Source organism: Podarcis pityusensis (assembly GCF_964106645.2).
Source record: "Podarcis pityusensis genome assembly, chromosome: 2".
Lineage (NCBI taxonomy): Eukaryota > Metazoa > Chordata > Lepidosauria > Squamata > Lacertidae > Podarcis > Podarcis pityusensis.
The window spans coordinates 122,961,764-123,032,476 of record NC_138029.1 but is presented as its reverse complement, the minus strand read 5'-3'; the positions used below and the strand labels follow the sequence as shown (position 1 = coordinate 123,032,476).

Sequence of the window (70,713 nt, the reverse complement as noted above, 5' to 3'; positions counted from 1 at the left end):
GTATTTAGGATCTTCACAGAAAATTTCTGCTGAGCGAATCTTTGGCCTATCTCTGTTTCCCCAAGGAATGCCTTCTCCCCTTGAGTCACGCACCTTCCTGAGTGGATATGGTCCCTTCTGCACACAGAGCACAAGCATAGCAGCAAACCGGTTCTCCTTCTTGAACCACCTTGGAGTAACCAGGGCGACAGTTCTCCGTACACCTGGCGCGAGGTATGGTCTAAGCATTAAGACAAGATGTATCCAGAAAAACGAATTAGGGGTCTTGAAGTGAATCATGGGCTTTGAAGACAATCTAATTGAGTCCCATCCCATCCACACTTCTTAGATAAGTTCTGTCCCATGGAAGAGGGAACAAGATTGTTTTCTCCTGCTCTGGAGGGTAGGACTCGACCCAATAGCTTCAAGCTACAAGAAAGGTGATTCCGACTACACATACGGAATAACTTTCTGACAGGAAGAGCTGTTTGACAGCGGAATGGTCTCTCTTGGGAGGTTGTGGACTCTCCTTCCTTGAATGTTTTAAAGCAAAGGTTGGGTGGCCATCTGCCATGGATGCTTTAGCTGAGATTCTTGCATTCTTGGATTAGATGACCCATGGATTCCTTCCAACTCTACAGTTCTATGAGTCTATGATTCTTTTGATGCACAACTGTGTGATTGTAAATGATTTTGCTCCAAAATGGCAGATCAGAGGACAAAGGGGACAACAGAAGTTTGAAGAATACACATTGTTAAGAAGAGAAAACATGTGGAAGATTTTATTTACTTATTTATTAAATTTGTATACCGCCCATCATCCGTAGATTTATTGGCAGGGCATGAGCTGGGAAATTTATAGGATGACTTCTGCAAGTCGGATGCCAGAATGCCAATGAGATCACGCAAATTTGCATTAAAGCCGTGGAATAAGAATTTGCGGGTGGGTGGATTAATATGATATTCATTGCATATTGTTAATGTACTTTCCAGCCCCAAGATGGCTTATAAAGGCATTTTGTAGGGGGGGGGGGTGTTGCCTTCCTAAATGCACACTTGGTGGGAATGAGGGGCAGGGCCTTCCCAGGGGCTACTCCCAGACTTTGGAATGCTCTTCCTAGAGAAGCTAGACCAGCTCCCTCCTTCTTGTCCTTCCATTAGCAGGTGAAGGCTGTTTAAATTTAACAAGCTTCGGGGAATGGACTGCTTTATCTAACAGTACTATGCTGCTTTTACTATCTGTATTTCAGTAGATTTGCTTATGTATGGTTTGATTCTATCATAGATTCTACTACAGAAAGCTAAAAACAAAAACAGATAACAGGTTTAAAAGTTATAAAACTATTATCTTTAATATGTTTTTCTTGTTGTTTAGTCATTTAGTCATGTCCGACTCTTCGTGACCCCATGGATCAGAGCAAGCCAGGCACTCCTGTCTTCAATATGTTTTTAGCTTTCCATATTTGAACTGCATGGTTTTAATTTCTGTAGGTTGCCTTGAGTCCTTTTTTCCAGACCAGGAAAAAAAATGTCACTGGAGGGCAGGGGAGAAAGATGCATGCAGATAATTTCACCAACCTTGTTAAACTGTGAGGGCCACACAATGTCTTCTTGGTTAATCGTGAGCTTTAAATCTGAGGATGCCTGTCTCTCAAAACTCCCAACTTTCACTCTGCCACGAGACCCGTTGGGAAACAGCACCCAGTTCACAATATCATAGTCAGCTATCAGCTTCCCATTCTCATCTGTATATAGTCCACCCCTGGAAGTGTTAAATAACTGGACTTTTTTTAAGTGACGGTGAAACTGGAATGATAGAGAAAGCACCAGAATTAGGAAAACATGAAAGCCTATTGAATACCTCAGCCTTGCTCACATTAGCGCAGTGAGAAAATCATGTTGACTGATGACCTCTGAGCTCTAAAGCCACATTGTGACTTGGGATAGACCCTGTCAGTGAGGGACTGTAATCTGTTGAGAACTACACAAGTGAAGGCTTTCTCCACAGTACTCAGCAGGGAGATTCCTTGGTAGTTGTTACAGTCATGGAGGCTATCTTTGTTCTCAGCTAGTCCTAGTCTTTATAACCCTGTACCTTCTTCCAGAAGGCAGAAGCTGAAAGAGATCATTTCCGGGGTGCGCTCTATCCTCCACTATCTCTGCAGTTTTCTTATGGCACCTGGAAGCAAAGATTTGATCCAAGGTAGGAAGAGTGCACCCAGTTATTCTCTCTGCAGTCTTTACAACCCTGGACAACATTGTTTTTCCCCTGACCATGCAGCTCCCAAACCACACATAAGTGTGGCACAGACCATAAGTTAATACACTCTCAACAGTACAATGGTAAAAGGCCATCAACAGGTCCTTTGAGAGATTGTTTTTCTGGAGGATTCTCAGAAAATATAACCTCTGCTGTGCTCTCTTCATCAGGCCTTTACTGTTTTCTCCCCAGGTTAGGTCATCTCTCAACTCCATTCCCAGAAACCGAAACACAGAGACCTGTTCCACACAATTCCCCTCAATAATATGTGGCTGAATATTCAATTTACATTTCCTAAAGTCCATCTATGTACAACTCTGCTCCAATCCCTTGCAATGCAGGAATCTTAACTGGAGCATCAACGACCAAGGGTTATCCAATCTTTGCTTTAAAACTTCCAATGGAGGAAAGTTATTGATCTTTCACAGACACTGCGGATATGCAATTTTGAGTTTTCTCTCCCTGCTGCAGGGTACTGGAGATCAGTAGAGGGAGTATCATTACACATATGAGCTCAGTGTGAAAACAGAATCAATTCATCCTACTGTTAGGGAAAGTGAGGTGAGATAATTAAAGCAACAAAGGGCTCCTCATGAGGCCAGAGGAACATCGCCCGGCTGTGAGTGTGAAGGCCGCTCCCTGCAAGGCCCTTTCCACCTGGCCTAGGGGGCGAGGTCCAGACTCACCAGCCCTATAAAAGAGGCTCCTCATGAGACTGGAGGAACATCGCCCAGATGAGAGTGTGAAGGCCACTTTCCACAAGGCCTCTTCCAGATGGCCTAGGCATTGAAGACTCTCCTCAGGAGGCCAGAGGAACATCACCAAGCTATTGTTTTATTGTTTTAATATGCTGTAAACTGCTTTGAGATTTTTATTAAAAATATCAAGTGGTATAGAAATTAAAAAAATAAAAATAAATTAAAAAACAGATTTGGGTCGCCGTTTGACTCCAGCACCAAAGTATGCCCAACAGCTGACCTGTGCCCATAGGCTTACAAACGGGCCTCAGAAATTGGGTGGGGCGGGGAAGTGAGTTTCATCATGACTATCAAATTTAATTGTGGATGCAGGATAATGGTTGCAGAGCTGGACAATGGATTGCAATTTGAGAAAGGAATACCTGCCATGGATGCAGCCTTTGAAGTTCCAATCTCTCTCTTCCACCCACCATCAACATCTGTTTGGATCTGGACAAATATGCCGAGTTTAAGGCAAATGCCACAGCTTGGACACTGTTGTAAATGATGTAGCTGTCTTGAGACAGGGCCCTTTCAATCTCCTCTTGGGGGAGAATCACCAGTTTCCTCTTCTCTGTACATGTTGTCCAACCTTCCGTGGATGGACATAAACAATGAAATGATTGACTCCAAAACCGACTTGTTACAAAAGACAACGGCGCATAGTATTCATATTTTGTCCTTTTTCTGGTTTTTATTGCAAAAGACAGAGAACCATGGGTGTACCTGAAGGAATCAATGTGATGAGACAAATTCGAGTTCATGTCCTGAAAAGCTGTTGTGACCCAGATTCTTTTCCCGGTTTGCCTCTTTTCAAGGAGCATTTGTACCCTGATGATCGACCCAAAATCATAGTGAGAGTCTCCAAAGAAAACCAATACATTGACTAGTGTCCACACGTCAGGTGGTTCACCCTGTAAAAAAATTTCATATAGCGCCTTTTGTGTAATTCTTTCTGTGAAGGCAACACAAATTCCACTGGTAACCATCAAAGGAGTCAAGGCATTTAAGAAACTTTCTCCATTATAATTGTCTGGAGCAAAGAGGCCAATCCATGTCCATCCAAAATGCAGAAGCAACTTGACAATCCCCATATACTGAGTTTCTTCCTTGGGGATCATCCGGTAGGCAAAAGGGAACTGTGTTTTATCATTAAGAGAAAAGCCCGAACTGATCTAGTGAGAAAAGGAAGGGGGGGGGGGACATAGAGACATAAAAAGGTTAAATATCTAGGGATATGGCTAACATCAAGAAATATAAATTTATACAAAAATAACTACGAAAAAAAGAAATCTAGAAATATGGAGCAGAATGAATCTCTCATTGCTAGGGAAAATAGCAGCGATTAAAATGAATGTGCTGCCAAAAATGCTATTTCTTTTCCAGTCAGTTCCACTAAATGGTACCTCCACCTGCTTTGCAAAGACACTGTACCCAATTTACAACATTATTCATTTTGCTTTTGTTTAAGATACCAGAGAGGGACCCAATACATTTCAGAAGCGAACCCTGCAAGAGAATTATAAAATAATAAAACCCCAAATTATAATATATGGCTGCCCCTAAAATTCAAGCAGTGAAACAGGCAAGTAAAATGCAGAGGCAAGTAAATATCTGACACTGAGGTGATAAGAATTGAGAACAGAGATACCACCTTAGCTTGGGCCTGGCATGATTCTTCATTTTTATACAAGTCGTGCTCAACTATGAGTACAATAGGGAGTAACAGCTAACAGATCATCTCAACCCCAGTAACACAGCAGGAAGGTGAATTAAAGCATTCATACAACAAGAAGGCAAGTATGCTAATGTCTGTTGTAAATCATTTTAGGGGAATCCTTCAAAAAAGGATCATCATAGAGTTGGAAGGAAGCTCATAAGTCATCTAATCTCATCCCCTTCCCCATGCAGAACATCCACTACTGATGCATCCCTAATTGGTGGCCATCGCATTCCCTACCTGTGGGATTTTGTAGATGCCCAACATGCTAGAAATCTGGGTGGAGATGTCTGATTCAGCCCCTTCAATAACAGTCAAGAGGTTCTTGCGTCTTTCACAGTTATAGTTTGGAATATTTTTCTCCCTACCGGAATGCATATCTAACATGGCATTGGAAACCAGTCGGCCATCATAGTAGGTGTCAAATAGGTTGTATCCCAGGGTGAAGTTGGGCAAGATCCTGGGATCCTGGTTGATCTCCTGAACAGCAAACAAGAAGGACAGGATGTGCCAGTAATTTGGAGTAGACTCACTACCATCAAAGAAACAGCATTTGTGAGTGACACACTGCCATGCTCCTGTCTCTGACATGTTAAACTTTTAATGCACTTTTTATGCAGGCAGCATAAATATCACAGTAAGTTATCCCCAGATAATGATCTTCATGGTTGTATTGAGGGTGAGGAGGGTTCTAAAGTGAAGATCCAGTTAGGAACAAAAAGGGGGAAGGTTATTGCTTTCAGGAGTAAGCCCGCACCAGCCTTCAAAGAACCATATTAAAGGCATAATAAATGCTAATTCAGCATTCGAAAAGTGATAAAAGGTAGCTGTAGCTTGTCTGCTTTAAAAAAGATCTGAGTGCTGAAACCAAATGCTCAACCTTTACATTGGAAAGGAAAAGACTGCCATCCTATACCCACTTACCTTGGTGTAAGCTCCATGAGCTCATTGGGACTTCTGAATATTGCAATATAAGTCAATAAATGTAAATTTTGCTTTGACTGGTGATATGCAGTCCAGCCCTTGAATGAAACAAGGATTTCAGGAGAGGAAACCACCAGGAAGCTTCAATGACTTCATGTGCCCTTGCCTTGACTCATAGCTGTCAACTTTTCCCTTTTCTTGCGAGGAATCCTATTCGGAATAAGGGAATTTCCCTTAAAAGAATGGAAATGTTGACAGCTATGCCTTGACTCTGCCAGTGAAATTAGCTGATGGCCACAGTGGATTTGTGTGTGTGTGTGTGTGTTGGGGATGCAGTGGGGTTAGTGCTATGAACTAAATAAAATATCTCTGGAATCAAATGGAGTTTCCAGGTTACACTGTACTCATGTAAGCATAGCATTTTGCCTTGGAGGCTGCATAAATCAGCTTGCAATGATGGTGGGTGTTGCTGGAAAGTTGCCAGTGGTAGCTTCCAGCTGGGAAATGTTATTTTAAATTGCCATCCAGCTTAGGCATAAAGGAAAATGTTGCCTTTTGCTGCAGAAAGAGAGTTGCCTTGTCAGTCCCTGAGAGGACCATTCTTGCCTTAGTCTCGAGGAGCAGTGTCAGACCAGGGAGACTCATTCTACCAGTACCTTTGAGGAGGTTTCTTCAGACTGGAAGTTACAAAACAGAGCACCCAAAAAACCCTCACATGCCTTCCAAAATACCAGCATAAAATATTTTTAGGGGTTGGGTTCAACTCAATAGTTGCACCAGCAGGAGCAAGTGCAAAGAGCCCCACTTGAACAATGGGGCTTCCCATCTACTCCCCACTGTGTGCAACCCTGCAACAATCAGCTTGGGGTGGGAGAATCCCCAGAAATGCCTGGGGTTGGAGGAAGGGAGGAGAGATTGTTGTCAGGAAAGTACGTGCACTAACTGACTGACCTCCTTAGCACTATTTTTAATTCCACCCAGTAACTTGACCCTCATGCCAGTGAACACTGCTTGACCCCTCACTGTCCCTTCCCCTCTCTCCAAATTCTCAATTGCACAGTGAAATTGGTTCTTCTTGCTAAAGAACAGGTGTATTTTGAACACACATCCAGCAACACCTGGAACTTTTCTGCTAGGCAGTTATGCTGGGGATAGAGGGAGAAGCTGTGCGTTGGTATTTGCTTTTAGACACCCCCCTCCCTACCCAAAAAAGGACCCACGTTAGCTACAGACTGCTTCTTATCACAAGATCTGAAAGCAGGAATGTTATTGGTTATTTCGGTCGAAATTATTCTAGAAAACCGAGCTGCTCCTTAACACATTATCACCACACGAAACTGTGTGAATCTCCCTGGATGCAGCTCATGAACTGACCAGCTGTGTTCATGATTCCGTTTTTGTGTTCACTAAACTCAGGTTAAAGGTAAGGGGAGAGTTTGACCCAGGGAAACAGGGTTTTGGCTGCACTGGAAGGTGGGAAGAGTCAAGAGTGAAGGCGGGGCAACAATAAACCCATCAGCACGTAGCTACTCACTCTTCAAGCCTGGTGGAGGGGTGCTGGGAGAAGTTGTATGATTCAAAGGTAGCGCTTTTTGTAGATATGACGCCGCCAACAAGGTACTCTCCTGGCCTGTAATAATGCATTGGTTTATTCCGATGCTTGGGTGGACTCAAGAAGCATTTTGCCTTCTGCATCCCACAGGCTCCATGGGGCATTAGGAGCAGCAGGAGCAGGAGCACAGATATCATTCTAGAGATGGCAGTGAGAGTCTCTTGCGACAGCAATAGAGACTTCAGTTGCACAGCTGGAGTCCAGGCTTGGGTGCAGCTTTCAAGGCAGCAAAAACAAGCCAAGTCTCTGACCAGGTTCTCATCAGCACAAGTCTTATTTATCATTTCATTAACAGGAGGTATATAAACCACAGTTATTCTTCCAAGCTTTTTACGAAAAGGTTACATCATGCTTCCCTTGATTTTGATGTTTCAGTTATTGGTCTCATGGGAAGTCCCTGGAGATTTGGTTGTGAGGAGAGGAATAAATTACTATTATTTTTTATAATTGTAAAGGGGGAGGAAGTTTCACCTCTGAAACGTCTTGGATTCCTTGTGTGGCTCAAGGAACAGGTTCAGAGCTGGAAGAAAAACATGTTTGTGAGAACTCACCGATGAGGTTCTGTATCCTGAGAAGGACCAGTGAGGCTTCAGCTGCATTTGGTCAACATTGTATTGAAGAGAGGCTTCCATGAGACTATGGGTGAAAATGCTTGTAGTTTCGAGGATATATTTGAAAGATCACACATGAAATATGGGAGCACCCCCCCATCAGTGTACAAAAACATCTCCTTATGTAGTACCATTTCACTCTCCTATCAGTCAGCATAAGGTTTTTTTCTTGTGTTACCAGTATGTTCACGAAGAGTCGGACACGACTAAACGACTAAACAACAACAACATCCCACTTTATCACTACCCGAAGGAGTCTCAAAGCGGCTAACATTCTCCTTTCCCTTCCTCCCCCACAACAAACACTCTGTGAGGTGATTGGGGCTGAGAGACTTCAGAGAAGTGTGACTGGCCCAAGGTCACCCAGCAGCTGCATGTGGAGGAGCGGGGAAGCAAACCCGGTTCCCCAGATTGCGAATCTACCGCTCTTAACCACTACACCACACTGGCCCTTGGCTTCCCTGAGCCTCTGCAGGAAATATCCAGAGAAATGTGTGCAGAAAGTAACAAGTGGGGATCCTGCTTTTAGGAACACAGAAATCCTCAGGATACAGAATCAGGCCATTAGTCCACCTAGCTCATGGTTTCCGAAACATGGTTCTCCAGTTGTTTTTGGACTACAGTTCCCATATTCCCTAACCACTGGTACTGCTAGCTAAGGATGATGGGAGCTGTAGTCCAAAAACAGCTGGAGACCCAAGTTTGGGAAACTCGGAACAAGTTCCATAGGGTCTACACTGATGGGTAGTGGTCCTCCAGGGTTTTAAACAGGAGACATTCACCCAGTCCCAACTGGAGATGCTGGGGATTGAACCTGGGACCATCTGCATGGAAAGCAGGTGCTCTGTCATTAAGTTACTTCACTTTCCTCCTGGAAGGGATATCTGTACTTTCTCCTGGACGGAGACATCTATCTGCTATTCTCTTTTTCTTACTCTGTCTCTCCAGCACCACCAGCTCTGCTCACTCCCTCTTGATGGATGCTTCCTACCCCACTGGCAAAAACTGCACAGGAGAGTTTTTGAGAAAACACAAAATTTTGAGTAAGTCATGGGTTGCAAGAGAATAAAAACACAAAAAGGCCCTGGAAGCAGCATGGATGGCATATTTATTCAGAAATTATGAATTATGAGAAAATTAAAAAATAGGTAGACTGCTTTCCAGTGGAAAGTAACAATAGTATAAAACATTTTGACAAGTTGATTTCCGGAGTTGGTTATCACCTAATTCCTTATAATTTAATGGCAAATCAAAGGCTGTGTGGCATCAGGTTGTGGCATATATATATAAGTGGATTGCTCACTAAACAGCGCGGCTAATTTGAACATAATAGACTTAAGTGTCTCACTTTGTTTTCATTGTGAGATGCTCCTTTGTATTCAGGTGAGGTCTCAGTATAATAATGTAGCACTTAGGAATGAAGATGCAGCCCAGAAGCCCAGCACTGGAGGCCAACATAGAGAAGACCTGAACAGCTACCATGTATTTCCCCTTTGTGCTCAGGTAGGTGGGCACAAAGGACACCCAAACACTGCAGAAGACCAGCATGCTGAAGGTGATCAGCTTGGCTTCATTGAAGGCTGCTGGCAGATTCCTGGCCAGGAAAGCCACCGTGAAGTAGATAGCAGCCAGGAAGCCCATGTAGCCAAGGGCAGTGTAAAACATGGCAGCAGACCCTTCATTGCACTGCAGGGTGATCTCTCCAGGCTGGGAGTGCATGTTGGAATCTGGAAACGGGGGAGAAATCCCTAGCCAGATGGTGCAGAGGAGAACCTGGACACTGGAACAGGAAATGATAATGGAGTTGGCCAGACTCTTCCCCAGCCATCTTCTCACCCTGTTCCTTGGCTTTGTAGCCAGGAAGGCCAGCACCACCGTGATGGTTTTTGCTAACACAGATGAAACAGCAACTGAGAAGATGATGCTGAAGGCTGTTTGTTGAAGGAGGCAGGTTGCTTTCTTTGGCCGACCAATGAACAGAAAAGAGGACAAGAATGAAAGCATGAGAGACACAAGGAGTATGTAGGAAAGGTCTCTGTTGTTGGCTTTGACTATGGGAGTTTCCATATATTTTATGTAGACCCCCAAAATGAAGCACGTAGTTAAGAACAAGAATAGGGCAAAGAAACCAAGCGTGATCCCCAAAGGTTCCTTATGAGCAAGGAAGGTGATAATCTTGGAGATGCATTGATCTTGCTCCTTGTTTGGATGTTGATCTTCTGGACATTTGGTGCAGCAGTTTGCATCTGAAAGGAAGAAGGGAGGCTTCAGTAGTCTTAAGGGGAAACTTATAAACATACTATTACTTTTTCTATTGCATTTTATAGCATATCCATTTGAGAGAGAGAGTTTATATTCTAGAATCAGCTGAGGGGAAACAATCATATCTTTTGAGATCTTATATAAAAAGCAGCACGGAATTAAAATCACAAAAAGGATGCACATGTTGTGGGCAGCATCCATCAAACCCTCTCTCTCTTTTCTCTCCTGTAGTTTTCCTTCCAAGGTCAAATCTTTCATCTCATATTAACCCAATCTTTGTGACTGGGATTCTCACCCCTTTTCTCCCAAGAGCCTGTTCAGAAGATCTGGAAATGACTGGGACACGTTGCACAAATTGCAGCATTCTTTCCATGGGGGAAGGAGTTCCACAGCTCACCTTTTCTCAAGCTGGGGATGAACACTGTCTTTCTAGACATTATGGCACATCCTACATCCTTTCTTTTAAGGCAGAATATATTGACCAAAGGACTCTAAATGGAGAAAGGTCTTTATTTTCCTCCATCCTCCATGTGCCTCTTATTTTTTGCTTTAATCTCCAGTCACCTTCTTCTGTCCTTCGCCTTACATACTCACTTTGTACACCGCTAGCTCCCCTTTACTGCCTACATGTTCCAACTCTCCTCTGTGAGCTTCATATGTTCACTTTTTCTTTCTATAACAACTTTCCTTGCTAAAAATGTTTCCCTTAACTCCCTTGATATTCTTGGTGCCTTTTCCCCAATGTGAATATAAAAGAAGAAGAAGAAGAAGAAGAAGAAGAAGAAAGAAGAAGAAGAAGAAGAAGAAGAGAGGAGGAGGGAGGAGGAGGAGGGAGGAGGAGGAGGAGGAGGAGGAGGAGGAGGAGGAGGAGGAGGAGGAGGAGAAGGAGAAGAAGGAGGAGGAGAAGAAGGAGAAGAAGAAGAAGGAGAAAGAAGAAGAGAAGAAGAAGAAGAAGAAGAAGAAGAAGGAAGAAGAAGAAGAAGGAGAAGAGAGAAGGAGGAGAAGAAGAAGGAGAAGAAGAAGAAGAAGGAGGAGGAGGAGGAGGAGGAGGGAGGAGGAGGAGGAGGAGGAGGAGGAGGAGAAGAAGAAGAAGAAGAAGGAGGAGGAGGAGGAGGAGGGAGGAGGAGGAGGAGGAGGAGGAGGAGGAGGAGAAGGAGAAGGAGAAGGAGAAGGAGAAGGAGAAGGAGAAGGAGAAGGAGAAGGAGAAGGAGAAGGAGAAGGAGAAGAAGTTATTTATACCCCACCCATCTGGCTGCGTTTCCCCAGCCACTCTGGGCGGCTTCCAACAGAATATTAAAATACAATAGTCTATTAAACATTAAAAGCTTCCCTAAACAGGGCTGCCTTCAGATGTCTTATAAAAGTCTGGTGGTTGTTTTTCTCTTTGACATCTGGTGGGAGGACGTTCCACAGGGCGGGTGCCACTACCGAAAAGGCCCTCTGCCTGGTTTCCTGTAGCTTGGCTTTTTGCAGCAAGGGAACCACCAGAAGGCCCTCGGCGCTGGATCTCAGTGTCCAGGCAGAACGATGGGGATGCAGACGCTCCTTCAGGTATACTGGACTGAGGCTGTTTAGGGCTTTAAAGGTCAGCACCTTTTTATCGGTGTCTGAATCTCTGCACTATTTATATTCTCCCAAGGGATTCCCTTTCCCTCTGAATCACCCACTTTCCTGAGTGGAGATGGTCCCTTCTGCACAGAGAGCACAAGCATAGCAGCAAATGGGCTGCCCTTCTTGAACCACCTTGGCGTATCCAGGTTGACAGCTTTCGCTACACCTGGCATGAGGCATAGTCTAAACAAAGGTGAAGAGGCATCAAGAGGAATGTGTTAGAGGTGTGGAAATGAATCATGGGGTTTGGAAGAGGTTTCCATAAACAGCCACTTTTAGGCAAATACTTTTTGTGCTTACAAACTATTCTGCTATATATAATTTTTCTGCTCTGATAATTTCAGAGCAGAGGGCCAAGGAAAGATCACAGGCCTCGTGCTAAGCTGGAACAGGAAGTACTTGTTAACCAAAGGGATTGTACTGTATGGACGGTTTTTTTTGGCACACCTGTTGCAGGTCATGAGCTAGAGTGTTTCTAGTGACTTTCTGAAGCTGAGCGTGGATGCTGCTCAGATTGCGTGAATTCTGCATTAAAGATGGGAAACAAGGGCTGTTGGATGAATGGAGCGACAAATGTTTCATGCTGTTATCACATGTTTGAACCTGGCATTGAAGCACAAAGTGGTGTGGTTGATTCACTCAAGAAAGGAGTGTTTGGGATAGGAATTGTGGGGATGGTTACAGATGAGCTCTAGATTGGGTTTACAGGAATTGGATAGGAATAATTTCCTGTTTCAGTATCCTGTAAATAGTATAAATGATTTCAGCTTCACAGATGAAAAGCAGGGAGGGAGGACACTTCATTCATCTCCCCTACCTGCTTAAACTGCCAGGGCCACACAATGGCTTCTGTGTTAACGGTGAGTTTTAGATCTGAAGATGCCTGTCTCTCTACACTCCCAACTTTCACTCTTCCACGAGACCTATTACGAAACAACACCCAGTTCACAATATCATAATCTGCTGCCAGATCCCCATTCTCATCTGAATAGAGTCCGCCCCTGGAGGTGTTAAACAACTGGACGCTTCTTAAGAAAGGGTGAAGCTGGAATGGCAAGAAAAAATAATGCAATTAAGGTAACACAAGAACCTTCTGAATTCCCAGTCATGAATCTCACATTTTGTTGTGGGCATTGAGAGACAATAGAGTGCACCTCCAGGGGTGAAGTGAAATGGCTGGAGAATCACAGCGCCTGCTGTGGCTGCAGAGACTGGTAACTGGTAACTGCTTTCTCCTGTCTTTTGTTGCATTAGCAGCACCAAAGCGACCTACTCTGGGGCGCAAGCTGGGGCAGTGTGACTGGAGGTCCTAGGCTGCCCAGATGGCAAGACCATTTCCGCCTCATTGATGTAGTCCAATGGAATGGAATGCAATACATTTGGCACCAGCTTGGCTGCAGAATTTGCCGGAAGCATGGAGCATACAAGATGCCACCAAACCAACTTAGGAATTCCACTCCAATTTGTTTGGGGTTTGATCCTTACCCTTTTCTTACCACCCAATGATGTCCCTCAAGACAGCGGATAATTTTACATATTCTTATCATAAATCAATAAAATAATCTGTATTAATCTTAGATGATGCCTAAGTGAAGGACATTGATTCCAGAGTTGGAGAGTGGATTACGCATTTGCAGTGATGGTGCAAAAGAGATAAGTATACCTGCCAGGGCTGCAGTCTTCCATGTCCCCAACTGTCTCCTCTACCCATCATCAGCATCTGTTTGGATCTGGAAGAAGAGGAAGAATTTAAGGCAAGTGCCACAGCTTGGACGCTGTTGTAAGTAATATAGCTGTCTTGAGACAGGGCCCTTTCAATCTCCTCCTGGGGAAGAATCTCCAGTTTCTCTTTCTCTGTGCACCTTATCCATTGTTTCACGGGCAAGACATCCTTGGAACATAAACAGTGAAATGATTCATCCCAAAATTGTATTGTCCTTTCAGACCATGGCTCAAAGTAGTCATGTTTTGTCCATCTTCTGGTCTTCATTGTGAAGGACAAAGAACCATGGGTGTACATAAAGTGCTTAATTTCGTAGTGCAAAAGCCTGTTAATGTCTTGAAAAGCTGTTGTAATCCAAACTTTCCCCCCACTTTGTATCTTTTCAAGAATTTCTTGTATCACGAATATTGGGGTAAATTCATAACGAGAGTCCCCGCAGAAGACAAATACAGTGACTTTTATCCACATGACAGTTGGCTTCCTCTCCATGAGCTCTGCATACAGAGTCTCACGTTCCACTCTTTCTGAGAAGGCGACACAGATTCCTCTACCCATCATCAGAGGTCTCACAGCATTCAAAAACCTTTCTCCACTGTCATTGTCTGAAGCAAAGAGACCAATCCATGTCCATCCAAAATGCAGGAGCAACTTGACAACCCCCAGGTACTGGATTTCTTCCTTGGGGATCATCTGGTAGACAAAAGGGAACTGAGTTTTATCATTATGAGAAGAGCCATAGCTGACCTGGTGAGGGAGAGTAGAGGCTGATTTAGGTCCAGATATTCTCTTTCTTCAGAATATTAGGTTGTGGAGAAATATATAGCTATGTGACCAATGAGACGGAAACATGGAAGGTGCCTAAAGAAGCCAGGGTGGCTATCTAAAGAACTTTTAACTGAGTTAAGATTAAAAAAGGATGTGTACAAAAAATGGAAAAGGGGGGAAACCACCAAAGAGGAATTCAAACAAATAGCCAGCACATGTAGACACAAAGTCAGAAAAGCTAAAGCACAGAATGAACTCAGGCTTGCTAGAGAGGTTAAAAGCAACAAAAAAGGCTTTTATGGGTATGTCTGTAGCAAAAGGAAGAACAAAGAAACAGTGGGGTCACTCAGAGGAGAAGATGGTGAAATGCAAACAGGGGACACAGAAAGGGCTGAACTCCTCAATGCCTTCTTTGCCTCAGTCTTCTCCGATAAAGAAAACAATGCCCGACCTGAAGAATTTGGAGCAAATGATGCAGCAGAGGAAACACAGCCCAGAATAACTAAGGAGATAGTACAAGAATACTTGGCTAGTTTAGATGTATTCAAGTCTCCAGGGCCAGATGAACTGCATCCAAGAGTATTAAAAGAACTGGCAGATGTGATCTCAGAACCACTGGCAGTCATCTTTGAGAATTCCTGGAGAACAGGCGAAGTCCCGGCAGACTGGAGGAGGGCAAATGTTGTCCCTATTTTCAAAAAGGGGGAAAGAGAGGACCCAAAAAATTACTGCCCAGTCAGCCTGACATCAATACCAGGGAAGATTCTGGAGCAGATCATTAAGCAAACAGTTTGTGAGCACCTAGAAAGGAATGCTGTGATCACCAATAGTCAGATTTCTGAAAAATAAGTCATGTCAGACTAACCTGATCTCGTTTTTTGACAGAATTACAAGCCTGGTAGATGAAGGGAATGCAGTGGATGTAGCCTACCTTGATTTCAGCAAGGCATTCGACAAGGTGCCCCATGATATTCTTGTAAAGAAGCTGGTAAAATGCGGTCTTGACTATGCTACCACTCAGTGGATTTGTAACTGGCTGACTGACCGAACCCAAAGGGTGCTCATCAATGGTTCCTCTTCATCCTGGAGAAGAGTGACTAGTGGGGTGCCACAGGGTTCTGTCTTGGGCCCGGTCTTATTCAACATCTTTATCAACGACTTGGATGATGGACTCAAGGGCATCCTGATCAAATTTGCAGATGATACCAAACTGGGAGGGGTGGCTAACACCCCAGAGGACAGGATCACACTTCAAAACGACCTTGACAGATTAGAAAACTGGGCCAAAAGAAACAAGATGAACTTTAACAGGGAGAAATGTAAAGTATTGCACCTGGGCAAAAAAAATGAGAGGCACAAATACAAGATGGGTGACACATGGATTGAGAGCAGTACATGTGAAAAGGATCTAGGAGTCTTGGTTGACCACAAACCTGACATGAGCCAACAGTGTGACGCGGCAGCTAAAAAAGCCAATGCAATTCTGGGCCTCATCAATAGGAGTATAGCATCTAGATCAAGGGAAGTAATAGTGCCACTGTATTCTGCTCTGGTCAGACCTCACCTGGAGTACTGTGTCCAGTTCTGGGCACCACAGTTCAAGAAGGACACTGACAAACTGGAACGTGTCCAGAGGAGGGCAACCAAAATGGTCAAAGGCCTGGAAACGATGCCTTATGAGGAACGGCTAAGGGAGCTGGGCATGTTTAGCCTGGAGAAGAGGAGGTTAAGGGGTGATATGATAGCCATGTTCAAATATATAAAAGGATGTCACATAGAGGAGGGAGAAAGGTTGTTTTCTGCTGCTCCAGAGAAGCGGACACGGAGCAATGGATCCAAACTACAAGAAAGAAGATTCCACCTAAACATTAGGAAGAACTTCCTGACAGTAAGAGCTGTTTGACAGTGGAATTTGCTGCCAAGGAGTGTGGTGGAGTCTCCTTCTTTGGAGGTCTTTAAGCAGAGGCTTGACAACCATATGTCAGGAGTGCTCTGATGGTGTTTCCTGCTTGGCAGGGGGTTGGACTCGATGGCCCTTGTGGTCTCTTCAAACTATGATTCTATGATTTCATTGGGGGCCTGAAGCGTTGCCATTCAAATGGTATGTGTGCACTGCATCTTGTGATCAATTATGTAGGGCAGGGCTTACCTACCCCCCCCCCCGATATTTTATTCAAGTTGGCATCGCTGAAACCAAGAATGAATATATACTTTCCTATATCTCTATTCCTATATCTGTATTACAGTAACCAAAGTTGGTTACTAAGAGTATGCCCCTGATCACCAAAGTAAGCTTTCGAAAGTGTTTCCTCCATTGCAAAGTTTGCCAGGTCCACTGGCCCATCTCGACCATGAAATCCTGTTGGTGATTTCTCAAAAACATGTTTTCTCTCCAGCTCTGCACCTGCCCAGTGAGCCAAGCAGAGAGTCCATGAGGTTGCAGACAGGAAACTTCTTCCCCTGTATAATTATCAAAATCATAGTGGTGTATTCCTCTACTCGCACCAAATCTTGTAGGATTTCCCCTGAGACCAATAACCTAAACTTCAGAATCAAGGAGAAAATGAGCCCACATCTTGTAAGAAGCTTGAAAGAAGATTGATGCCATAAATGCTTCTCAAAATATTAAGCATCACTGAGAGCCTGGTCTGAGGTTCAGGGCAGGCAGGGACTGTGAAGGTGGGAAGCTTTTTATTGCTAGCTTTAGCTCTGGATCCATGGCTAGAGCCCAGGTGTGCCACTGAAGTCACTGCTTGTCATGGTCACTGCTAGGATGATATCACTGCTGCTGCTGCTGCTTATGCCTGAGGCTGCCTGTGGGACTCAGGCAGGGAAATGCTCTGTGAATCTGATGCGACTTCAAAATGAACCAGTGAATTATTACAGGGCAGGGGACCATCTCATTTGTGGGATCATCTCACCAAAAACTGCTTTATTTAAACCATACAACTTCTCTCGGCCCCCATTAACCGTGATTACCGAGTAAGTAACTATATACCACTTGGCTGCTGGAGAAAAAACATGAAACCAGTTAAGGTAAAGGGATCCCTGACCATTAGGTCCAGTCGTGACCAACTCTGGGGTTACGGTGCTCATCTCGCTTTATTGGCCGAGGGAGCCGGCGTACAGCTTCTGGGTCATGTGGCCAGCATGCCTAAGCCTCTTCTGGCGAACCAGAGCAGCGCACGGAAATGCCATTTACCTTCCCGCCGGAGCGGTACCTATTTATCTACTTGCACTTTGACGTGCTTTCGAACTGCTAGGTAGGCAGGAGCAGGGGCCGAACAACGGGAGCTCACCCCATCACGGGGATTTGAACCACCAACCTTCTGATCGGCAATTCCTAGGCTCAGTGGTTTAACCCACAGCGCCACCTGCATTGAAATCAGTTAGCTGTTGATAACTTTCATGTTAGTGTCCCAGATGTGGCTCACTTTATGTAGAGATTTTTTTAAAAAAATGATATATGCAACCCTGATCTAGCAATCTATACTCTGCTAAGGAGAAGGCAGTGCAGACTGGAGATTTCTTCTCTGGTGCCAAGCATAAACCCACCACATCCTTAACACACACCCCTCACTGCTGTGGCTGTCAGCGAATTTCACTGCCAGAAGGGAGATGCAGGGAAATGGCTCAAGTAGTCTTTAAGGCCTTCTGGTGGTTTATTTCCGCGGAGGTTCTCAACCTGTGGGTCCCCAGATGTTGTTGGACTGCAACTCCCATCATTCCTGAGCTCTGGCCTTGCTAGCTAGGGGTGATGGGAGTTGTAGATCAACAACATCTGGGGACCCACAGGTTGAGAAAGGCTAGGACTCCATTGCCCATAACTAAGTGTGAAAGTTACATTACTCTGTGGTCAGCCACTTAGAAGTAAGTCCCAATAAGCAAAATGAAGATCACTCCCAGTTAAGTGGAACCCGGCAAATCTATAACATCCTTTGATCAGCTTCCAAGCATATCACAAACTTCTGAAATAAATTTGATTCTGTTCTTTGACGGCTGCAGACCTTCTATCCCAAACTATAAACTCTACAATGTTTTAGGAAAGTGGCAAATTAATATCCAACTTGCAACCAGGGTCTGTATCTGTCCCCCAATAAAAACATAGGAATAATTATTTGAGGATGCACTGTGTCGAAGCGTATGGTGCCTGGAAAGGCTTTTGATTTATAAAAAGGAAGAATTTGGCATCCCTCCCATCCCCCACCCACAATGACTGGAGAACGGCAGCCTGTCACAACTGCTGTATTTAATGTTTTGCAGTATCTCAGAACAGAAGTACTGGCACATCCTGTCTTTCTTGCTTGCTGTTCAGGAGTTTAATCTGGATCCTTCACTTTTACCCAACACCACTTTGGGCTACAACCTCTTTGAAACCTATTTCGATGGCAGAGTGGTTTCGAATGCAATGCTGGACGGGCATTCTGGTGGGGAAATGAATATTCCAAACTACAACTGTGGAAGACGCAAGAACCTCTTGGCTGTTATTGAAGGGGCTGGATCGGACATTTCTACCCATGTTTCTTGCATGTCGGGCATCTTCAAAATCCCACAGGTAGGGACTGGGATAGTCACCAGTCAGGGAAGCTACAGTGGTGGATTTCCTGCATTAGAGGGACCTCTGAGCTCCCCTTCGACTCTAGCACTCTCTGTTTTTTTTAAGGATTCTCTTAAAATTATTTATAATAGCCTGAGGTGTCCTAAGAACATGAGAAACACCCTGAAGCTGGTTCAGCCTATAAGTCAGTCTAGTCTAGCATCCCATTTTCAGCCGAACAAAAACCACTTCTGGGAAGTCTGCAAGTGCGGTCTGAATGAAAAGCCACTCTTACAACTTTTGATTCCCAACAACTGGCTTTCAAGACCATGGTGCCTTCAACAGTGGAGGAAGAACATGGTCCTTGCGGCTAGTAATCATTGATAGCCTTCTCCTCCTTGTCTAGTCAGTCCCTTTTTTGCTTGTTATTAACATATATCTGATATTCTTCCTTTCCTCGCTAGCTCAGTTATGGTTTTGCTCTTACTGATAAAACTCAGTTCCCTTTTGCCTACCAAATGGTTCCCAAAGAAGAAATTCAGTACCGGGGGATTGTCAAGTTGCTCCTGCATTTCGGATGGACATGGATCGGCCTCTTTGCTCCAGACAATGACAGTGGAGAAAGGTTCTTAAGTTCCTTAACACCTATGATGATCAGCAGTGGAATCTGTGTTGCGTTCTCAGAAAAAATACAACAAAGGACTCTGTACCAGATTTCAATACTGAGGGAGCCACCTGTTATGTGGAGAAAAGTCAATGTCTCTGTCTACTATGGGGATGCTTTCAATCAATTTGACCCAATCATCATGGTACAAAGGATACTTGAAAGGGTACAAACTTGGGGGAAAGTCTGGATCACAACAGCTTTTCAGGACATCAACATAAACTTATCTTATGGTATTAATACCTTCATGTATATCCATGGTTCTTTGTCTTTCATAATGAAGACCAGAAAATGGACAAAATATGAATACTATAAGCCACAGTCGGGCACAACACTACGATTTTGGGATGAATCATTTCATTGTTTGTGTTCGGAGGCTGTATTGCCCATGACAGGTTGGATAAGATGCACAGAGAAAGAGAAACTGGAGGTTCTTCCCCAAGAGGAGCTTGAAAGGGCCCTGTCACAAGACAGCTACATTACGTACAGCAGTGTCCAAGCTGTGGCACTTGCCTTAAATTCTGCCTATTCATCCAGATCCAAACAGATGCTGATGATGGGTAGAGGGGACAGGTTGAGACTTGAACGACTGCAGCCATGGCAGGTATTCCTCCCCGCCCCCTTGGATCCTTGTCCTGCACCCAGAATCCAATCCAACTGCCTCACCCGTGATAGCATTTCCAAGGCATATCTAACGTGTGATTCTCCAATGCTATTTGGCTTGCTTTGGTGGCATCAGAAGACATTCCATGGTTCAGTCACCATTCTCTAGTGATAAATTAAGAATGCAACTCAGCTTTCCCCCAATTTCCCCCCTCCCCCTCTGACTTCCCTCAACTTCCTCTTCTGGGTTTTTTTTGGGGGGGAATATATCTTGTTGATTTTCATGATCTGATATGTTGTAATATGATAAAAATGCAAAATCCAATAAAACTATGTATATATATATATATATATATATGAATGGAACTCAGCTGTGACTGTGAAAAGCCAACAACATTATTCTTATGAGTCCAGAAGTGCACTAGCGCTACTTTGGAGGAGACTAGAGTGAAAAGTGAAAAGAGATCAATAGATTTCCATGTTTTCTCAATTCTGTTTTTCTCCTGTCAGTCCAGCTCCACCCTTTCTTAAGAAACGTCCAGTTGTTTAACACCTCCAGGGGCGGATTGTATTCGGATGAGAATAGAGACTTGGCAGCTGACTATGATATTGTGAACTGGGTGATGTTTCCCAACGAGTCTCGTGGCAGAGTGAAAGTTGGGAGTGTAGAGAGACAGGCAGCCTCACATTTAAAGCTCACCATTAACCCAGAAGCAATCGTGTGGCCCTTGCAGTTTAAAGAGGTAAATGAATTTTTTATGTGCTTCTTTCCCGCTGAGATTTATTAAACCCAAATTATTTACAGGGTTTATCTATATGATACTGGAAATTATTTTATTTAATTCATATGCAGACTATAATCTAGGCCTCACCTGCTGCACCCAAATTTGCACCATAAACGCTGTTGGGGAAATTGATTTGAATTGGAAAATTTAGTAATTTCCCACCAAGCTGGAGCTCAAACTGCATGCTGGAGTGGGGTTGGGTCCCATACACTCTCCCCAAAAGCTTTATAAATACATGAAAATAAACTAGGGCAAATAATGTTTTTGTGTGTGAGTGAGCAGTATAATTCTATATGATATAAATCTGCAAAATCCCAGTGGCATCCTGATTTGATTGGTGATGAAAAATGCTGCAACAATAACTAATAACATGTATCCCTGACCGGCCTTGTTTAACATTTTTAATGAAAAGTTTCCATGCTCCGACATCCAGACATTTGTCTGCATAAAGTCATCAGTCACCCTCTGGCTCTGTGCCCTAGACCCAGTGCTAATAAAAACTGCACATAATCCCTTTTCTTAACACCTGTTTCCTGTCCTGGTTTATCATCAGGCCTGTGATGTTTCCTCTGTCTGCCATTGCTAGGGCAGCAAAAGTTGTTTCTAAACTAGATACTTATGCATCTGCAGTATTTACCTATAAAGGTGGGGGGGTTAGGGTCCTTCCACACCTCATGACTCAATTCCACATCTCTAACCATTTCCCCTTGATGCTCCTTCACTCTATTGTCAGATTGTGCCTTGCGCCAGGTGTACTGAAAGCTGTCGCCCTGGATATTCCAAGGTAGTTCAAGAAGGACAACCGGTTTGCTGCTATGTTTGTGCTCTGTGTGCTGAAGGGACCATATCCACTCAGGAAGGTGCGTGACTCAAGGGGAGAAGGCATTCCTTGGGGAAACAGAGATAAGCCAAAGATTTGCTCAGCAGAGATTATCTGTGAAGATCCTAAATACGTCTTTGGAATGTGAAACCATTCTTGGCTACTGTGATGTTAAGTTCCAAAAAGCAGGATTTCTCAAACTGCAGGCCTGGAGGTGGCACCAATGGGTGATGTAGAGGCATTTCTTGGAAGAATTTGAATAGAGATTTACTCAGAAATATAAGAGGCCAGCAGGCTAAAACCATCAGAAAATACAGGGAATAAAGAGAAGGGTGGTTAGAGAGGGAATGTGTTATACGGTGGTACCTCGGGCTAAGAACTTAATTCGTTCTGGAGGTCCATTCTTAACCTGAAACCTTTCTTAACCTGAGGAACCCCTTTAGCTAATGGGGCCTCCCGCCGCCACCACACGATTTCTGTTCTCATCCTGAAGTAAAGTTCTTAACCCGAGGTACTATTTCTGGGTTAGCGGAGTCTGTAATCTGAAGCGTCTGTAACCCGAGGTACCACTATATAAACAAAATGTAAATGTAAAAAGGCACAAGGGGAATCATAGAATCAGGGTTAGAAGGGACTCCAAGTCCAACCACCTGCAAATAAAGGAATCTCAACTAAAGCATCCATGACAGATCCAACCTCTGCTTGAAAACCTCCAAAAAAGGGGAGTTTGTTCCACAGTTGAACTGCACCTTCAAGCGTAGATGTTTTGGAATGTAGCAGAACACATTGTTGTTGTTGTTTAGTCGTTTGGTCGTGTCTGACTCTTCGTGACCCCATGGACCAGAGCACACCAGGCACTCCTGTCTTCCACTGCCTCCCGCAGTTTGGCCAGACTCATGTTTGTAGCTTCGAGAACACTGTCCAACCATCTCGTTCTCTGTCTCCCCTTCTCCTTGTGCCCTCCATCTTTCCCAACATCAGGGTCTTTTCCAGGGAGTCTTCTCTTCTCATGAGGTAGCCAAAGTATTGGAGCCTCAGCTTCACGATCTGTCCTTCCAGTGAGCACTCAGGGCTGATTTCCTTAAGAATGGATAGAATGGCAGAACACATTAGGACCACTGAATTCTCTTATCTTCCTTTCAGATGCAGACTATTGCACCACATGTGCAGAAGATCAGCACCCAAACAAGCACCAAAATCAATGTGTCCCCAAGGTTATCACCTTTCTTGCCTACGAAGACTCTTTGGGGATCACATTGGCATCTTTTGCCCTATTCCTCTCCTTAACCACGGGTTTTGTTTTTGCCATCTTTATTAAATACATGGAAACTCCCATAGTCAAAGCCAATAACCGAGACCTCTCCTACATACTTCTTGTATCTCTCTTGCTTTCCTTTTTGTCCTCCTTCCTTTTCATCGGCCGTCCAAGGAAAGTGACCTGTCTTCTCCGACAAACAGCCTTCAGCGTCATCTTCTCAGCTGCCGTCTCTTCTGTGTTGGCCAAAACAATCACTGTGGTACTGGCCTTTCTGGCCACAAAGCCAGGGAACAGAGCGAGGAGATGGCTGGGGAAGAGTCTGGCCAACTCCATTGTCATTTCCTGTTCCGGTGTCCAAGTTCTCCTCTGCACCATCTGGCTGGGCATCTCTCCCCCATTCCCAGACTCTGACATGCACTCCCAGCCTAAAGAGATCATCCTGCAGTGCAATGAAGGGTCTGTGGCCATGTTTTATGGTTCCCTTGGCTACACGGGATTCCTGGCTGCCATCTGCTTCACAGTGGCTTTCCTAGCCAGGAAGCTTCCTGGGTCCTTCAATGAAGCCAAGCTGATCACCTTCAGCATGCTGGTCTTCAGCAGTGTTTGGGTGTCCTTTGTGCCCACCTACCTGAGCACCAAGGGGAAGTACATGGTAGCCGTGCAGGTCTTCTCCATTTTGGCCTCCAGTGCTGGGCTTCTGGGCTGCATCTTCCTTCCCAAGTGCTACATCATTGTGCTGAGACCTGATCTGAATACAAAGGAGCATCTCAAAATGAAATCGAAGTGAGACATCTTATTCTTTGATGTTCATGTTAGCTACCCTTTTTTGCAAGCAGTTTTGTTAAGTGAGATGCCAGAAACTGGACCCAAGGCCTTTATTCACCATTAAATTACGATGTTAACTAAATAAAGCCTCTAATTCTCAAAACTTCCAGTTCTGCAGATCGATTTGACTTTAAAATATTTCTTTCTTAAACCCTATTCTACTGATGGGCTGTTGATGAAATGTGTGGGGTCAGGCCACTGTCCAATTTACTCGCTGCAAGCATGTCAGAAGATAGATGCTCTTGTTTGTATGTGATGCCAATAAAAGGTTTGATGATGATGATGATGATAGATGCTCCTTTTTCCCTGGCGGAGGAGGGAGAAACTGGGCAGAAGTAGCTCGGCAGGGGATTTGAAAAGGAATCCCTTAATCAGAGGAGGAGAGGAAAGATGAGGACTTACAGCATTAAGTGATGATACTGAGCATTAAACGGCTCAGAATCACAATACTTCATGGACCACTCTCTCCTATGAACCTATCCGGACCCAGAGATCATCATCTGAAGCCCTTCTTCATGTGGCTCCTCCGGAGAGGTCCAGAGGGTGGCAACAAGAGAACGGGCCTTTTCTGTGATGACTGCTCATTTGTGGAATACCCTCCCCAGGGAGGTTCACCTGGCGCCTTCATTATTTATAATTTAGGTGCTAGGCAAAAACTTTCCTCTTCAACCAGGCCTAGGGCTGATTGATGTCCCATGCCCTTTTAAATGTGTTGTGGGAGGGGGGATTATTGGTTTTTGTTCTTATTGATATTATGTATTTCGTGTTTTTTTGTATTGTAATTTTATGTTGTGAACTGTCCTGAGATCTACAGATGAAGTACGTTATACTACTAAAAATAAAAATAAAAATAAATTGCATCCCATTTTCATAGTCATACTGAGCATGCCCCCCTCCTTAACACGTAATAATACTTCTTCACGAGATACATTTTGTATCAGCAGGCCCTTCTTTGTGTGTCTCCTCCATGAGAGGTCTGAAGGATGGCAGCCTAATAACAGGTGTGTGATTGACACCAGAATTATTATTATGGTGGTCTGGTAGGTAAAGGACCCCTGGACGTTTGTCTGCAGACCACTTTCCAGGTCATGTGGTCAGCATGCCTAAACTGCTTCCAGCGCACGGAACACTGTGACAGAAGCCAAAGCACACAGAAACACTAGGAGATGGCTGGGGAAGAGTCTGGCCAACTCCATTTAATCCTGAAATGTAATGAAGGGTCTGTGGCCATGTTTTATGGTTCCCTTGGCTACACGGGATTCCTGGCTGCCATCTGTTTCACAGTGGCTTTCCTAGCCAGGAAGCTTCCAGGATCCTTCAATGAGGCCAAGCTGATCACCTTCAGCATGCTGGTCTTCTGCAGTGTTTGGGTGTCCTTTGTTCCCACCTACCTGAGCACCAAGGGGAAGTTCATGGTAGCTGTGCAGGTCTTCTCTATATTGGCCTCCAGTGCTGGGCTTCTGGGCTGCATCTTCCTCCCCAAGTGCTGCATTATCGTACTGAGACCTCATGTGAATACGAAGGAGAATCTCATGATGAAAATGAAGTGAGGCATGTGATTCCTAACATACTCAGTTCTGCAAACTTATGTATATTTAGGTAATTTTATTTTTAAAAACTGATCATTGATGAAAGCAGGGCAGGTAAGACCCTGTCAGAAGAGTTAGCATCTGGATAGAAGTAGCTGAGGAGGTAGGTTATTTTCAGGGGTGCCATAATGGAATCACTGGACCTTTTTAACTCTACAGTTCTAATATTCTAAGAACTATCTCCCAATACCTCCTTAAAGTTTCACCTGATATTGCCTCCTTCTTTACAAGGACACTGCTGTGTCTTCATAACCTTAGAGCTTGAGGGCTGTAATGACTTTTGTATAGGAATGAATGTCCTTGAAAAGTGTTCGGAAGTTTTCCAGAACATGTAGAGGTGCATCTGCTGGCAGTTTTGTGTCCCCTGGAGCAAATGGCCCCAATATGTTCTACCGTGTCCATTGTTTGCCCATAGTTACATTTTCCCATTGAAGTTCTGGTCTTAACAAGCAGAGGCCTAAATGACTTGAACCCTACAGAACATCATGATGCCTTCCTCGTTTTGTCACCATGCGACTTTGCATTCAAATATACATAGTAATACAAGGAGAATATTGGGTTGTATCCAACTAAATGCTACTCAGAGTAGAACCATTAAAATAAATGATTCTACCTTTGTCATGTTGATACTTTTCAATAAGTCTACTTGCACTGGATACAACCCATTATATGTGAAGGGTACGCAAATGTATAAACAGCTGCAGTGTCCTTGACAAGATGTACCGATAAGGAGCCTGTGAGCATTAGGGCTGGTTGATATCTGGTTTTCAACATCGCAATATAGCAACAACTAAACATTGCGATATATCACGATGTCTGAAATAAGGATGGAGCTATGTAGAGGCAAACAGTGGGGCTGCACAATATCTGGTTTTCAACATCGCAATATATCACGATGTCTGAAATAAAGATGGAGCTATACAGAGGCATTGGTTGGCTTCATGGTTTTTCCCGCATCATGATTTTTGCCAGCGCCTGCTCTTGTAAATTGCTGCCCACTGCAGAAGGCAGGGGCGAGATGAGAGATGAGCCAGCAGACTTAACAGGGGATACAGAACTCAAGAGAAGCATCCACCAGCTTCACGGTTTCTCCTACATTGTGATTTTTGCATCACACACACACACCATGATTTGCGATATATTGCCAGGTCAAAAATTATGAAACTGATATCATGACATGGACTTCAAACCGGTATTGGATGATATATTGGCCAGCTCTAGTGATCATTCTCTGTAAATTTCTATTAGAAACCCTATTAGAAAACAGCATGATTAAGCAGAAGGCAACTGCAGATGTGCAGATTATTGAGGAGCAGCTAACTAATTCACAATATGTGCTTTACAAGAGAAGGAATGTTAACAAACTTGGTGGTCTGATAATGACTGGTAGAAAATGGGGCTATCAGCAGACAACAAAAGAGTTTCTGCATGGTGGAGAGGGACGACTGCCCCACAGGTAAGCATATGGGTGATGGTTCATATAGACTCTAAAACCATGATTCCTAATGTGGGGCACACACCCCACAGGGGGGCTATTTGATTTTTAAGGGGGGCAATTTGAGAATGAGTTACACCAAGTTAATGGCATTTTAGGCTTCCTCCACGTGAATAGGAGTTCACTTTTTGAATAATAAGAAATACATATCGGGGAGATCAGGATTTTAGAGGTGCTTAGGTGGGGCATGGCCAAAAAAAAGGTTGGGAACCACTGGTCTAAAACAAAGAGCATTTTCATCCTGCCTAATGTGAAAGTGTTTCATTACCACAAAGTTTGCCAAGTTCACCTGCTCCCTCACTGGTCCATGTCAGACAATGGAGCCCTATTGGTGATTTCTCAGAAACACGTTTTCTCTCTAGCTCTGCACCTGCTCATTGCACCATGCAGAGAGCCCAAGAGGATGCAAACAGAAAACTTATTCCCCTTTATAATTACCAAAATCATAATGATTAATTCCTCTCTTCACACCAAAGCTCTAGGAATTTCCCCTGAGACCTATATTCCAAGCATCACAATCATGGGCAATGTGATGTAACTTCTTGCAAAGAGTTTGGAAGAATAACTTTGACATAAATACCCCCTGTCCTACCCTTCTCGAGATAATAAGTAAATCTCGTGCCACTGAGAGCCTGGTCTGGGATGGTGGGCAGGCAGAGATTGTGCACATGGGAAATTTCCTCTCCCTACCATTAGGTCTGAATCCATGTCTTGAGTCCAGTTGTGTCACTGAAGTCACTGATGTCGTAAGGGAGGACACTTGCCACTGACATTGCGAGGATGATATCACTCCTGCTTCTGCAGCTGCTGCTGCTAATGCCACAGGCTGCCTGTGGGACGCAGCGGGGTAGATGCTCTGTGGATCTGATCTGGCTTCAGAATGAACCAGTGAATTATTACAGGGCAGGGGACCATCTCATTAGCGGAATCATCTCACCCAAAGCTGCTGTGTTTGATGAATACATCTTCTCTCAACCTCCATTAATCAGGCCTCGTGAGTAAGTTGTTGTTGTTTAGTCGTTTATTTTTATTTTTTTGTAAATAATTTTTATTAATTTTCCAATATAAATTTATACAAAATTAAACATCCAATTATCTTTTTTTTAATAAGATATTTATTAAGATTTTTTAAAATATTACAATAAAAATGAAAAAAAATGACAAAAATACAAAATAAAAATAGTTAAAAACACACAGATTTTCCATTACTTATTTTCCTTTGACTTATTTCCCGGACCTCCTCATACCTCCCTTTTTTGTATTCCACTTCAATCTGTTGGTTCAGCAAATCCTTTAAAAGTAATAATATTATATTTTTACCTATTTATAACCCTTTTTTCATATTCCCTTAAAGCATTACAGCTGGAAACCACTTAATTACTATCCAACATCATTCTAACATTCATTAATTTTACAATATTTCTGTAGATAATCTTTGAATTTCTTCCAATCTTCTTCCACCCACTCTTCTCCCTGGTCTCGGATTCTGCCAGTCATTTCTGCCAATTCCATGTAGTCCATCACCTTCATGTGCCATTCTTCCAAAGTGGGTAGATCTTGTGTCTTCCAATACTTTGCAATGAGTATTCTTGCTGCTGTTGTGGCATACATAAAAAAAGTTCTGTCCTTCTTTGGCACCAATTGGCCGACAATGCCTAGGAGAAAGGCCTCTGGTTTCTTCAAGAAGGTATGTTTAAATACCTTTTTCAGTTCATTATATATCATTTCCCAGAAGGCCTTAATCCTTGGGCACGTCCACCAAAGGTGAAAGAATGTACCTTCAGTTTCTTTACATTTCCAGCATTTATTGTCGGGCAAATGATAGATTTTTGCAAGCTTGACTGGGGTCATGTACCACCTGTATATCATTTTCATAATATTCTCTCTTAGGACATTACATGCCGTAAACTTCATACCTGTGGTCCATAACTGTTCCCAGTCAGCAAACATAATATTATGTCCAACATCTTGTGCCCATTTAATCATAGCAGATTTCACCGTTTCATCCTGAGTATTCCATTTCAACAGCAAGTTATACATTCTTGACAAATTCTTAGTTTTGGGTTCTAACAGTTCTGTTTCTAATTTTGATTTTTCCACCTGGAAGCCATAAACATCCAATTATCACCAACATCCTCTTTTGGACTTCCATCAACATGTCTGATAATTCTCCGTATTGTCACTTTCTCCACATTTCTTAATTTAATATTGCACTATATAATTATTTGCCTTATCATATTATTTAAACAATATTTCTACCATACATTCTCACAAAGCTTCCTGAAAACTTACAAACGTTATCTGCTTATCACAAATAGTTTTGATATATTCTGTAAATTTATTCCAGTCCTCAGTGAATCTCTAGTCTCATTGGTTCCGGATCCTCCCTGTTAACTTGTCCAGTTCTGCGTAATCCATTAATTTCATTCTCCATTCTTCAATCGTAGGCACTTCTTATTGTTTCCACTTCTGGGCCAACAAAATTCTAGCTGCTGTTACTGCGTATAAAAATACCTTCCAATCCTTCTTATTAATTCCATAACCTAATATTCCTAATAGAAATGTTTCTGTTGTTGTTTAGTCGTTTAGTTGTGTCCTATTCTTCGTGACCCCATGGACCAGAGCACGCCAGGCACTCCTGTCTTCCACTGCCTCCCGCAGTTTGGTCATGCTGCTCATGCTGGTAGCTTCGAGAACACTGTCCAACCATCTCGTCCTCTGTCGTCCCCTTCGCCTTGTGCCCTCCATCTTCCCCAACATCAGGGTCTTTTCCCGGGAGTCTTCTCTTCTCATGAGGTGGCCAAAGTATTGGAGCCTCAGCTTCACGATCTGTCCTTCCAGTGAGCACTCAGGGCTGATTTCCTTCAGAATGTACCAGGATCCAACACCACCCCACCTGTGCATTGACTGTTCCCAAGGACCGCTCTTATTTTCTGCTACCCCTGGTCAGGTTCTCTCCCAATATTGAGTGTGATGGCTCCTCATTTCAGATGAGTTGTTTATCCGGCATTCATCGTGGTTTACTTGTACAAAGCTTAAGCAATGCTCAGGTTATATCTGGGCTTTATCAAGCATTCTTTCTGATTTGTTAGTTCCTTTGGAGCTCTTCTCAATCTCTTTTTGAATTACTGACCCTGAAGAATCTACCATCACCAGCAAACTTGGCCACTTCACTGCTCAATCCTAACTCTAGATTGTATATGAACAAGTTAACAAGTGCCTGTTTCTCTTACCCAGTGTAAAGGATGAACATTCATTTTCAACATAGGTAGATGCATAAAACCACATCTTCTTAACACACCCTTTGATCAGCTTCCAAACCACAAACCTCTAAAAAAAAGTTGATTTTGTTCTTTAAAGACTGTGAACAATAACCTCTCTGTTCTTTTTCAAAAGTGGCAAATAACTATCCAACTTGCAGCCAGGATCTGTATCTCTCCGCCAATAAAAACATAGAAACAATTACCTGGAGATACCCTGTTTTGAGGTGTATGTACCTGAGAAGGCCTTTAGAAAGAATATGGCATTTTGTTTTCACTGAATGGATAATGGCAGCCTGTCACAAGTGTTTTATTTGATGCTTTGCAGTATCTCTGAAGAGAAGTACTGGCACATTCTGTCCTTCTTGTTTGCTGTTCAGGAGATTAATCAGGATCCCTTGATTTTAACCAACATCACCTTGGGCTACAACCTCTTTGAAACCTATTTCGATGGCAGAGTGGTTTCCAGTGCACTGCTGGATGGGCATTCTGGTGGGGGAAAGAATATTCCAAACTACAACTGTGGAAGACGCAAGAACCTCTTGGCTGTTATTGAAGGGGCTGAATCGGACATTTCTACCCATGTTTCTAGCATGTTGGGCATCTACAAAATCCCACAGGTAGGGACTGGGATGGCCAGCAGCCAGGGATGCAACAGTAGTGGATCGATTAGACTATGTGAACCGTGAGCTCCCTTCCTACTCCAGGATTCTCCTTTTTTTGAAGGATTCCCTTAAAACTATTTACAATAGGCTCAATCTTGCCTGAAGATGCCTTAAGAGCATAAGCATCTGCATCAGGTTATAGGTCCATCTATTCCAGCATCCTGCTTTCAGAGTAGCCTACCAGATGCCACTTTCAGGAAGCCTGCAAATGGACCCGAGTGCAACATCACTCTCCCTACTTTTGATTCCCAACAACTGGAATTCAGAGGTAGACTGCCCTCTGGCTAGGGATCATTGGTAGTCTTATCCTCCCTGAGTCTACCTACTCCTCTCTGAAGGCCATGCAATTTGTGGACATATTTACATCTTGTGGGGGCAAGTCCACAGTTTGACTATGCACTGTGAAGAAGCATTCTAAATCCTCCAACATTCAGGTTCATTGGATGGCCTTAAGTCCTAGGTTTATGGGGTACAGAGAAAAGGGTCTTTTTATCCTTTCTCCATACCATAGAGAATCATAGAATCATAGAGTTGGAAGAGACCACAAGGGCCATCGAGTCCAACCCCCTGCCAAGCAGGAAACACCATCAGAGCACTCCTGACATATGGTTGTCAAGCCTCTGCTTAAAGACCTCCAAAGAAGGAGACTCCACCACACCACACTTTTACAAATCTATCATGTCTTTTTTGCTCTCTAAACTAAAAAGATCCGGAAAATTGTAACCTTTCCCCATAGGAGAGTTGCTCCAAACCAGGATTTCCCAAGCCTGGGTCTCCAACTTTTTTTTTGGACTACAGTTCCCATCATCCCTGACCACTGGTCCTGCTAGCTAGGGATAATGGAAATTGTTGTCCAAAAAGAGCTGGAGACCCAAGTTTAGGAAACGCTGCTCCAAACCTTAGATCATTTTTGTTAACCTTTTTAGCGCTTTTCCTAATTCTACAATAACCTTGTGGCATAGGAATAACATGCATTATGATGTTGACAGTTTTCATTTTGAATCCTTCCATAAAAATGCCCAACATGGAGTTGGTCATTTGCACAACAGCTGCATACAGTGGTACCTCAGGTTAAGAACTTAATTTATTCCGGAGGTCCGTACTTAACCTGAAACTGTTCTTAACCTGAGGTACCACTTTAGCTAATGGGGCCTCCTGCTGCCACCACGCCGCCAGAGCCCAATTTCTGTTCTCATCCTGAAGCAAAGTTCTTAACCTGAAGCACTATTTCTGGGTTAGCGGAGTCTGTAAGCTGAAGCGTATGTAACCTGAAGCTTATGTAACCTGAAGTACCACTGTACTGGGAATATTTCCACTGAGCTTCCCAACGTAACTTCATTTATGAGTAGAAAGTAAAGCACTGTCTTGAACATTCTTTTGATGGCGTGTGATGCACGCCCCGCACTGACATGGCCTCTTTTTTGCTTGTTATTAACATACATATGATATTCTTCCTTTTTCTCACTAGATGAGTTATGGCTTTCCTCTTCATGATAAAACTCAGTTCCCTTTTGCCTATCGGATGATCCCAAAGGAGAAAACCCAGTACCTGGGGATTGTCCAACTCCTCCTGCATTTTGGATGGACGTGGATTGGAATCTTTGCTCCAGACAATTATAATGGAGAAAGGTTCATAAGTTCCATAACACCTCTGATGCTCACCAATGGAATTTGTGTTGCCTTCTCAGAAAAAATAGTTAATCTATACCAAATCGCCATGCTGACTGAACCACCTATCATGTGGAGAAAAGTCAATGTATTTGTCTACAATGGAGACTCTTCCAATAAATTTGGCATCATCATTAAGGTCCAAAGGATACTTGAAAAGATACAAGCTGGGGGGAAAGTTTGGATCACAACAGCCTTTCCGGACATCAACATGAACTTGTCTCATGATATGAATACTTTCATGTACACCCATGGTTCTTTGTCCTTCATAATGAAGACTAGAAAACGGACAAAATATGACTACTATAAGCCACGGTCTGGCAGAACACTATGGTTCTGGGACAAATCATTTCACTGTTTATGTCCAGAGAATGTGTTGCCCATGAAAGGCTGGACAAGATGCACAGAGAAAGAAAAACTGGAGATTCTTCCCCAAGAGGAGATTGAAAGGGCCCTGTCTCAAGACAGCTACGTTACTTATAGCAGCATCCAAACTGTGGCACTTGCCTTAAGTTCTGCCTATTCATCCAGATCCAAACAGATGCTGATGATGGGTAGAGGAGACAGTTGGGGACATGGAAGACTACAGCCCTGGCAGGTACAGTATTCTCCTTTTGCAACATGAATGTAGAAAGTGGTGTCTCCTCACAGATCAGTTTTATGTGCCCTTCTTTTTAACTTTTTCATAAATCATCTAGAGTTGTGCGTGAAAAGTGAGCAAACTAAATGTACTGATGATACCCAATTGTTCTGGGTGGTTAAAAGTAAGAGGGATTGTGAAGAGCTCCAAAAAGATTTTTTTCCCAAATGGAATGAGTGGGCAGAAAAATGGCAAATTCAATTCATTCTAAGCAAGTATAAAATTACGTGTATTATGAGATGGTTCAAGGGCAGTTCAGAGGGTGAAATCAAGATTAGAGGAATTTCAGAACAAAGGTGGGGGGGAAAGGAAAGGAAGTCATCAGGAGGGCCCAAGCAGTGAATTATGAGAGGGTCCAACCCCCATTGTTGCCAGATGTCACAGAAGGGGAGAATCATGTGAATCAGCCACTATTCCATCTTCTGAGTGTGCAGTTCCTTTGGTAACTGAGGAGGTGGGCAGCCAATTTTCAGGGCCAGCTGAATCCAAGACGGAAGGAGAGACAGAGGGACTGAGTTGGGCTCAGCTAATAATAATAATAATAATAATAATAATAATAATAATAATAATTTATTTGTACCCTGCCCATCTGGCTGGGTCTCCCCAGCTTCTCTGGGTGGCTTCCAACAAAGATTAAAAATACATTAAAATGTCACACATTAAAAACATCCCTGAACAGGGCTGCCTTCAGATGTCTTCTAAATGTCAGGTAGTTGTTTATCTCTTTGACATCTGATGGGAGGGCGTTCCACAGGGCGTTCCCTGTAGCTTAGCTTCTCGCAGTGAGGGAACTGCCAGAAGGCCCTCGGCGCTGGACCTCAGAATGGTCACCAACAGCAGCAGCACAAACAGATCCAGCCTACCCAAAGGAACACCTATAAGAGAGGCCAAGGCTCTTCTTATCTTATGCTCTTACAGAGTAGGCAGAAGCAGCAGACAAAGGAAGAGAGGACCACTTGAAGCAAAAGATTGGGGGCACAGCAACTTCACAGTATTCTTAACGATCCAGTGGCCTTCTGGATCAATAAGAGTACTGTGAAGTTGCTGTGCCCCAAATCTTCTGCTTCAAATGACCCACCTCACTTTGTCTAACTGTAAGGTATGGCTCTGCTTGCATCATTCTCCTAAGGGTACACAATGTGCTTGTGCATGTAATGATCCTAGCTTTGCTCATTTACAAAGTCGGGCAGGAGAAAAGGGAGGACTTAAGAATGTATTTCAGCTGTGACTGCGGAAAGCCAACAGCAATCGATTCCTATGAGTCCAGAAGCGCACTGACCCAAGATGAGGACAACCAAGATGACCATTGGTTTGGAAACCGTGCCTTATGAGGAGCGATGGATGGAGCTGGGTCTGTTTAGCCTGGGAAAGAGGAGGCTGAGAGGAGATATGAGAGCCAGTTTCAAGTATCTCAAGGGCTGTCCCATCATGGAATAGGGAGCTGGCTTGTTTTCTCCTGTAGGGTAGGACTTGAACCCATGGCTTCAAGCTACAAGAAAGGAGATTCCAACGAAACATCAAGAAAAAACTTTCTAACATTAAGAGCTGTTTGGCAGTGGAGTGGTCTCCCCCAGGAGGTTGTGGACTCATGTTACTTGAAGGATTTTAAGCAGAGGTTGGATGTCCATTTGTCATGGATGCTTTAGCTGAGATTCCTGCATTGCAGGGGGTTGGGCTAAATGACCCTTAGGGTCCCTTCCAACCTTACAATTCTATGATTCTTTGATTCTGTGAACCTAATTCATAAGCTTCCAGGTATTATTAATTCTTCATAAGCTTCCGGGTATTATTAATTCTTCTTTTTCTCCTGTCAGTCCAGCTTCACCCTTTCTTAAGGAACGTCCAGTTGTTTAACGCCTCCAGGGGTGGACTCTATGCAGATGAGAATGGGGAGCTGACAGCTGACTATGACATTGTGAACTGGATGCTGTTTCTCAATAAGTCTCAAGGCAGAGTGAAAGTCGGGAGAGTAGAGAGACAGGCAGCCTCCCATTTAAAGCTCACCATTAACACAGAAGCCATCGTGTGGCCCTTGCAGTTTAAAGAGGTAGGGGGAAAGATTTATGTGTGCTTTATTACCCTGTGGCATTTGTTAAACTCAAATAATTTACTCTCTATTATACAGGAAATTATTCCTATGCAATTCATTTGCAGTCTAATCTAGGGCTGATTTCAAAGGCCTCCCTTCCCAATTCTCAGCATAAACAGAAAATTAATTTGAATAGGAAAACCACTTTGAGGGTGGTGGGGTTTTTTTACATTTAAGTGGTGTATACATTTTATAAAATAAATAAATACTTAATGAAATAAATATATAAAATGTGGTCATTTTCTATCACTCCCTACACACAGGTAGAGCAGAAACTGCATGCTGGAGTGGGGTCCTATACAATGTCCCCAACAGTTTTCCCCCACATTATTCACTTTTAAGAAAACCCAGCCTTTTAAAGCATGCCTTTTAAATATGTGAATAATGTTTTAAGTGAGTGAGCAGTATATTATACATATATAATACGATGCAAAATTGCCTAAAATCAAATGGCATCCTGGCTTGATTGGTGCTGGAATATATAACAACGCGGGTGGCGCTGTGGTCTAAATCACTGATCCTCTTGGACTTGCCAGTCAGAAGGTCGGTGGTTCGAATCCCCGCAATGGGGTGAGCTCCCGTTGCTCTGTCCCAGTTCCTGCCAACCTAGAAGTTTGAAAGCATGCCAGTGCAAGTAGATAAATAGGTACCTCTGCGGCAGGAAGGTAAATGGTGTTTCCGTGCGCTTTGGCACTGGTCGCAGTGTCCCGTTGCTCCAGAAGCGGTTTAGTCATGCTGGCCACATGATTCAGAAAAATGTCTGAGGACAAACGCCGGCTCCCTTGGCCTGAAAGCGAGATGAGCACCACAGCCCCATAGTCGCCTTTGACTGGACTTAACCATCCAGGCGTCCTTTACCTTTACCTTCATATAACAACAATAATATGATAACACATATCAGTCCATCCATCCAACCAACCGTCCTTGTTTAACATCTTTAATGGAAAGTTTCCATGATCTGACTGACATCCTGACATTCATCTCCATAATGTCACCAATCAGCCTCTGGTACTGTGCCATTCACCCAGTGCCAAGAAAAACTCTGCAGATTCCCTTTTCTTAACAGCTGTTTCCTGTCCTAGTTTATCATCAGGCCTGTGATCTTTCTGCTGCTCTGCCATTGTTGGAGCAGCAAAATTATATACACCAGAGTTGTTTCAAACTAGAAACTTGTGCATCAACAGTTTTGCCTATAATGGATGGAGTAGGGTCCTTCTACACCTTATGACTCACGTTCACATCTCTAACCCTTTCCCCTTGATGCTCCTTCACTTAATTGGCAGACCGTGCCTCGCGCCAGGTGTACTGAAAGCTGTCGCCCTGGATATGCCAAGTTGGTTCAAGAAGGACAACCAGTTTGCTGTTATGTTTGTGATCCGTGTGCTGCAGGGACAATCTCCACTCAGGAAGGTGGGTGACTCAGGGCTCGTCTACATTTACTTTTTTGCCCCATGCTTTCTTAGGCACATGTCCACACTTTCCCAGTCGGCAATTGTCATTTGCTCTGATTCAATGCTAAAATGCAGGTTTCCTCACGGAAAGCACAGGGATGGGGGGGGGGGGGAGTGTAGAAATGTGGAACAAAATGAATTCTGGGTGAGTCCTAAATTTTGTTCCTCAGTTGTGAAACCATCGTGCTTTAAACCATGATCGAAATTGTATGGGAAAAATACGGAATAACAGATACAATCTTGCTTAAAATGTATATAGGAAGTGCAGTGTAAGCGACGGAAGTCAATGAATGAAATTTTATTATTTTCATACTGAGATATTTGTAGAATAAATTTGGAAGAAATTCTTCCAACTTTTCTACTTCTTTTTTTCTTTATTTTTTCTTCTTTTTTCGTTTCTTCTTTTTCTCTTTTGTTCCTATTTTCATGTATATGTGCTTATTTGAAGTGTATATGTGTGTATGTACTTGTGTTTTGCTTATATTTTGTAACAATTATGTTAAATTTTAAAAAATAAAAAATAAACCATGATGGAGTGTAAACAAATAAACAAATTAGTTTTATTTAAGAGGTGCTTCCTCATACGTTGAACCTCTGGGTAGGGAATGAGTGGACACTGGACAGTGTTCACAGAAGTACTATATTTTACTGCTGCTTAATCATAAGCACTACCACAAAGAGTTAATTCTAGCACTCTCCTGTGTTAATAACAGTGAGAGGTGTAGCTATTAACACATGAATAAATTTGGTCATGTTACCCAGTACCCATCTTCAGTGCAGGCGACTGTCACAATTGGATCAGTATCTTTTGCCCAAAATGGGAAGTCTGGATCACAATGCCTAGAAAGAGTGCGTGATTGTTGTTCTCCGGCATTTCCAGCTATCTCAAATAGGTTGTCAGGAATGAGCCAGCTCCTAGTGGAACTTTACAGCCGGCTGCAGAACAGAGATGGTTAGATCTGATGCAGGCTGAACAGCAGCCAGTGCCCAGTGCACCTCCTTCGGACATTGGAATGCCGGTTGCTAAGGGAACGACTGAGAGCAGGCTGGAACACAGCCAAAGCTCTCAGGAAGCTCAAACAAGCATGAACAGACACAGAGATAGTTTGTTGGAAAAGGAAGAGGCTGGAGCTGATCCAATAAGTCCAAGTCCGCGGAATGGGAGGGCTGCTAGACAGGAAGCAAAACAAGAGATGTAAGGGGCGACGGTTCAATATTTTCTGTAGACATAGGAAGGAGTCTTCAGAAGGGTCATCTTGAATGGTAATGTCAGTGGCTTCGTTAGAGCTGCTCGGGGCTATCTGTTTGTTTTTGCAATAAATCCTGCTTTTTAATTACCTATGCTTACTATGTTATCAAGCTGGGAACCTGGACTCCTGACATAGGTCCTGCAGAAAGAAAGTGTGACAACTTGTTTCTCGATGAATTGGATAATGTGAGATGAAAGAAATAACTTCAGGACAGAAAGCACAGAGTTGGTCTTATGGATGCTGCTGATTTCATTCCCACCCTACTTTATATATGATTGGGACAGATGAATATTCTGGAGTATAAACTATCATGCTGAAACATATATATTATGGAACATAATATTACTGTTCTAAGCTTCCTGTTAGGACTACTGAATGCTCTCCTCTTACTTTCAGATGCAGACTATTGCACCACATGTCCAGAAGATCAGCACCCAAACGAGCACCAAAATCAATGTGTCCCCAAGGTTATCACCTTTCTTGCCTATGAAGACTCTTTAGGGATCACATTGGCGTCCTTTGCCCTAATCCTCTTCTTAACCACCGGTTTTGTTTTTGCCATCTTTATTAAATACATGGACACTTCCATAGTCAAAGCCAATAACCGAGACCTCTCCTACATACTTCTTGTATCTCTCTTGCTTTCCTTTTTGTCCTCCTTCCTTTTCATCGGCCGCCCAAGGAAAGTGACCTGCCTTCTCCGACAAACAGCCTTCAGCGTCATCTTCTCAGTTGCTGTTTCTTCTGTGTTAGGAAAAACCATAACGGTGGTGCTGGCCTTCCTGGCTACAAAGCCAGGGAACAAGGTGAGAAGATGGCTGGGGAAAAGTCTGGCCAATTCCATTATCATATCCTGTTCCAGTGTACAAGTTCTCATCTGCACCATCTGGCTGGGCATGTCTCCCCCTTTCCCGGAGTCTGACATGCACTCCCAGCCTGGAGAGATCATCCTGCAATGCAATGAAGGGTTTGTTGCCATGTTTTACAGTGCCCTCAGCTACATGGGCTTCCTGGCTGCCATCTGCTTCACAGTGGCTTTTCTAGCCAGGAAGCTGCCTGGGGCCTTCAATGAAGCCAAGCTGATCACCTTCAGCATGCTGGTTTTCTGCAGTGTTTGGGTGTCCTTTGTTCCCACCAACCTGAGCACCAAGGGGAAATACATGGTAGCTGTGCAGGTCTTCTCTATGCTGGCCTCCAGTGCTGGACTTCTGGGCTGCATCTTCCTTCCCAAGTGCTACATTATTGTGCTGAGACCTGATCTGAATACAAAGGAGCATCTCACAATGAAAATTAAATGAGGCATCTAATTCGTAAAATATTTAGGAAGGAGGAGTTACAGCTTTTAAGGATAATACTATGTGTAATGCTACTGAATGCACCCTTCTTCTCCACCAGATATAGTTTGTGAATTGGTACTGATCTTACTTTTTCTTGGAAGGTGTCTCCATCTGGTGTTAAGTAATTCTAGGGATTCTCTGAACTTCTGCATGGAGGAAAGAATTGAAACATAAACCAAAAAGTTGTGACAGCTCAGGAGAGGATACTGATATCCCTGTTGGGTGATAACGCTGAGGCCGGTGCCTCCCCCCCAACGCAGCGTCGCCCAGGATTCATCACTCCAGTGTCCTGTCACGCTAATGTGGCCCATATCCAAGGACACGAGCACACAACAAGCAGAGTTCAAACAGAAGCTTAGCCTTGAGGTGTAACATCTAAGCCTAATTTATTGCATATTAAATCAAACGTAACACCTCACTTCCACAGCAAGAAGCACACCAACGGGAAGTCCCTCCCCACCCCACTCGTCTCCTTTCTTCTCTGACACGCTTGGACCTCCAAGTTTGGGGGGAGGGAGGGATTCCCCCCCACTCTCGACTGATGTATTGGCTAGCTGCTCCCTCAGGATGTGGGCCTCTGCCATTGATTAAAGGAATGGGGTGAGGTCAACCAGTTCACAGGAAAGATGCATGGTTTTCCTTGACAGAAGAGGGAGAAACTGGACAGAAATAGTGGAGGAAGGGATTTGAAAAGGAAACAGTTGAAGGAAATCATCTTCCTCCTTCATACATGATAATTTCCCCTTTTAGACACCGTTTGTGAGTTGGTACAAGCCTTGCCTTTGTTCCTCAGGTTTCCTTTTCTTGGGTTACTTAATTCTAGAAGCTGTATGTTTCATAGGAGAACTTGATTGGAAGTGCTACAGAATTGGCCTCCACCATCACTTACGGACACATGGAAGACAATCTTACTTGGCTATGAGTGACTGCCGAAGAAGAAGCTACAATAAACACTAGTAAGGCCTTCACTCAGTTGGCCAGACTTCCAACCAATATGCTCATCATCTCACAAGAGAACGCTGGTCTTATGCTGACGGGCAGGACAGTGAAATGGGGCTACCCAACAGATATGAGAAGTGTTTCTGCATAGTGACCGGGCAGGGTAGCAGGAGAGGGATGAATCCCCCTTCCCCGTTCATATATAGCCTAAAAGTAAGACCATTTCAACCTTGCCTCTTCTGCAACTGTTTCTTCATTTCAAAGTTTGCAAAGTTCAGTCACACAACCCGTCGCTGGCCCAAACTCTGAAACGACGTCAGCGATTTCTTGCAAGCATATTTTTCCTGTTCAATGAACCACACAGACAGACCCGGGAGTTGCAGTGGTAAACTTTATTTCTCATATAATTATGAAAATTATAGTGGTTTATTCTTCTCCTGAAACCAAAACTCCAGGGATTTCTCCAGAGCTCACTAATCTAAACATCACCATCAAGGGTCGTATGATGCAGCTTATCACATGGATAGCAAAGTAACATAAATCCTCCTCAAAATTATAAATATATATTGTTTATTAATAAGCCTGAGGTGAGATTTTGGGCAGGCTGGGTCTATGCCAGTTTCTTTCACTGCCTTTAAATCTGAATTCATGGCTGGTCTGAATGGCGGTGACTGTCTCTGGTGCTGCTAGAATGATATCACTGCTCCTGTGCCAGGCAGTCTGGGGGATGCAGAAGGCAAAATGCTCGTTCAATCTCTCCTTGTATTTACAGGAACCAGTGAATTATTATAGGTTAGGGGACTACCTTGTGAGTGGAGTCATCTCTCCAAAACTTGCTGTATTGGAACCCTATGTCTTCTCCCAGCCACCTTTCATTGGGATTCTTGAGTAAGTAACTACATGCTGAAGGAGTTAATTCTGCCCCACCTGCATTGTGACTGACCTCAGCTAACAGGGGGTGACAGACTATATTGGTGTGAGTTGGGGGAAAGGTGTTAGGCAGCCAGGCCAGTTTCTTGATAGGTAAAGGGATCCCTGACCATTAGGTCCAGTCGTGGCCGACTCTGGGGTTGCGGTGCTCATCTCACTTTATTGGCCGAGGGAGCCGGCGTACAGCTTCTGGGTCACATGGCCAGCATGACTAAGCCGCTTCTGGCAAACCAGAGCAGCACACGGAAATGCCGTTTACCTTCCCGCTGGAGCAGTACCTATTTATCTACTTGCACTTGACGTGCTTTCAAACTGCTGGGTTGGCAGGAGCAGGGACCGAGCAACGGGAGCTCACCCCGTCGCGGGGATTCGAACCATCAACCTTCTGATTGGCAAGTCCTAGGCTCTGTGGTTTAACCCACAGCACCAACCACGTCCCTCTAGTTTCTTGATAATGACCCGCTAAGTATGGCTCGTTCAGGTAACAAAGGAGGAGGCTTCATGCGAGAAAACAACTGGCTGGTAGGTAGAAAGATGAAAGCCCATGTTGAGGTGTGTGAGCCAGAAGCTAGAAACAGGCTCTAGGTTGATATTTAACACCAGCTAAACTTGCTAAAATGTACAAGACAAGAACCAATAAGTGTTGGGAATGTAAAGAAAGGGAAGGTATCTTCTACCACATGTGGACTTGCAAAGAGGTAAAGGCTTTCTGGGAAATGGTATATAATGAGTTATATAAAATGTTTAAAAATACTTTTGTTAAAAAAACAGAAGCCTTTCTATTGGGCATAGTGGGTGACGAGATACCAAGGGAAGATAAAAGACCGTTTATGTATGCAACAACTGCAGCAATAATTCTTTTATCCCAAAAATGGAAACAAGAAGTACCAATGAATGAAGAGTGGCAGATGAAGATGATGGACTTTTCAGAACTGGCAAAGCTGACAGGAAAAATCTGAAACCAGCACGATCAAGTATTTCTAAAGGACTGGAGTAAATTTATACGATATCTGAAAGATCATTGTAAGCAATTAACATCACTAGCAAGGTTGTCTGAAGGCTTGTAATGAGAAATTTTCTTTCTATATTAATTTAATTTTTTGAGATATTTTGTAATGAGTGTAATTAGAACTGGATAACGTATAAATTGCAATGATATAAAGGTTAATTTTGAAAGGTTTTATATTATTATTATTCTTTGGCAATCACTCGTAGCCGAGTAAGATTGTCTTCCATAAACACAATTTTAACAATGAGTCCATAAGTGACTGTGGAGGCCAATTCTGGATCCACACGTCCTTCCACAATGTCCTGCAATGTCAGCCTCCTTATTATCATGTCCTAATTCTTGTACTTGCTTTCTTCACTTCTCTAATAAAGCAAAACAGCATATATTCCATTATACTCTCCCTTTATTAAAGAAAGAACGTGGCATCTTGTTTTCACTGAGAGAAAAATGGGAGGTTGTCGTAACTGTTTGTTTGCTTGCTTGCTTATTTGCAGAACTTCTCCTACAAGATACTGGCATGTCCTGTCCTTCTTATTTGCCATTCATGAAATCAATCAGGAGCCCAATCTCTTACCCAACATCACCCTCGGATACAACCTCTTTGACACCTATTTTGATGGCAGACTGGTTTCCGCTGCCATGCTAAACCTGCGCTCTACTGGAGAAAAGAGTATTCCAAACTATTTCTGTGGAACAAGGAAGAATGCATTGACTGTCATTGAAAGGGCTGAATCTGACATCTCCATCCAGATTTCAAGCATGGCAGGCATTTACAAAATCCCACAGGTATGGACTTGGATGACCACCTATTGGAGATTCCATAATAGTGGATGGTTTCTTTCAATGCCTCCCACTTTTATTTCTTGATGGAATTGTCTGTATCTTGTCCACCCTGCATAAACATATGTGGAACTAAGTAAGAGGGTGAGGACAGCAGACGAAGAGAGAAGCCCAGAGATAATAATAATAATAATAATAATAATAATAATAATTATAATTATAATTATAATTATAATTATAATTATAATTATATCCTGCCCTCCCTGGCCAAAGCCGGGCTCAGAGCAGCTAACAACAGTAAAAATAGCACAATTTACATCAAATCACAGTCAATTAATTAAAATACATTCTAAAATCAATTCAGAATCAAATTCATGACCTAACCCTAACCATTGGGCTAGAGTTCTATGAGGATTACAGAAGGAGAGAGGGGGTCAGACTGTGCCTTGACACAACCAGGCACAACCAGGAAGTTACTCAACACAAAAAGTATATATAGACAGACCAGGAGGGTCAGAGAGAGTTAGGAGTTGAAATAAAGCTTGTATAGATAAAGTTACATGTTTTATAATACTCCTACTTGATTCCGAATGATAATCAACACCACTTGAAACACCGGCACAAAGTCTCTATCCATCCACAAGTCTATGCCTTAGTTTAGCAGATTTTCAATTATATTCAATACCGTCTCATGAAAGTGATGTTTCTCCTAAGTATTCAAGACACTTTCCCCCTTCTCTCTGGACACACACACAACCTAGTGTGCTGAAGAAGAACAATATATAGGCTTAAAACCACCATTTACACTGGGCTCAGTGAAGGTAAGGAGGAGGTCCAGCCCTCATAGTGGTGCCCTCAAAGATACTTCCACTTGATCTGTTGTTGAAGTGAAAGGTTATCAATTACTCATCCTCAGCTGACAGGTTGAGCTCTTTTAGGTTTTTGTTTCTTATGAACCTGGTATCCTTTCTTTCCTCACTAGGTCAGTTACGGCTTTGCTCTTGATGATAAAACTCAGTTCCCTTTTGTCTACCGGATGATCCCAAAGGAAGAAATCCAGTACAGGGGGGTTATCCAACTTCTCCTGCAGTTTGGATGGACGTGGATTGGAATCTTTGCTCCAGACAATGACAATGGAGAAAGGTTCTTGGATGCCTTGACACCGTTGATGACTAGCAGTGGAATTTGTTTTGCCTTCTCAGAAAGAATACAACACATGACAGCGTACCAAATGAATGAACTACCTGCCAGGTGGAGACAAGTCAATGTATATGTTTATTATGGGGACTCGTCTTATGATTTTGTGCCAATATTCCACCTACAAGAAATATTTGAAAATTTACAAGCTGGGGGTAAAGTCTGGATCACAACAGCTTTTCCGGACATCAACATGAATTTGAGTTACGATATTGATTTCTTCATGTACACCCATGGTTCTTTGTCCTTCACCATGAAGACTAGAAAATGGACAAAATGTGACCACTATGAGCCATTCTCTGACAAAATACAACAATTTTGGGAGAAGTCATTTCACTGTTCATGTCCAGAGAATGTGCTGCCCATGAAAGGCTGGACAAGATGCACAGAGAAAGAGAAACTGGAGATTCTTCCCCAAGAGGAGATTGAAAGGGCCCTGTCTCAAGACAGCTACGTTACTTATAGCAGCATCCAAACTGTGGCACTTGCCTTAAACTCAGCATATTCATCCAGATCCAAACAGATGCTGATGATGGCTAGAGGAGACAGTTGGGGACGTGGAAGACTGCAGCCATGGCAGGTATTCCCTTTTGTTAATTGCAACCTACTGTCTAATTCTGGAATCATTGTCCTTCACTTAAATGGTGCCCCAAATGTGTTGATTCAAGTGGATGACTTCACCCTACCTGATATTAGAATTTGACCTTAGGGTTCACACTGAGTTTTTATACGTGATGAAGCTGGCTCTGCTGATCTTCAAAATATTGAAGGAGAAAGTGGGGGGCGACGATTTAAGAATGAATCTCAGATTTGACTGTGGAAAGCCAACAGCAGTCAACCACTATGCGTCCAAATGTGACACAGGTCCCAATTCATAGGAGATTAGAGTGCTGGAGGTGTAATAGAATGACTGGAACCTTATACCATATGTGGTGGCCATGTCCGGAAATTAAGAAATATTGGAATATGATACATGAGGAAATTAAAAAGCTAATAAAAACATAATAAAATAGCAGAATCATATTCATTAGGAATTTTGAATGGAGACATCCCGAATGACAAAATTAATATTTTCTTGTACACGACAACAGCAGCGAGAATGTTAATAGCCAATAATTGGAAAGGAAATTACGTTCCAACTAAAGAAGAATGGCTGAATAAATTATGTGAATACTTGGAATTAGCAAAGTTGACTGATTTGATAAGACAAAAACCAAAAAATATAAGCCAGAAGCAATGGAAATGTTTAAATGATTATTTATGTAGACAAAGATTAAATGTAAAGTATTTGTTGTATTTATAATAGATTTATGAAAGATTTTTAAAACATTGTTTAGAATATTTGTGTGAGATTGTATGGGAAAAATACGGAATAACAGATACAATCTTGCTTAAAATGTATATAGGAAGTGCAGTGTAAGCAATGGAAGTCAATCAATGAAATTTTATCAATATTTTCATATTGAGATTTTGTAGAAAAAAATTGGAAGAAATTCTTCCAACTTTCTTTCTTTTCTCTCTATTTTTTCTTCTTTTTTCTTTTCTTCTTTTTTATATATGTGTGCTTATCTGAAATATATATGTATGTTTTGCTTATATTTTGTAATAATTATGTTAAATTAATTAATTTAATAATAATAATAATAATAATTAATAATAATAATAATAAAGGAGGGGGAAAGAGTGCAATATACAATAGGCTTCAGTACTTTCTTAATGCTGGTATTTTCTCTGTCATCCCAGCTTCACCATTTCTTAAGAAACGTCCAGTTGTTTAACACCTCCAGGGGCGGATTGTATTCGGATGAGAATGGGGAGCTGGCAGCCGATTATGACATTGTGAACTGGGTGCTGTTTCCCAACGAGTCTCGTGGCAGAGTGAAAGTCGGGAGTGTAGAGAGACAGGCAGCCTCACATTTAAAGCTCACCATTAACCCAGAAGCCATTGTCTGGCCTTCACATTTTAACAAGGTAGGCAGAATGAATTGTGTGCCTGTCCCTTTGTGACATCTATTAAGCTCAAATAACTTACAGGGTGTATTCAGAAAATGAACTTATTCCTATCTGATTGATTTTCTCACTAGTCTAGGGCTGATCTCAGGGATTATAGAAAGAGCAGAGAGCCTTTTCAAGTTTATGTAGCTGAGTTATCTACTTTAGCATGTGTTCTGATGTCTGGACCGACCGGATGAACACATTCGAAACAGGGATTTCCATCCAGCGATCTCATTGTCCCATTTGGGATTTCACATGACTGGAGCACTGCCACTATGGTTTGAGTGATGGAGAGCAATGCAACAACACTCCCGGTAATGTGGGCAGTTTTTTCCAGCCTGTGGATTATCCTTCAGCAGCAAGTACACTTGTAGACATTCGTTTCTCTTTATTGAATGAAGGAACGTTTGGATGGAACTTTGGTTTTGAGACATCACATATTGCACTTGAACCTGATTTTGGGATTGCATACATTATGTAAAAGCTACATTTAAAGAAACGGAAACTTGTTTTTACATTTTGTCTTTGGAAATTTCTATAGAATTGCGTACAGAGTTGTATGAGCTGTGCTTCTTTAATGTAATATATGCATAATCTGAGTGGCAACTGGACACTGGATTCCAAAAGTCGCCAGTCACCCTTTGGCTCAGTGCCCTCCTTCCAGTGCCAATAAAACTGCCACATATTCCCTTTTCTTTCTTTCTTTTGTTAGATCATTTTAATTAATTTTCCAGTAAAAGACGTCCAACTAACATATCAAATCATAATCCAATAAAAATAAAAAACTGAAATAAAAAAGGTCGAATTCTCTTCCGAATTGTAAAATTTTAATTTTACGGCTTCCCATAGTCTGAACCTTGAAGCATGTCCAAATCTCAGTCCTGCTTCTCGTCGATATTTCCATATTTCCACATCTCGATTTTAACGCTCCAAACTTCTTTGTCTCTGGCTCTGCGATCCTCAATCATGTCAGAAATCGTATAACCGTTCATCTGTCGAATACAGATTTGTTTATGTAATATACTTTTTCAACTGTGTGTGTGTGTATATATATATATATATATATATATATATATATACACACACACACACACACACATATATATATATCTACTAGCACAGCTTCATCTGGCTCCATTCCAATCTGGGCTGTTATCCAACTCTCTGAAAATTAACGTCATGGCAACTCCCAAATTGTTAATCCTTCCCATCCAAGTTGTTGTCCAAACCTTCCTTTTAAGATTTGGAAATACAGTACCTTCCACCTTATTGAATTGTTCTTCATAATTATTAAGCAGACTGTTTGCTGTATTGCAGTACAGTGGTACCTCGGGTTACATCCGCTTCAGGTTACAGACTCCACTAACCCAGAAATAGTACCTCAGGTTAAGAACTTTGCTTCAGGATGAGAACAGAAATCAGGTGGCAGCAGCGGGAGGCCCCATTAGCTAAAGTGGTGCTTCAGGTTAAGAACAGTTTCAGGTTAAGAACGGACCTTCGGAACGAATTAAGTACTTAACCCGAGGTACCACTGTATATCAGTCATTTGGCAATCGATCAGCCTTCCTGGAAACCACCCAGTCCCCCCTCCGGGCCCTAGAGGGGGGACATATTCCCTTTTCTTAACAATTATTTCCTCTCCTAGCTTAGTATCAGACGTATGATCTTTCCTTGGCCCTCTGCTCTGAGATAATTGGAGCAGCAAAATTATGTACGCCAAAGTACTTTCTAAGCCATGCACTAGAGCATCAACAATATTTACCTAAAAGAGGGGGGGGGTAGGGGAATCCATTAGGGTCATCCCAAACCCTATGACTCACTTCCATACCCTAACAATTTCCCTTCGATGCTCCTTTACTTTATGGTTAGACAATGCCTCGCTCCAGGTGTACCAAAAGCTGTCGACCTGGATATGCCAAGGTGGTTCAAGAAGGAGAGCCCATTTGCTGCTATGCTTGTGCTTCATGTATGGAAGGGACAATCTCCACCCAGGAAGGTGGGTGACTCCAGGGGAGAGGGCATTTGAAATATACTTAGAGTCAAGAATGGATTTCATGCTCTTTATTCAGCTCATAGTGGTGAGGAGGGAATGGAAGTCCCCTCAAAGTATCTGCTTTATATACATTATTTACACAATGGGCTGCACGTGATTGGCTAATTCCGGAATTCCCCTGTAGGCCAATCAGGTTGTGGATTCACTTCTATCTGGAGCTGGATTGGGTGGCTCCTGCAGACCAATCATACTGCTGCATTGTTCTAGGACCAATCAGACTGCTTCATTCTGAATCCTATTGTTCGAGGACCAATCAGACTGCTGCATTTTGGATCCTATTGTTCTAGGACCAATCAGACTGCTGCAGTTTGGATCCTATTCAACTCAGTACATAACAGCATTCTTTGGGAGAACTGAGATAGGGCAGAGATCCAATAAAAGGCTGACAAGGAAAACAGTTACAGATAGGTAGCTGTGTTGGTCTGCCATAGTCAAAATAAAAAAATTCCTCCCAGTAGCACCTTTAAGACCAACTAAGTTAGTTCTTGGTATGAGCTTTCGTGTGCATGCACACTTCTTCAGATACACTGAAACAGAAGTTGCCAGATCCTTCTATATAGTGAGAAGGTGGGGAGGGGTATTACTCAGAAGGGGGGTGGGAATGGGTGATTGGCAGATAGCTGAGATGAGCCTGTTGACAACTCTTAACGACTGCAATAGGTCTTACAGGAAAAGGCAAGGGGTGAGAGGGTGAAAAATGGCTTAGTCATGTATAATGAGATAAGAATCCAATGTCTTTGTTCAGACCAGGTCTCTCCATGGTTTTAAGTTTGGTAATGAGTTGCAATTCAGCAGCTTCTCTTTCCAGTCTATTTCTGAAATTCCTTTGTAGTAAAACAGCTACTTTGAGATCTTGTATAGAATGACCCATTCCCACCACCCTTCTGAGTAATACCCCTCCCCACCTTCTCACTATATAGAAGGATCTGGCAACTTCTGTTTCAGTGTATCTGAAGAAGTGTGCATGCACACGAAAGCTCATACCAAGAACTAACTTAGTTGGTCTTTAAGGTGCTACTGGGAGGAATTTTTTTATTTTAAGGAAAACAGTAAGAGAAAAAAGAGAAAGGTAGAGAGGGAAATGAAGACAGGAGTGCCTGGCGTGCTCTGGTCCATGGGGTCACGAAGAGTCGGACACGACTAAATGACTAAACAACAACAGAGAGGGAAACTGTGCACATCAAAGAATGCATGGAGGAGAGGTGGAGAGAAACAGGCACTTGGGGGAGGTCGCAGAGTACACATAGAATAGTAGAAACATGGTTGGAAGGGACGCCAAGGGTCATCTAGTCTAAAGCCCTGCAATGCACACTGAGTGTGAAAGGAGAAAGGCCAAAAAAAATGGTAGGCTATTAATAAAAACGCCAAGAGGCATGTAGAGGAGAGAAGGGGGGGGGTGTGCTTCTCCGTTTAGAGTTATTAGATCAATATATTCTGCACAAAAGGGGGAGGTGGAATCACAATGCCTAGAGAACCAGTGCTTATGCTGAGTTTGAGAAAGGCTGAACTATGGAACCTCCTGCAACGTGGAAAGAATGTCATAGTTTGCATCTAAATCATGACTGTTGCCCTTAGTAGTTTCTAGCCATTTTTAATCGGCCCTAGGGAGATAACGTGTGAGAACCCCTGCCACAGTGAATTACATGGTTTCAACTAGGGCCAGGGCCTTTTCAGCACTGGCCCCGACATGGTGGAATGCTCTGTGACAAGAAACTAGGGCCCTGCGGGACTTGACATCTTTCCGCAGGGCCTGCAAAACAGAGGTGTTCCACCTGGCCTTTGGTTTCGACTCCATCTGACCCTTATGTTTCCCTCCCCTTATGGTCTTGATTTATCAGCTACTTTAAAATGAGGCAGCATTTTAAATTGCATTTTAACCTGTATTTTAAATTGGTTTTCCCCCCTTTTCCTTCACCCCCCTCTCTTTCCCCCCTATTATGTTTTTACTGTGCTTTTACTGGTGTTAGCCGCCCTGAACCTGGCTCTGGCCGGGGTGGGCAGGGTATTAAATTTATTATTATTATTATTATTATTATGTTAGTTTTTTTCTTTTAAATTGCCTTGGAATGCACACTGCAGGAGAGATAGTTTGGGGGATTTGCCCACAGCAAATATAACCTTTTGTGATTCTAATCTCCCTCTGTTTTAAATGTGATTTGGACATGCTAGTCTCTAAAGATACAAGCCTGATTCTCTTATTTATGTTACGGCTACTAAATTTGCTCCCCTTCCTTTCAGATGCAGGCTATTGCACCAAATGTCCAGATGATCAGCATCCAAACAAGGACCAAGATCAGTGTGTCCCCAAGATCACCACTTTCCTTGCCTACACCGAACCTTTGGGCCTCATCCTAGCTTCCTTTGCCCTATTCTTGTCCATAACCACAGTATTTGTTTTAGGAATCTTCATTAAATACAAGGAAACTCCGATAGTCAAAGCCAACAACCAGGACCTCTCCTACATCCTCCTCATCTTCCTCGTACTCTCTTTTTCATCTTCATTCCTGTTCATTGGTCAGCCAATGAACACAACCTGCCTCCTCCGACAAACGGCCTTCAGCATCATCTTCTCAGTTGCTGTGTCTTCTCTCTTGGCCAAAACCATCACCGTGGTGCTGGCCTTCCTGGCTACAAAGCCAGGGAACAGGGTGAGGAGATGGCTGGGGAAGACCTTTGCCAACGCCATTGTCATTTCCTGTTCCAGTGTCCAACTTGTCATCTGCACCATCTGGCTAGGGATCTATCCTCCTTTCTCGGAGTCTGATAAGCACTCCCAGCCCGGGGAGATCATCCTCCAATGCAACGAAGGGTCTGTTGCCATGTTTTACACTGTCCTTGGCTACATGGGCTTCCTGGCTGCCATCTGCTTCACGGTGGCTTTCCTGGCCAGGAAGCTTCCAGGGTCCTTCAATGAAGCCAAGCTGATCACCTTCAGCATGCTGGTCTTCTGCAGTGTTTGGGTGTCCTTTGTGCCCACCTACCTGAGCACCAAGGGGAAATACATGGTAGCTGTTCAGGTCTTCTCCATCTTGGCCTCCAGTGCTGGGCTTCTGGGCTGCATCTTCATCCCCAAATGCTACATTATTGTGCTGAGGCCTGATCTGAATACAAAAGAGCACCTCTCAACAAAAACAAAAGATGGCATCTGATACTTAGTTCTAAAGAAAGGAGCCATTTTCTAAGGAAAGGAAAGGGGCCAGAATCCTGGCTTCCATTGGAGGCAAACAAAATTCCTAAAAAGATACAGAACCTCCTGCTTCCTAAAAGATTTTCAGGTTCCCTGTTCTTTTTCCACATGCCTTCTCAGTAGTGGCACCCATCCTGCGGAACGCCCTCCCATCAGATGTCAAGGAGATAAATAACTATACAACTTTTAGAAGACATCTGAAGGCAGCCCAGTAGAAAGGATCATGCATGAAGTAATTGTGTAAAAAATGCTATAAAAGTGCCTTGAAAGGTATGCTTTTTGCTAACTCTTTTGAGAAATTCCACTCGGCCAATTTGAGTTGCCGCTTGAATAAACCTGTGCTTTTTCCACACACTGTTGTCTTCATTGGCTTGAAGAACTGGCGTAGCCTAGACCCTCTTTGGTAGGGTAAACCCTGAACCTATTTCAATGTTCTCGGACCTACTAAAATCTCAATAGATTCACTGCAATATATGCTGATCTACTGATTGTCCGGCAGGGGGGGGCATACATTCAGATGAGGCAGATCTACTAATATTTGGCCATAACATTAATTTTTCTTAAAATGCACAACAAAGCAGCAATTAACTCTGCATCTGTTGGTTAAGAGCAGTGGACTCGTAATCTGGTGAACCAGGTTCGCGTCTCCGCTCCTCCACATGCAGCTGCTGGGTGACCTTGGGCTAGTCACACTTCTCCAAAGTCTCTCAGCCCCACTCACCTCACAGAGTGTTTGTTGTGGGGGAGGAAGGGAAGGGAGAATGTTAGCCGCTTTGGCACTCCTTCGGGTGGTGATAAATCGGGATATCAAATCCAAAATAAACTATAGAGACTGTGCGTTCTATGGCTTTGAGGGACAAGTTTGATTTCTTTTCCTATTAGGGTAAAGAATACTGGGTGAGTCGGAGCAATATTCTGATTCAGAAGGAGGCAACCTCAGGCCTGCAAAATATTCAGGATAATATCCTGCAGAACATCCATGGTTTGTGAATGAATCTAGATAATCAACAAAAATGGTGGATTTACTCTGATCAATAGGACAATGAAATCTCCCTCCTTGTGCACATAATAATAATAATAATAATAATAATAATAATAATAATAATTTATTATTTATACCCTGTCCATCTGGCTGGGTTTCCCCAGCCACTCTGGGTGGCTTCCACTGAATATTAAAAACAATACAGCATCAGACATTAAAAACTTTCCTAAACAGGGCCGCCTTCAGTTGTCTTTTAAAAGTAAAATAGTTGTTTATTGCCTTGACATCTGATGGGAGGGTGTTCCACAGGGCAGGCGCCACTACCGAGAAGGCCCTCTGCCTGGTTCCCTGTAACCTCACTTCTCGCAGGGAGGGAACCGCCAGAAGGCCCTCGGAGCTGGACCTCAGAAGAAGGAAGGCATTACTGCTTGCTTGGGGAGGGAAGAGGGATGGGCAGACCGCACAATGCAGGTATGTGGTAGTTCAAATGGAGCCTAAAAGAATGAGCAGAGCCATAGCTAGGAGGGGCGGGGGCCACTGGGCACCACACCGCAGGGGACAGCACTTCTTGTGCCCAAGCCAAGCGTCTCTCCTGGGAGTGACGCGGTGGCTCAGGCACCTGCAGGCTCCACAATGCCCAAAAGGGCAGTGTGGGGCATGCATCTACCCACTGCCACCCCCTGAGCCACTCTACAGTTGAGGGGGAGACAGCAGACAGTCTCCCTGCAGGCTCTTCGCAGGGCCTGCAGGGTGCCAGAGCAGAAGAGGGCTCAGGCACTGGGATTCTGGCGTGCCCTGCCCCACCCCACGGGGGCCTTGCGCCACCCCCATGCACCCAAGGGGCTAGCTATGCTGCTGAGAATGAGCATTTGGATCCTGCCTCTATGAAATGATTTCTTCAATACAAAGTGTGCCAAGTTCAGCTGCTCACTGGCTGGCCCATCTCCAGCTATGGAGACCCATCAGTGATATCTCGCAAACATGGTTTTCCTCCAGCTCTGCACCTCTTCCTTGAGCCATGGAGAGAGGCTGGCAGGTTGCAGAGGGGGACCTTCTTGTTACCAAGTCTTGTTCCAACACTTCTTCCCCTTTATAATTACGAAAATCATCATGGTGTGTTCTTCCCCTCACACACCAAAGCTCCGGGGATTTCCCCTGAGACCAATAATACAAACATCTGAATCCAGAACAACATGTGGTGACTTCCTGCAGCAAGCCAGAAAGAAGAACTGTGACATAAATACTGTTGAGATTCTAAGGGTGAGGTACCCATGCTGCGGAAGTTGCCCCCAGCTCCATTCACCACACAGAAGCAGCTGTAGGTCCCCAAGTAATTCTATTGCTCCAGCAATTCCATGACGTAACCCAGACTTTGAGTCATTTCACAAGACTCCCTCGCTGACTAATAAGCTGACATTAGCAACTGGCTTGCTTGGCTAACCCCCTTCCTCCATGTTCAGTTCCTCCAGCAAATTTCTTGGGGGAAAAGATTAAGTCCTGTGCCAGTGGGAGTCTGGTCTGAGATTGAGGAAAGGCAGGGACTGTGCTATTGGGAAGCTTTCTCTTCCTGACTTTAGATATGAATCCATGGCAAGAATCCAGCTGTGTCCTTGACATCATTGCTGCCATGATGAAGGCGACTGGCACAGGCACTTCTAGAATGGAATCTCTGCTGCTGCTGTTGTTGTTGTTGCTGCTAATGCCCCAGGCAGTCCATGGAACACAGACAGAGTACTGCCAAGTATTCCTACCTCGTTATCCCAATCAGCCTGCAAATTATTACAGGACAGGAAACCATCTCATTAGTGGAATAATCTCATCAAAAGGTGGTTTAGTTGAACCATACATCTTCTCCCGGCACCCCTTAACCAGGTTTATTCTGTAGGTACCTATGTATTGATGGATTTTATGCTGCCATATCTGTATCCTGGCTGTCCCCAAGGTTAAGGGGTGATATGATAGCCATGTTCAAATATATAAAAGGATGTCATATAGAGGAGGGAGAAAGGTTGTTTTCTGCTGCTCCAGAGAAGCGGACACAGAGCAATGGATCCAAACTACAAGAAAGAAGATTCCACCTAAACATTAGGAAGAACTTCCTGACAGTAAGAGCTGTTCGACAGTGGAATTTGCTGCCAAGGAGTGTGGTGGAGTCTCCTTCTTTGGAGGTCTTTAAGCAGAGGCTTGACAACCATATGTCAGGAGTGCTCTGATGGTGTTTCCTGCTTGGCAGGGGGTTGGACTCGATGGCCCTTGTGGTCTCTTCCAACTCTATGATTCTATTCTATTCTAAGTACTAGGGACAGCTTCTATTTTCTGGTCCATCTGATCAAATTCTGTCCTTATTTTGATTCCAACAGCTCCTTCAGGCAACCTTGTTGCTTAGCGTTCGCCTTCATTTGCCTGTACAAAGCTTAGCTTGCTGTTATATTATGTCTTCATTGTGGATTCTTTCTAATTTGTTGGTGGACAACTATGAACATTTATTATATCTATATTCATGCTGACTTGCTTGCTGGGTGTTTAGGTATTTTCCCACTTGGAAGCAGCCGAGATGAGCAGTTTCCTAACATTTCAAATCTCTTTAAATTGCGTTTGATTTTGATCTTTGAAGGCAATGGGCTTCCCATCAGAAACAGTAAACTCTCCATTTTCTCTTAAATGGCAAAGTAATATCTAACTTGCGACCACAGTACACGCCCCATAAAAACAATACAGACCAATATTTGGGGACGAGCTATTTTAAGATTTGTGTAAAGGCCTTTAGATTGATAAGGGAAATAATGTGATATTTTGTGTTCACTGAAAGGAGAACGGCAGTCTATCAGTACTATTGGTTTCTTTGTCTGCAGATTCGGTTCTACGAGATATTGGCATATCCTGTCCTTCTTGCTAGCTGTTCAGGAGATCAATCAAAATCCCACAGTTTTACCCAACATCACCCTGGGATACAACCTCTTTGACAGCTTCTATGATGGCAGACTTACTTCTGATGCCATCCTTGATGGCCATTCTGGAGGGGTAAAGAATATTCCAAACTATAACTGTGGACAACAAAAGAACCTCTTGGCTGTTATTGAAGGGGCTGAATCGGATATCTTCATCCAGATTGCAAGCATGTCAGACATCTACAAAACCCCACAGGTAGGAACTAGGATCGCCAGTTGTGAAGGATGCTACAATCATAGCTTATATACATTTGAAGAGGGTTAGAACAGATGATCTTTGAGCTCCCTTCCAACTCTTTGAAAAGTTTCCCAGAAAATGTTTTTTAAAAGGCTAAATCTGTCTTGGGACACCCTAGGTCAGGCATAGGCAAACTCGGCCCTCCAGTGTGAGAGCCAGTGTGGTGTAGTGGTTAAGAGCGGTAATCTCGCAATCTGGGGAACCGGGTTCGCGTCTCCGCTCCTCCACATGCAGCTGCTGGGTGACCTTGGGCCAGTCACACTTCTCTGAAGTCTCTCAGCCCCACTCACCTCACAGAGTGTTTGTTGTGGGGGAGGAAGGGAAAGAATGTTAGCCGCTTTGAGACTCCTTAAGGTAGTGATAAAGCGGGATATCAAATCCAAACTCTTCTACTCTTCTTCCAGATGTTTTGGGACTACAACTCCCATCATCCCTAGCTAACAGGACCAGTGGTCAGGGATGATGGGAATTGTAGTCTCAAAACATCTGGAGGGCCGAGTTTGCCTATACCTGACCTAGGTTGTCTAGCTTTTGCTGGGGAGGGGCAGGTTCTACTTCTTTTCTCCAGGACTACTCTAAAATTAGTAAGAAGGGGATTCAGTTTTACTTTCCTAAAGCCCAGAGGATACGGAACAACAATACTTCATTGATTGCAAGGGACAATCCAGCACACGTTAGAGGATTCTGGGGAGAAATGCTAGAGAAATGCCTCTCTGAAAAGAATGAATTCTATTGTAATTTTATGTAAAGGGAGTTTATTTAGTAAAAAGACTTTGAGTTTCAGGGTAGGGGGTAGAGAAGGGCAAGATCCAAGACTTTAATAAACATCAAAAAGTGGTTTAATTTTACATGCTTGAGCAGAGCCTTGGTTTTCAGCACATGCGCAGAGTCCATTGCAGAAAAGATGGTTTCATGGAGCATTCGTCTGTTATGAAGCAAAGATTGCTCAGATGAAACATGGTGGTATCACAGCTCAATAAGGTGACAGTTTCTAGACACAGCAAAAAGTCCAGAACTGGACACAGGACTCCTGATGTGGTCTCGTTTTGTTCAGTCTTTTAAGGTAATTCATTTTTTCTTTTTTAAAAAATTTTTAATTTAATTTTTTTAATTTTTATTAAGTACAAATTAGAAAACATACATATTTACAACAAAAGAAAATACAAAAGAAAAAGAAAATACATATAACCAAGGGAAAAAAATTAGAGAATATTTTGTCTCTTTTCATATTTACAATTATTTATACCTCTATAAAATGCTATTCACAATAAAGGAATGAAATGAGAGATAAGATATCAGAAAAAAAGAAAAAAAGAACAAAGAAAAAATAAAGAAGTAAAAGAAAAAGATCATAGGTGAAAATTTTTAAAAGTAGATAAGTACTCACAATACATAGCCGTTTCCCGTCTATATTTATATTCAATTGTATAATTTCATCTTGTCCTTATCTACCTTAAATAAAGTGTGTGGGTTTTTTTTAAAAAAAAAGACTTCCACCGTTTACCTCACGCGTTTTTTAATAATCTGTTCATCAGATCCTCTGTTCTTCATATTTTCCCTTTGGATTTCCTTAATGTCTCACTTTGTATTTTTTATATTACACACAAGATTATTCTAAACACAACCAGATTTTTGTAGTTGAGCCCTGGTTTTGTAAATAATCATTTAAGAACTCCCATTGCTTCATAACCATAGTTTTGGATTTTCTCCTTATTATGGTAGGTATTAAGGTAATTCAAACACATCTCTCATATAGGAAAACCTAGTAGAAATACCTACAGTTGAGTGAATGCACATTTTAGCAGTGCCCAGTTAGCAGGCTGTTAAGATCATAGGGCTGATCCACAGAAACTTGCTGTAAGCAAGACCACTTCACATAAACAAGCAAACTATGGGTCAATTTGGGGCTCAGTCCACTTCTGGAGATTTTCTCCACCCTCCCTCATATTGACAAGGATTTGACAAAGATCAATCTCTTCCAGCTTCTTCCTGGCTCTTAATACTTCTAGGTGAACAAAAGTGCCACAATTCCCCTGAAAACAAACTTTCACTTCCTTACCTAACCAGATAAGTCATGGCTTTGCTCTTCATGATCAAATCCAGTTCCCTTTTGTCTACCGGATGGTCCCAAAGGAAGTAACCCAGTACGTAGGGATTATCAAGCTGCTCCTGCATTTTGGATGGACGTGGATCGGAATATTTGCTCCGGACAACGACGCTGGAGAAAGCTTCATGAATGCCTTCACACCTCCGATGATCCGCAATGGGATTTGTGTTGCCTTTGTGGAAAGAATACTACAAAAGACTCTAGTGGAAAAGTACTTATGGCATGAGCTCCCTGCCATGTGGCAACAAGTCAGTGTGTTTGTTTATTGTGGGGGCTCTGATTATGAATTTGGCCCAATCATTGTGTTGCAACGGAAGCTAGCTAGGAGGAAAGTTTGGATCACTACAGTTTTTAGGAACACGAACATCATTTTCTCTTACGATACCGATTCCTTCATGCAAATCCATGGTTCTTTGTCCTTAGTAAGGAAGGCCAGAAAGGGGGCAAAGCATGACTTCTATGAGGTATGGTCCAGTGAAACAAACGAGTTTTGGGGTAATTCTTTCCGTTGTTCATGTTCAGAGGATGTGCTGTCAACTGAAGTATGGACAAGATGCACAGAGAAGGAGAAACTGGAAGTTCTCCCCCAAGAGGAGATCGAAAGAGTTGTGTCTCAAGACAATTACATTACTTACAACGGTGTCCAGGCTGTGGCGCTTGCCTTAAACTCGGCATATTCCTCCAGATCCAAACAGATGTTGATGGCGGGTAGGACAAACAGTTTGGGACTTCAAAAGCTGCAGCCATGGCAGGTATTCCCCTTTCCTTTTGCAACAGCACTGCAAATTGCAATCTGTTGTCCCATATGCAAAATGTAGGGTTGCCATGTTCCCAGAGGTGAAAATCTGGACAGAGTAGTTGGACTTTTGGAAGGAACACCTCCCCCTCCCCCCCAAAAAAATCATTTTGTGTTTTTTTTTAATATAAGTTTTTTATTGCATTTTTTAGACATAAAATAAGCCAACAAACATACACAATACCATCACCATAAAACAAAACAAAAGAAACAGAAAAGATTTAAAGAGTAGACAAAGAATGAATAAGAAATAAAGTACATAAAATCAATTTGTCCGTTAATCATATTCTCATAACCTTTGGACTTCCTCACATCGCCCTTTCCTGCGTTCTCAGTTTTATAGTTGCGAACAGCAAATTATTACCTTGTTTCAAATCTTATTTTGTAGTCTCGAATATTATATCCCCAATTTTCAATATTTTTATCATATACTAAACTGGTTAACTTAAGCATAATATTACCTCCTATTCCACCATTTTCTTAAACATTACTTAATCACACATCTTACAACTAAGTTACTGATGCCGTGTTGTTTTCTATCATGCATTCTCTTAACATTCATACAACTTATGATGTTTTTGTAGATAGTCTTTAAATTTCTTCCAGTCCTCTTCCACCGTCTCTTCTCCCAGGTCTCGAATTCTGCCAGTCATTTCAGCCAGTTCCATATAGTCTATCAGTTGCGCCTGCCATTCTTCCAGGGTGGGCAAATCCTGTGTCTTCCAGTGCCAAAAAAATCATTTTGGGGGTTTCCTTTGATTTTTTCAGAATTTTTTAATATATGTAAACTTGCCATATGTCCAGGTTTTCCCAGACATTTTGCTGATTCAGCAAAAATCCGCCTGAATGCCATTTTTCTGAGTCATTCCCGGACGTGTCAGGGAAAACCTGGAGATATGGCAGCCCTAGCAAAATGTTTGCTCGTTGCTGAGGCAAATTCAGTTTGTAAGTCTCCTGTTGCAGGTCAAGCATTTAGCTTGCACTGGTGACACCAGAAGACACTCACCTCTCTGTTCAGTTCTCTTCCCTGGTGTCCTAAGAGATCCAAATTTCTTAAGTGAAATTAATGTTCACCCTCTGACTCTCCTGGGTCCCACGCCATAGGCTTTCCGCATTGACGGAAAGGTGCATCTACACATAATTCTCACATTTCTTCTCTCTAACAAGATATTTATTAATTTACAAAATTTATATACTGCTTACTAACTAGAACAAAAAAGGAATACAACAAACACACCCACCAAATATCAACAAGCAGGGAGTTCCAAAGGACAGGGGTTCCCACACGAAACCACAATTTGATAGTTCTGCAAATCTAAGCTCCTTTGAGTACAGAAGTGCAGTGGCCCAATTCATAGGCGATTAGACTGCAAAATGAGCAGGGCTGAGATATTCAATAGGCTTCCAGTGTGGTGAGAGCCAGTGAGGTGTAGAGCCAGTGTGGTGTAGTGGTTAAGAGCGGTAGTCACGTAATCTGGTGAACCGGGTTCGTGTCTCTGCTCCTCCACATGCAGCTGCTGGGTGACCTTGGGCCAGTCACACTTCTCTGAAGTCTCTCAGCCCCACTCACCTCACAGAGTGTTTGTTGTGTGGGAGGAAGGGAAAGGAGAATGTTAGCCGCTTTGAGACTCCTTCGGGTAGTGATAAAGCGGGATATCAAACCCAAACTCTTCCTCCTCCTCCTCTTCTTCTTCCTCCATATTTTCTTTATCATTCCAGCTTCATCCCTACTTAAGAAAAGCCCAGTCGTTTAACACCACCAAGGGTGGACTGCATCTGGATGAGAATGGGGAGCTGGCAGCCGACTATGACATTGTAAACTGGGTGCTGTTTCCCAATGGGTCTCGCAGCAGAGTGAAAGTTGGGAGTGTAGAGAGACAGGCAGCCTCACATTTAAAATTCACCATTAACCCGGACGCCATTGTGTGGCCCTTGTGGTTTAATGAGGTAGAGCATATTATCATCTGTGTCATTATTATTATTATTATTATTATTATTATTATTATTATTTTTAAATCCATTTGCTTTGGAAGGAGGGGCAAGTTCGCACCAAACACCTGAAAGCTGAAGCTCAAACAGCATACAGGTGTGGGGTGGGGGACAATTATCTTCCTGGGGACCCAGTTCACTCCCAGACCCCTAACACTTTTTCTTGATGCGCCTTCTCCGGATGGCTAGACCGTGCCTCGCTCCAGATGTTCCAACAGCTGTAGCCCTGGATACGTCAAGGTGGCTCAAGAAGGACAGCCGGTTTGCTGTTATTCTTGTGTTCGTTGTGCAGAAGGGACATTCTCCATTTTGGAAGGTGGGTGATCTCAGGAGAAAAGGAAATTCATTGGGAGAACATAAACAGGGCAAGCTTCACTCAGGCACATACTATGAAGACCCTGAAGACATTTTTCGGAATATGGACCCTTGCTTGGCTTCTGTAATGTTTTTTTTAAAAAAATATTTATACTTTGCAGGTATACAATTCACTAATTTAACAGTCATTTTGACATTTCATAACCTGACTTCCTTCCCCCTCTTTCTGCGTTTCCTTAAATTTATTTTTAATATCTTCTGCATATCCAAATTAACTTAATTTGCTCATTTATCCATCTTCTTTAAGTATATACTCTTATGAAACTGCAGACTGTTACAATAATCCTACCAATGTTCTTATCTGTAAATATTCAGTAAACCATTTCCATTCTTTTATAAAAAAAAGTTTGTTATCTTGATTTCTTATTCTTCCAGTAAGTTTCTCCATTTCTACATATTCCATACGTTTTTGTATTCCATTCTTCCTTTGCTGGGACTTCTGCTTCTTTCCATTTAGTGCCAAGTAGCATTCTCGGCTGCTGTAGTAGCATACATGAATAAGTTTCTATACAGTTAAGTAAGATGAGCACCGCAACCCCATAGTCGCCTTTGACTGGACTTAACTGTCTAGGGGTCCTTTACCTTTTACCTTTACAGTTTAGGTAGTTCTGTTCCTATAATTCCCAAAAGAAAAGCTTCTGGGTTGTTGTTTTTTACAAAGGTTGTTTTAAACATCCTTTTCATTTCATTATATATCATTTCCCAGTAAGCTTTCACCTTACTACAAGACCACCATTGGCTTCTGTAATGTTAAGCCCCATAACTCAGCATCTCTCAAACAGCATCTCTCAAATACTGCAGCCTTTCCTCTGGCTATGTTCCGTTTGCCTATCAGATGAACCAGCGGCGTAGCGTGGGTTATCAGCACCCGGGGCAAGGCAAGTAATTTGCGCCCCCTAACCCGGGGCAAGGCAAGTAATTTGCGCCCCCTAACCCGGGGCAAGGCAAGTACAGTAATTTACTCTCCCAAGCAGCAGCAGCAGCGAGGCTTCTCTTTCCCCCGCGCTCTCCTGGAGCTGCCTCTTTTCTTTCCTTTTTTCCCTTTCTCCAAGGCTTTTCACTTTCTCTCCTTAATTGATTCCTCCTCCACACCGCAGCGTTTCCTAGCTGCTTCCCCCCCCTTCCCCTCTCTCTCCTCCTCGCTCTGCTTGCCTTGCCCTGCACCGGCAGCAGCAGGCGCAGCCAGACCCCCGCCAGCCAGCCCGCCCACCCGGCTTCCTCTCCTTTTTTTGCCCGCGGCAGAAGGCTTCGCTCTCCCCCTTCCGCGACCTCCTCGCCAAGCCGAGCGAGCGCGGGCTCCCTAACCCGTGGATTTTAGTAGGGGCAGAGAGCTGCTAGTGCGAGCGCGCGCCCCGCCCATGTTGCGCCCGGTGCGGCCGGCCCCCCTGGCACCCCCCACGCTACGCCACTGAGATGAACGAACACCAGGCACCAGAAGCTCCCTGCACTCACTCCCAAGGTATCCCAAGGTATCCTTGGGAAAGGAAGCTGGTTGTTGTGGTTAGAGTATTGGACTAGGAGCTGGGAGAGACTGGGGTTCAAATCCCCACTCTACAATGAAACTCATTGGGTGACCCTGGGCCAGCACTGCCTCTTAGCCTAACCCTACCCCACAGGGTTGTTGTGGAGTGACTTGGAGAGAAATGTGGGGTGTGAATTAAATAAATAAATAAATGGGAAAAAATAAATTAAGGAATGACACAGTGCAAACTCCCAAGGAATTCCAGGTATCTGCTATCAGCTCACTTATCCCAATGGTTTATGGTTGGTTCATAGAACACCAATGTTCTAAGTTAAGAATATAAGTTCTTAACTCATAAACTTGTCTTATAAATGACCTTCATTGGCTATCTGAAGTCTGATTCCTGCTTACAGGAGCTAATAACCAGATCTTCCTAGGAAATACAAGGATAAGAGCTTCTATAGCTGTTAGGTTCAGGATGTTACCTATTTCATCAGATCACATATGGGATGGGAGGTTAAACATAGCTCATGAGGGATGCAAAATTAAACTTTTGTCAGCTGTGCTGATCCATGAAGATAAAGCATATAAAAAATCCAGACTAGCACCCATAATTACAAACTTTATGATAGCTAGAGATCTACATTGGCTCCCAGTACGTTTCCGAGCACAATTCAAAGTGTCGGTGCTGACCTTTAAAGCCCTAAACGGCCTCCATCCTGTATACCTGAAGGAGCGTCTCCACCCCCATCGTTCAGCCCGGACACTGAGATCCAGCGCCGAGGGCCTTCTGGCAGTTCCCTCATTGCAAGAAGTAAGGTTACAGGGAACCAAACAGAGGGCCTTCTTGGTAGTGGCGCCTGCCCTGTGGAACGCCCTCCCAGCAGATGTCAAGGCAATAAACAACTATTTTACTTTTAAAAGACAACTGAAGGCAGCCCTCTTTAGGGAAGTTTTTAATGTCTGATGCTGTACTGTTTTTAATATTCAGTTGGAAACCGCCCAGAGTGGCTGGGGAAACCCAGCCAGATGGGCGGGGTATAAATAAATAAATAAATTATTATTATTATTATTATTATTGCTACCAAAGCATCTCCTCTTCCCTTCAGATGCAGACTACTGCTCAAAATGCCCAGGAGATCATCATCCAAACAAGGACCAAGAAAAATGTATCCCCAAGGCTACCAGTTTCCTATCCTATGAAGACTCTTTGGGGATCCTCTTGGCTTCTATTTCCCTCTTCTTGTCTTTCTCAACAGGCATCATCTTAGGAACCTTCATTAAATACAAAGAAACACCCATAGTCAAAGCCAACAACCGGGACCTCTCCTTCATCCTCCTCATCTCTCTCCTGCTTTCCTTTTTGTCCTCCTTCCTCTTCATCGGCCGGCCAAGAAGAGCAACCTGTCTTCTCCGACAAACAGCCTTCAGCATAATCTTCTCTCTTGCAGTCTCTTCTGTGCTGGCCAAAACCATCACTGTGGTGCTGGCCTTCCTGGCCACAAAGCCAGGGAACAAGGTGAGGAGATGGCTGGGGAAGAGTCTGGCCAACTCCATTGTCATTTTCTGCTCCAGTGTCCAAGTTCTCATCTGCACCACCTGGATGAGTACCTCTCCCCCATTCCCGGAGTCTGACATGCACTCCCAGCCCCAAGAGATCATCCTGCAGTGCGACGAAGGGTCTGTTGCCATATTTTATGGTTCCCTTGGCTACATGGGCTTCTTGGCTGCCATCTGCTTCACGGTGGCTTTCCTAGCCAGGAAGCTGCCTGGGGCCTTCAATGAAGCCAAGCTCATCACCTTCAGCATGCTGGTCTTCTGCAGTGTTTGGGTGTCTTTTGTGCCCACCTACCTGAGCACCAAGGGGAAATACATGGTGGCCGTTCAGGTCTTCTCCATTTTGGCCTCCAGTGCTGGGCTTCTGGGCTGCATCTTCATCCCCAAGTGCTACATTATTGTACTGAGGCCTGATCTGAATAGAAAGGAGCACCTCACAACAAAAACTAAATATGGTACCTGAACGTTGAACAATTATTTTCAATTTTGGCAAGAGATGCCCAGCACACCAGTAATGAAACCCATATATTTGCTTTTGTAATGTAGATTCTTAGATTTAAATCTCTTTCTTTCACATAAATCACCAATGACTTTGCTTTGATTTTTTTACATATTGCTTTATCATAGCCTGATTCCCACAGTTCCATATTTCCTCTAATGTGTAGCTGCGTTCCGAAAGCACAATGAAAAATACTAGTTTTTGCAGGCTTGGTGTACTGAACCATGCACAAAAAATGGAAATCAGAAGAAATACCAACATTGGAAGATTGGCAACATAATTTTTTTGAAATGATTGAATTAGCAAAAACGACGGCAACAATTAGAATGCAATCTAATCAAAATCTCAAACAGGAATGGAAATGTGTAGAAGAATATATGACCAAAAGATACTCCAACAATAATTTACTGATATGCATACAGTGGTACCTCTAGATGTGAACGGGATCCATTCAGGAGCCCCGTTTTCATCTAGAAGCAAACCTAACCAGCGATGGCATGTCTGCGCACACGCACGTCATTTTCTGCCGCTTCTGCACATGTGCAAGATGTCATTTTGAGCGCATGCACAAGCGGCGAAACCTGGAAGTAATGCGCTCCGTTACTTCCGGGTTGCCGCGGAGCGCAACTCGAACGCGCTCATCCCGAAGCACATTCAACCTGAGGTATGACTGTAGACTGATTTCACAAAGTTAAGTTAAGCTAAGCAGATATATAAGACTGAATGTTTAATTATTAAGATACAAAAATACAATCTCAATAATAAAGTTATAAAATAATAACAAGGAAATCACGCACGGGTGGAGGGAAGACACAGGACAAGAAATAAGAAAGGGATAAATGTTGGTACATAATGAAATGTGAAAATGTGAATTTACGAATATAATGTATATGTATCATTGTGTAAAGATTTCATATATGTATTGCAGCATTAATAATAAATAATTTTTTTAAAGCTTTGTATTAAAAATTAATAAGAATAAAAATAAAAATACTAGTTTTTGCATGCTTGGTGTACTGAACCATGTCATTGGACCAAGTCTCACTCGCTGGATCATCACCTTCAATGGGCTTGCACGTTCCAATGACCCTTGTGAGCAAAGGCGTCAGATATCTTGTACTCCCAGCAGAGTCACCCAAGTTAGTAAGGTCAAAGGGGAGGAGCTAGACAAAGAATGATCCAAGAAGTCCTCAACGGCAGAACAGGTGGAAGACAACAAGCGGCATGTTACAACGGCTGTGAAGGCGGATGAAGACTGCAGCAGATAAGAATCTCCTGGTCGATCGGAACAGAGCCTTACTGCAAAGACTGTGCGTTGGTCAGCATGCACTGATCTACACACATAAAGTTAATTCATCCACAGGCGTCTTCCAAAAACCCATCCCAAACCCAAACCCCAAAAGTTATTTGCATTTATTTGTTACATTTGTATCACAGTATCGCAGAATTGTAGAGTTGGAAGAGTCATCTAGTGTAACCCCCTGCAATGCAGGAATATAGGAGAAGGCTCTTCTATCTATTTTGTATTGTAATAAAAAAATTAAGGTCTTATATACAGTGGTACCTGGGGTTACATGTGCTTCAGGTTACATGCGCTTCAGGTTACAGACTCCGCTAACCCAGAAATAGTGCTTCAGGTTAAGAACTTTGCTTCAGGATGAGAACAGAAATCGTGCTCCGGCGGTGCAGCGGCAGCAGGCCCCATTAGCTGAAGTGGTGCTTCAGGTTAAGAACAGTTTCAGGTTAAGAACGGACCTCCGGAATGAATTAAGTACTTAACCCGAGGTACCACTGTATATTGCTTGGAAAGATCGGGCACAAGGCAATCATATACAGTGGTACCTCAGATTACATACGCTTCAGGTTGTACATGCTTCAGGTTACAGACTCCGCTAACCCAGAAATAGTACCTCAGGTTAAGAACTTTGCTTCAGGATGAGAACAGAAATCGTGCTCCGGCGGCACGGCGGCAGCAGGAGGCCCCATTACCTAAAGTGGTGCTTCAGGTTAAGTACAGTTTCAGGTTAAGTACAGACCTCCGGAACGAATTAAGCACTTAACCCGAGGTACCACTATAAAAGAAATGTTCATAAATGTACCAACCAAACACGTACATGTGGACCACATGTCTGGAGCAGCACAGGAAGACCGCCCTGAAACCATTTTGACTCCCAAACTGACCAAATGTTTTCTCTGCAAGGAGGGAACCTTCCCATTGTCTCAGGAATTGGGAAATCACCGTCTCAAAGAAATGGCCAGACTACCAGGAAAGGCAATCAGATAAGGCATTGTCAGATAACCTGGCAGACAGGAAAAACAGCGACGTTCAAATTTCTGTTGTAGACCACCTTTTCTGTGATGTAGGTATGGTGTTTGTGGGGGGTGGTCTTGGGTTACACCCCTTCTGTGATGTATGTATGATGTTTCTGGGGGTGGTCTTGAGCTTCAGGGCAGGGAATTTCAAAATGTTTATATAAGGGCAGGCACACCTTGGTTCTGGGTCCTCCTCCGTCCTTCTGCGTGTGAGGGGAGCACCCTGTTGCAACAGTTCAATAAAGATCAAGCTTACTAGCTGCTTTGCTTCTCAATATAATCTGGTTGGCCTCTGTTATTTTCTCCTACCAATAGGGAACCCACATAAGGACTCTATACCGCTTCTTGGACACCCCATTAGGGGAAAAGGGCAGTTTTGTTTACAACAGTATCCCCTTTCCCACTTTTTTTTTTTTTTAATGTGTGCCTCTCCCTTAAGAACCAGATCTCAGATCATTTGAACTCCACCCATGGTTCTATGGAAACCTTGCATCTGGTTATTGGGTGTGTGGGTGTGTGTGTGCAATTTGCAAAATATCTGACATGGAACTGAGGGTGTGGGTGGGTGGGTGTTTACTCTTTTTTTACACCAAAACATAGCTGTCAGCTTTTCCCTTTTCTTGCAAGGAATCCTATTCGGAATAAGGGAATTTCCCTTTTAAAAAAAAGGAAAAAGTTGACAGCTATGCCCCAAAAGCAAATCCCTATCTCCTCCTTGCAATATTGCTCCTCCCCAATATTGCACCAGCCTCAACCGCCCACCCTTTTTGGCCAAGCCATCCCACTAGACCGAGGGGTGGGTGGGAGACGTGCATTCACTACGGTGCTCATAATGTCGAGGTTGCAGGTTCGATCCCCGTATGGGACAGCCTCATAGTCCTGCGTTGATCCTCAGGACACCCCCCCCCCCAAATACTACAATTCTATGATCTATTCTGTGATTTCCCCCTTAGCCCCCTTCCACAGCTTTTTGAATATCCTTCCTCTCTAGGAAACTGAGCTCAAGTCCACTGGAGGACCACCGAGTGCCCCCCTTTCCCTTGCAAAATTGCCTTCAATTCAGCAGCGCTCCTTATTTGCATTGCTGCAAAATGCAAACCACCTACAACGACACTTTAGGTTCCCTTTCGAAGGCGGCCATAGAGCTACGGCTGCAAATACAGCCGATCTCCCCCTACCCACCCAGCCACCCACACTTGGAGGGGTGGCGGTGGAGGTCGGGCGTTTGAATGGGAACCGGAAGTGAACTCGGTACCTCGCTGCCCTTTCCTATCTCTACGACCCCGTAACGAATGCACGTGGGAAAACGGCCTTCTCGTAAGTCCCCCGCCCCCGCCCAGGTGAGGAGCTGGAGAGAATTGGGGTTTGCAAAAATGGAATAGGGAACGGGGGTGGTGGGGGGCGAGAATACTACGCCCGGGGTTGCATTCTTTGCATTGCACCACCCTTTGCAATTGCAAGCCAGGCCGGGGTCCGAAGGGGGAGGCATCTCAGTTTTTGCAAAAATTAGAAGCTGCGGGGATTCGGGTGGGTGCAAGGGGGAGACAGCGGTGCACCAGAATCCGGGGGGGAAGAGAGCGAATTTTGCTTTTAGGTACGTCAAGAGATGCCAGGGAGGGGCTCCTTTGGTTGCTAAAGACCCCGGATTCCTTCCCCCCGGCTATCCTGCTGGCTTGCACTGCCTGCCTCCCAGCCACGTAAGACGAGGTTGCTGGATCGGGCCAATGGCCCACCTAAGTACCGCATCCTGTTCTCACAGCGGCTGATCATTATGATGGGAAACCCGCAAGCAGGATGCAAGCACAAGAGAGCAGCCCGACTCCTGCAGCTTCCAGCAACTCAGAAGCATTTCTGCTTCCAGCTGTGCAGGCGGAGCATAGTCGTCAAGGCTAGTACTGTTGGATGCAGAATAATTTTGCCCAGCTTGAATCTTAAGCTAAACAGGCCAGTGGTTTGCTTTGAAAAAGGAATATGTTCCTATGTAATCTAAGAAGCCAGAGCATCTTGTTTTGCATGCACAAGGTCCCTGGTTCAATCCTCGACTTCTCCAGTTGTTGTTGTTGTTGTTGTTTAGTCGCGTCCGACTCTTCGTGACCCCCTGGACCAGAGCACACCAGGCATTCCTGTCTTCCACTGCCTCCCGCAGTTTGGTCAGACTCATGTTTGTAGCTTCGAGAACACTGTCCAACCATCTCGCCCTCCGTCGTCCCCTTCTCCTTGTGCCCTCCATCTTTCCCAACATCGGGGTCTTTTCCAGGGAGTCTTCTCTTCTCATGAGGTGGCCAAAGTCTTGGAGCCTCAGCTTCGCGATCTGTCCTTCCAGTGAGCACTCAGGGCTGATTTCCTTCAGAATGGATAGGTTTGATCTTCTTGCAGTCCATGGGACTCTCAAGAATCTCCTCCAGCACCATAATTCAAAAGCATCAATTCTTCGGTGATCAGCCTTCTTTATGGTCCAGCTCTCACTTCCATACATCACTGCTGGGAAACATGGGCCTTTGTTGGCAAGGTGATGTCTCTGCTTTTTAAGATGCTGTCTAGGTTTGTCATTGCTTTTCTCCCAAGAAGCAGGCATCTTTTAATTTTGGTAGGTCTGCAAATGTCCCCTAACTGTCTGAAACTCTGAAGAGCCACTGCAAGTCAGAGTAAGTCATATTGAGCTGGATGGACCAATGGTCTGTCTTGGCATAAGGTCCGTTCCGGTGTTCCTAGATTTGCCGTCTTTATATTTTATTTCTGCCAAGGAGGAACCTGCACCATAGAATCAGAGTTTGAAGGGACCCTTAGGATTGTCTAGTTCAACACCCTGCAATGCAGGAATAGTAATAATAATAATAATAATAATAATAATAATAATAATAATTTATTATTTATACCCCGCTCACCTGGCTGGGTTTCCCTAGCCACTCTGGGAGGCTCCCAACAAAAGATTAAAAACAATAAAAGATCAAACTTCCCTGAACAGGACTGCCTTCAGATGTCTTCTAAAAGTCAGATAGTTTATTTCTTTCACATCTGATGGGAGGGCGTTCCACAGGGTGGGCACCACCACCAAGAAGGCCCTCTGCCTGGTTCCCTGTAACCTCACTTGTCGCAGAGAGGGAACCGCCAGAAGGCCCTCGGAGCTGGACCTCAGTGTCCGGGCAGAACGATGGGGGTGAGGGCCGAGGCCGTTCAGGGCTTTAAGGTTAGGTTACCAGATTATTTTAAATGAATCCGGGGACACTTTTCAACTTCAGCGGATTTTGTACGGGGACTGATTTGTAAATCCGGCTAACCTTACTTTAAAGGTCAGCACCAACACTTTGAATTGTACTCGGAAACGTATTGGGAGCCAATGTAGGTCTTTCAGGACCGGTGTGATACGGTCTCGGCAGCCGCTCCCAGTCACCAGTCTAGCTGCTGCATTCTGGATTGGTTGTAGCTATCCTATAGGGATCGAACCTGCAGCCTGGGCATTATCAGCACCACGCTTTAACAAATTGAGCCCTCCAGGCTTAAGGCTTGGGATGGGCTTTCCAATATCGGGAGAGGCCATTTCTTCTTTGCCCCAGAACCCCAGGTGTGTGACCTGATGTCTCTAGCACTTTGCAGAGGCTTCTTCAGCCTGCGCAACCTTCATCTGCATCTACACTGGGAACTGTAGTTCGTGAAGTGTGCTGTGAATTGTAGTGCTGTGAGGGATAAACTACAGTCACACAGCCACAGGGCTGTATTCTTAGTACACTTCTGTAACTTCTTTTGCATGTCCCCAGATATTCCTAGTTCCTTTTTTTTTACATCAATTCTTACTGAGTTCTTTTTTTATATATTTTGGCTCCCTCTTTAACATAGTTGTTTACGTTTAACTACTCTGAGATTTCCCCCATTGCATTTGGTCGTTGGGTAGGCTTCCAAGCTGCAGCATACAGGCTTTGAAGTTTATATAAATGTCTGGATTTTACGCAGCATTTACGATCTATCCTTGACCGATGTGAACAGACATTTTAAGTGTGCAGCAGCTGTGAAAATGGTGAATTTGGTGCTGGGGATCATTAGGAAAGAAATTGAAAATAAAACTGCCTACAGTGGTACCTCGGGTTAAGTACTTAATTCGTTCCGGAGGTCCGTTCGTAACCTGAAACTGTTCTTAACCTGAAGTACCACTTTAGCTAATGGGGCCTACCGCTGCCGCCGCGCTGCTGGAACATGATTTCTGTTTTCATCCTGAAGCAAAG

General features: G+C 43.5%; 5 protein-coding genes across 14 annotated transcripts in view; 3 read left to right on the top strand and 2 right to left on the bottom strand.

Annotated features, from left to right (window-relative positions):
- The window catches only part of LOC308465404 (vomeronasal type-2 receptor 26-like), a gene marked incomplete at both ends in the record, with an annotated part of 8,397 nt that extends 3,110 nt beyond the window's left edge, over window positions 1-5,287 (bottom strand). The window contains 4 exons of the mRNA XM_080985394.1: window positions 94-220; window positions 1,558-1,785; window positions 3,807-4,151; window positions 4,937-5,287. Coding sequence (XP_080841520.1) covers window positions 94-220; window positions 1,558-1,785; window positions 3,807-4,151; window positions 4,937-5,287 — 1,051 coding nt within the window. The remainder of the gene's footprint in view (window positions 1-93; window positions 221-1,557; window positions 1,786-3,806; window positions 4,152-4,936) is intronic.
- Window positions 5,288-9,047: 3,760 nt separating this feature from the next.
- On the bottom strand, window positions 9,048-14,947 carry LOC308469515 (vomeronasal type-2 receptor 26-like). Its single transcript, XM_080992091.1, has 4 exons — window positions 13,380-14,947; window positions 12,534-12,761; window positions 11,773-11,899; window positions 9,048-10,089 (listed from the first exon to the last, which is right to left on the bottom strand). Exons 1-4 carry the CDS (start codon window positions 14,127-14,129, stop codon window positions 9,188-9,190), a joined length of 2,007 nt encoding a protein of 668 aa, XP_080848217.1. The 5' UTR covers window positions 14,130-14,947; the 3' UTR covers window positions 9,048-9,187.
- Window positions 14,948-19,911: 4,964 nt separating this feature from the next.
- Window positions 19,912-24,310, top strand: LOC308469885 (vomeronasal type-2 receptor 26-like). The gene is made up of 4 exons (XM_080992960.1): window positions 19,912-20,009; window positions 20,519-20,751; window positions 21,527-21,653; window positions 22,757-24,310. The coding sequence occupies exons 1-4, from the start codon at window positions 20,003-20,005 to the stop codon at window positions 23,656-23,658; spliced, it is 1,269 nt and encodes a 422-aa protein (XP_080849086.1). The 5' UTR covers window positions 19,912-20,002; the 3' UTR covers window positions 23,659-24,310.
- Window positions 24,311-27,401: 3,091 nt separating this feature from the next.
- Window positions 27,402-60,760, top strand: LOC308469315 (vomeronasal type-2 receptor 26-like). 9 transcript variants are annotated; one of them, XM_080991550.1, is made up of 15 exons: window positions 27,402-27,778; window positions 30,369-30,660; window positions 32,174-32,971; window positions 34,833-35,060; window positions 36,386-36,512; window positions 38,200-38,609; window positions 40,852-40,967; window positions 42,513-42,804; window positions 43,781-44,575; window positions 45,739-45,966; window positions 47,860-47,986; window positions 55,109-55,356; window positions 57,466-58,257; window positions 60,021-60,248; window positions 60,480-60,760. In XM_080991550.1, the coding sequence occupies exons 1-15, from the start codon at window positions 27,561-27,563 to the stop codon at window positions 60,612-60,614; spliced, it is 5,034 nt and encodes a 1,677-aa protein (XP_080847676.1). In that variant the 5' UTR covers window positions 27,402-27,560; the 3' UTR covers window positions 60,615-60,760. The 9 variants fall into 9 exon arrangements, with proteins under 9 accessions (XP_080847676.1, XP_080847679.1, XP_080847683.1 ...); XM_080991557.1 differs by having other exon boundaries at window positions 27,644-27,778; window positions 30,421-30,660; window positions 32,905-32,971; XM_080991551.1 differs by having other exon boundaries at window positions 27,644-27,778; window positions 30,421-30,660.
- Window positions 60,761-67,603: 6,843 nt separating this feature from the next.
- Window positions 67,604-70,713, top strand: part of LOC308469895 (zinc finger protein 75D-like) — a 10,532-nt gene continuing 7,422 nt past the window's right edge. The window contains exon 1 of one of the 2 annotated variants that reach the window (XM_080992978.1): window positions 67,604-67,813. The gene's annotated coding sequence lies outside the window, so the exon portion shown is untranslated. Of the gene's footprint in view, window positions 67,837-70,713 lie in introns of both variants that reach the window. The other variant, XM_080992977.1, reaches the window with a different exon arrangement.

Coding starts and splice junctions, on each gene's coding strand:
- LOC308469515 (XM_080992091.1), bottom strand. CDS start 14,129: ATGATCCCCAAGGAAGAAATCCAGTACCTGGGGGTTGTCAAGTTGCTC. Junction 12,762..13,379: donor GAAGACTGCAGCCCTGGCAG/GTATACTTATCT, acceptor TTGCCATTCCAG/CTTCACCCTTTCTTAAGAAG. Junction 11,900..12,533: donor GGCCCTGGCAGTTTAAGCAG/GTAGGGGAGATG, acceptor ACCTTTGTTTAG/ACTATGCCTCATGCCAGGTG.
- LOC308469315 (XM_080991550.1), top strand. CDS start 27,561: ATGATATCACTCCTGCTTCTGCAGCTGCTGCTGCTAATGCCACAGGCT. Junction 35,061..36,385: donor GGCCCTTGCAGTTTAAAGAG/GTAGGGGGAAAG, acceptor CTTAATTGGCAG/ACCGTGCCTCGCGCCAGGTG. Junction 40,968..42,512: donor CCTTTCATTGGGATTCTTGA/GTAAGTAACTAC, acceptor GCTTATTTGCAG/AACTTCTCCTACAAGATACT.
- LOC308469885 (XM_080992960.1), top strand. Junction 20,752..21,526: donor GGCCCTTGCAGTTTAAAGAG/GTAAATGAATTT, acceptor CTCTATTGTCAG/ATTGTGCCTTGCGCCAGGTG. Junction 21,654..22,756: donor GACCATATCCACTCAGGAAG/GTGCGTGACTCA, acceptor TCTTCCTTTCAG/ATGCAGACTATTGCACCACA.